Genomic DNA, 67,022 nt, shown 5'->3' on the forward strand with positions numbered 1-67,022 from the left:
TGTGCTCAGCACCCACAATGTTTCACTGGAAAATGCAACACATTTTGGATGGTATAGAGGGTACCAAGGTTTACATAGGTAACATTTTGAGCTACAGAAGAACATGACTAGAAGCTCCAACCCAATGGTGGATTAATGGGGTCCATGCCCAGGAGCCCCTGCCAATTTGGGGGCCTCCGCAGGAGCGCAGGAACCTGGGTAAAAGTGGGGGGCCCCACCACGCTGGAACTATGGCCTCACTCCCTGTTCCTCCTCTTCCCCTTGGCCAGAGAAGGAGGCTTTTCTCATAGTCTATAGGTATAAAAAGTTCCAGGTCCTTGTTTACGGGAGGCCTGTGATATCTGAAACTGACCATAACCCACTTACTGCCTGCAATGGCACAGAAAGAGGCCCCAGACCAGCAGAGAAGGGGTTAAAGAGAGTCTTTAGGCTTAGCTAGCCCTTCCCCGCTGCACCAGCAGCCAATGCCAAGCCTGGAGAGAGAATAAAAGGTGAGAATGTGGCTCAGTTCAGGGCTGAGCTTTGCCAGGTCTATAGAGATGGGTCCAAAGATGATATCATGGGCAGAGTGGGAACAGTCTTCTGCGTTCCTAGCCTTGGAATCCAGAAATCAAAACTGGATCCTGTGACCGTTCTGACGGCTGATCTTATCAGGATATTGTTTGCACTCAGTTGGGTAAGAGATGTGCAACTGGCCAGCACGGGTGGCTGGTGAAACTTCCCCTGGGGGAGGCTAGTTCCCTGTCCTGCCTCTTCTGCTCGCAGCCCGGTTCACACTCCACCTACTCCTTGTTCCCGCTCCACCCCAGGTCCTGCCCCCGCTCGGCCTCAGCCCCTCTCCATTGCCGCTCACCGTGTTCCTCCTCTCCTCACCTCTCCTCCGGGAGCCCTCCCCCCACCTGCAGGGACACAATGAGCAGCGGGTCGGGGGGTGTCTCGTGGGTGCAGGGGACTGGAGAAAGGAGGGACTCAGCCAGGAGTGGGAGGTGGGGGCCTTGGGGAAGGGGAGGAGCAGGGAGGGGAAGAGGTAGAGGGACCACCATGGCCCAGATGTCCAGCAGCAGGTTGGTGGCGGCTGTGCCAGGGAAGGCTTAGTGTCCTCTGACCTGTTATACCCACCACCTATGCGGGCCAGAGCTGTAATTTTATCTGATTCCTTGTCAGGCAAAACGACAATTGAAACAGGGACTTCAGAAAGCAGAAATAACATCATAAATGAAATAATGTTCCTCACTCCGGAAACAATGCAGGTAGCTGTCTGCAAACAAATAGCATGGATTCCAGCCCGTATTGGAATACCCGGCAATGAGATGACTGACAAAGCAACAAAACATGCTCTAAAAAATGAGGAGGTGGAGATTAAAATACGCTTGAATAGGCTGGAATCTGAAAGTCACGAAGCAGCTTGCAAAGGAGTGACAAAAACTACGGACTAAGGAACCAGAAGGACAAAGGTTCTATGACATATACTCGAAAATCCAAGATAATACTACGCTCTGCAGTCAGGAAAGGAAAAGTGAAGTCCTCATTTTAAGCATTAACAGGTCATTGAGCCTTAAATGATAAGTTACAGTTATTGAAAAAGACATAAAGGCGGGCTGGGGAACGTGTGCAAAACCAAAGACACTCTTCATCATGGGGTATGGCACAGTGGGCATTATTCTATGGAAAGAAAGTTTCTTTGTGAAAAATGGAGTCTGCTTGGATCAAAGATTTGTCCCCAAAGGGTCTGGTGAGAAGCAGGATAACATACATCTGGGTTTTCCTGGACAAAGCTTCTTTTTTGAGCCTCCTTCCTCTGTCCAGGTGGATTTTTCAAATAATAGGCAACCTCCAGGGGGTTTGCAGAGCAGACAAGCTCTGCTCAGAAAGAGCCCCCAACTGGTCTGCTTCCTGATTGGTCCATCCCCTACATTTGCAGCTGATTGGTCCGTTCCCCTGCAAGCAACAGCTGCCAGATCCCATCCACCAAGGTTAAGTTCCCAGCCCTGGGGAGGGGGTCCCACAGGGAGGGGCTGACTGATGACTGGCATTGCATCCTGAGCTTGCGCCAGCTGCCCTGCCACCATGACAGGGAGTGACACAGCCCCCATCCTCCAGTGAGTACCCCTGCCACAGGTACCCCCTCCGGGACCCCCAACTTTACCCCCCTCCAGCTCACCCCACCCCTGGCAGTGTCCTCTTTTTTGGGAACCTGAACTATAGTAACCCTGTGTGAGAATGCCAGGGGAATGGAATTGTGCAAAGAAAGCCTGGCTGAGTTTTCTTAAGGCTACTAGACTGTGCAAAAGGAGATAGATAAAAAATGCGTCTAGCAGTGAATGAAGGAAGTGGCAGGCATAGACAAAAAGAGGCAAAGTTCAGGGCTGGCTGGTGAGGAAGGGAGACAGAGCTCTGCCTCTGTGCAGGAAGGGTAGAGAAACAGGCTGATGTAGTAGGGCAGCTGCTTGGGGAGAAGCACTCAGCCCCCAGGAGAAAGTGCCGCTCCGCTGAGAAACTGTTTAGGAGACTGGGGACAACCCAGTAGTGAGTTAATTTTATTTTTTGTTTGGGAACAGTTAGGAGTGAAGCCTCCTCAGTGCCCTAAAAGGATTAAGACTGCAGGAGCATCCAGTGGACACAGGAGACAGAGGCTTCCTCCTCCCCACACCCCATGGAGACACAGTAGAACCTCAAAGTTATGAACCCCAGAGTTACGAAGTGACTGGTCAAACCCACACCTCGGTTGCAACAGAACCATGCAATCAGGCAGCAGCAGAGACCAAAAAATAAAAAAGCAAATACAGGACAGTACTGTGTTAAAATAAAGGGAACGCAGCATTTTTGTTCTGTGGAAAGTGTGAAAGCTGTATTAAGCCAATGTTCAGTTGTGAACTTTTGAAAGAACCGCAATGTTTTGTTCAGAGTTACGAACATTTCAGAGTTACAAACAACCTCCGTTCCCGAGATGTTCCTAATTCTGAGGTCCTACTGTAATCGTGGCTGGGTCAGGATGCTGGGAAAGTCCACAAGGGGCACTACTCCATGACATCATGCTTGCCAAAGGGGCCTACATCTGAGGGCAGGTCTACACTATGGCCGGGATCGATGCTCTGACATCGATCCACTGGCGATCAATTTAACAGGTCTAGTAAAGACCTGCCGAATAGACAGCAGATCGCTCTCCAGCCAACCCCTGTACTCTACCCTCGACAAGAAGAGTAAGGTAAGTCAACGGGAGAATTTCTCCCGTTGACCCCCCAAGGTGTAGACCCCATGGTAACTCCACCTAAGGTACATTGACTCCAACTATGTTATTCACGTAGCTGGAGTTGAATAGCGTAGGTCGATTTATCGCGGTAGTGTAGACATAGCCTCAGTTCCCACAGGTCTGTGCTAATTTCAATGGAAGAAATGGGGCCAGAGATTCGAAGGTGTTAGCGTGACCCTGTCACTGTCCAACATGAAACAGTTCAACACTGGCTGGGGCTCTGAGGGCAGAGACCTCGGCCTGCTTAGTCCCGTGGCAATGACCACCCTTAAAAATCAGTGTAACCTTTTATTAAAGAGACAGAAAAAGAAGGGAAAATGGCTCAGCCTTTGAAACGTAAACTGTTAAGGGAGATTTTTGTGGTAACAACATCCCTTGCCTCCTTTCCCTTTCGCTGGAGAGAGTTCTGGCCATTTGACAATCCTTCAGCTGGTATTACAGAGAGTATTAAACTGTCCATTTGCGGGAAGAAACAAAAGTTGAACTGCGATGGGCTGAAGCTGTTGTTGCTAGAATCTGCTCCTGCTTCTTTTAAGACAAAACAAGACAAATACACTTAAGACAGGAAAGGAAAGAACAGCCGGGAGAGAAAATGCAGCTTCTGTCTCAAGCGTTAACTCGCACTCACAAACTCACTGTGGAGAAACACAGGCCCAGCACATGGTCCCATCAGCCACTCTGAGACCGTGTACCAGCATTAGGCCAGTTTAGGGCATTGCTTTTAGCTGCCTTTCTGGTCATGGGCTTATGGCAGTATTGCAAAATATACAGTCTTGGGCAGCTAAGCCAAACTCTCATTAAACAGAAGGCAAAAAGAAAAGGAAAAGGACAGAGAAATAAAGAGGAGGGAAGGAAAAGGGCACACAGGGGGCAGGTGGCAGCAAAGACCCAAGTCTCATGTCCCAGATGCTGTTCAGGATTTAGCCAAAGCCAGTGGAGGTGGTAGTGTTGTCTGAGTCAGTCGGGCTGGGACTGCACTCAGGATCAGGACGGTGTGGGCCCCACAGTGTAATGGTAGATCCCAGGCTCCCGAGAGACGGTGGGGGTGGCAGACATGTTGGTAGGCCTGACTCCTTCCAGTCCACTCAGCTTCCACCATTGTGACTCCCCACCAAAGACTCTTCCTCAGGACCCTAAAAGAGAATGATGGGGGGAACAGCCCCCTCCTCATTATTTTGTCCACCAATTAAGCCAAATTTCCAACAAGCCTGTTTTGCTCCATTCCTTTCTGGTTCCATTCTCCTCTTATTTACCAGTCACGCTCTCAGCACACTCCTTGGTGGTATTGCTTGGCCATTGTGTTTGGACTAATTCAGCCTGCCTTTAATTTTCCCTGCCTTTCGTAAATAATTTTATGGAGTTGACTGAGATGGACACCTGTTACCTTGGACAACTTAACACTGTGTGTGTGCAGTGCCTGGCATAATGGGGTCCAGATCTCCATCACTATGTGTCTGAGCAGCGCCTGGTGCGACGGGGCCCTGATCTCGGTCACTGTGTGTCTGAGCAGTGCCCGGTGCAACAGGACTCTGATCTCGGTCACTGTGTGTCTGGGCAGCGCCCACTGCAACGGGGCTCTGATCTCAGTCACTGTGTGTCTGTGCAGCGCCCAGTGTGACGGGGCCCTGATCTCGGTCACTGTGTGTCTGTGCAGTGCCCAGCGCAACTGGGCTCTGATCTTGGTCACTGTGTGTCTGAGCAGTGCCCGGTGCAACGGGGCTCTGATCTCAGTCACTGTGTGTCTGTGCAGTGCCCGGTGCGATGAGGCTGTGTTCTCAGTCACTGTGTGTCTGTGCAACGCCGGTGCGACGGGGCCCTGATCTCAGTCACTGTGTGTCTGTGCAGCACCGGTGCGACAGGGCCCTGATCTCAGTCACTGTGTGTTTGTGCAGCGCCGGTGCGACGGGGCCCTGATCTCAGTCACTGTGTGTCTGTGCAGCACCGGTGCGACGGGGCCCTGATCTCAGTCACTGTGTGTTTGTGCAGCGCCGGTGCGACGGGGCCCTGATCTCGGTCACTGTGTGTCTGTGCAGCACCGGTGCGATGGGGCCCTGTTCTCGGTCACTGTGTGTCTGAGCAGCGCCCGGTGCAATGAGGCCCTGATCTCAGTCACTGTGTGTCTGTGCAGCGCCGGTGCGACGGGGCCCTGATCTCAGTCACTGTGTGTCTGTGCAGCGCCGGTGCGACGGGGCCCTGATCTCAGTCACTGTGTGTCTGTGCAGCGCCCGGTGCGACGGGGCCCTGTTCTCGGTCACTGTGTGTCTGGGCAGTATCTGACGTTACAGAGCCCTGATCTTGGTTGGGTCACAGAAGTGTATCTGTAACACATATAATGAAAATAATGTTAGCTGGGGGAGCAGAGCAGGTGTGTTGCTTTATAACAATTGATACCCATGTAGGGCTGTGATTTCCTTTCCCCTGTATCGAAGGATCCATCACGTCTTTGTGGTTAAACTGGAGGATTTCCTTTTAGCTCTTTGAACCCTCCATAAGTAGCAGGCAGGCAAGAAGAGGAGGCAAACACACACTGACAGGAACAAGAAGAGGCCAACCTTCCAAGAGGAGACTTGGGGGAAAAAGTCATCTGCAAAAGGAAGAAAGAAGAGACCTCATGTTAGTCTTCTGCAACATGCACAGGCAAATAAACAAACAAAACAATTGGACATGGGCCCTGTTTTGGCTCCTTCATGATGCATGAAAAGGCCCTCAGTGCTATTTTCTTAAAGTTGTTTATTTTCTCCCTTTTTGTTTTTAACGCCGTCAAACCCCAGAAATACTGAATTCAGGTTTTCCACACTGGAGCTCTCTTTGGAGAACCCAGGGATGTGGGCTGAGAGTTTTGGCAATTCTTGAATAATAGAGTGCTTTACAAAGAGGGGTTTTGCTTGGGCCTTTGAGTCCTAGAACTAAATAATAACATTTTCAGTATGGTCTAATGAATATAATTGTATTTCATTTTTTCATTTCAGTGGCACCTAAAGGCCTCAAGTAAGATCAGGGCCCCGTCACGCTGGGCGCTGCACAGGCACACGGTGACTGAGATCAGGGCCCCATCGTGCTGAGCACTGCACAGACATACAGTGACTGTGATCAGGCCCACTCATGCCGGGCACTGCACAGACACACGGTAACCAAAATCACGGCCCTCTCCGGTCAAGCACTGCACAGACATACGGTGACCAAGATCATGGTGACCAAGATCAGAGTCCGTCACGCTGGGTGCTGCACAGACATACGGTGACTGTGATCAGGCTCCTCTCATGTTAGGTGCTTCACAGACACGCAGTAAGAGACAAGCACTGCCCCAAAGTTCTCACAGTCTATCAGTGCCAATCTGGACCCAGGTCTATGTCCTGGTTCCATTAGCAGCTTACCAGAGATGAGAATGACTGAGACTTTCTCTGGGCCGGGTGACCTGGGTCTGATAGCGCAGATCAGTTTTGGGTCCGAGTGCTTGGTCACTACCACGGAGGTGGAGACATCAAAGAGGCCCCGGTTTCTGGAGATTTTTTCCTCCTTAGATAGGGTCAGTCTCTCCCCATGGCCATTTCTCCAGAGCATCTTTGGCTTCGGGTACCACCCCACAGAGAGACATGTCACGTTCATCTGCTTGCCATCGTATCCACCAATGTGGAGGAGGGGGTCCGAGCCAGAGCCTGGAGGAATGAAATCAATGTGAATTCTCCCTTGATTTTATGCTATCCTCATTCCCAATCCCCTATGGACTGCCTCAGAGAGTGGGGTTCTGAGATCTGGGGCTCTTTACTCCAGCAGACACAGGGAGAGGGAGAGCCGATGGCTGGGCACTGGAGCTGAGACATTGACACTGGAAATAGGGGGCACATATCTGCCATTGCAGGGCATTCTCTATGGAAGGAGGCTCTGTCGGGCTGTCACAACCCAATGGCCTCCTCCCCTTAGGGAGTCTCCTGGGAAGATAGATCAGCACTGTATATTGCTAACATTGTTGCAAGCATTGCAAAGCATTTTGGGAAGAGTTAAAGGTGTGTGAGTGGAGAGTGGAAGTTTCCTTTGTAGGTTTGTCATAAACAGATGGTTAAGGGTTAATGTCTCTTTTAGCTGTAAAGGGTTAAGAAGCTCAGTGAACCTGGCTGACACCTGACCAGAGGACCAATGGGGGGACAAGATACTTTCAAATCTTGGTAGAGGGAAGTCTTTGTTTGTGCTGTTTGTTTTGTCGTTCGTTCGCTTTGGAAGCTACAGGTGTGACCAGACATACACTCAGGTTTTCTCCAGTCTTCTAAATCAGTCTCTCATGTTTCAAAATAGTAAGTATATAGCCAGAAAGGTGGATTAGTGCTTATGTTTGTTTTCTCAACTTGTAAATGTGTATTTGCGGAAAGGATTTTACTCTGTTTGCTGTTAACTTTGAATTCAGGCTGAGGTGGGGGGGAAGTCCTCTTAGTTCTATATGAACCTGAATACCCTGGTAAGCATTTACCCATCCTGATTTTACAGAGATATTTTTACTCTTTCTTTTTTTATTAAAGCTTTCTTTTTAAGAACTGAAGTAATTTTTTTCCCTTGTTTTAAGACCCCAAGGGGATTGAGTCTGAACTCACCAGGGATTGGTAGGGGGAAAGGAGGAGGGGGAGAAGGTTAATTTCTCTTTGTTTTAAGATCCAAGGAGTTTGGATCAGTATAGCCTCTCAGGCCACCCAGGGGAGATAGTCGGGGGGAGGGGGGAAGGAGCAGGGATGGTTTATTTCTCCTTGTTTTAAGACCCAAGGGGTTTGGGTCTTGGGTTCCCCAGGGAAGGTTTTGGGGGAACAGGAAGTGTGCCAAACACTATATTTTTGGCTGGTGGCAGAGTTATCAGATCTAAGCTAGGAATTAAGCTTAGAAGGGTCCGTGCAGGTCCCCACTTTTTGGACGCTAAAGTTCCAAGTGGGGAAAAGACCTTGACATGGTGGCATTACAAGAGGCTGAGAAGGGGGGAAGAAGAAGAAAAGACCAGAGAACAAGTTAACTCAACACTGCAGCTAGCAAGCTCAGTCTGAAGATAAGACGCTGGCCCCAAGGTCATGGGCTAGATGAGAACTCTACAGCTGCCCAGCCATGAGAAGAGGAGAACTAAGCTAAGCAGAGCTGCAGAAATAGCAGCGAGAACAGTGAGAGTGAATGAGATGCAGAGCTGCAGAGATAGCAATAAGAACAGCAAGAGCAAATGAGATGCAGAGCTGCAGAGATAGCAGTAAGAACAGTGAGAGCGAATGAGATGCAGAGCTGCAGAGATAGCAGTAAGAACAGTGAAAGCAAATGAGGTGGCAACGGTGAAGGCCAACGGGAGGGAAAACAAAGTCTCCAGAGCCAGTGTGTTTTGGACAGCCAAGAAGGCCACAGAAAGCTGGTTTGGACTGGTGCAAAGAGCCCCAGGAACAGAGGTTGCGGAATGGAACACCCCTGAGGAGCCAGGACTTAAAACCCTCCTGAGAGCTGGAGCAATTTGGAGAGCACAGCAGATCCTTGGACAGCCTGGGCCCAGGACAGCACTCCCATCCCCTCCACCCCCGCCCCCCACACACTTCTGATGTTACACCCAGACTTGACCAGTCTGAGTTGTGCTTGTGTGAGTGTGATAGTGGGTTAGGACTTGGGGCATTAAAACTTTCTTTCTTCCCCTGTGTGATGTGGGAGCATTCCCAGCACTTTCTGCTGTTATTTTATTAATAAAATCTAGACACTTGGTGTGTGCCTTGTCATCTCCTTCCCAAAAAGATCCTGTGGCCCCAGCCTGATCAACTGTGGCCCCAGGCAGATTGGTAATGAAAATCTGTCACAGGGCTGCTGGGGACCCCACACCCCTCGGGGTCCTGACATGCAGCCTGGGCTCTGCTTTGGCTCAGCCAGCTGGGCTAGACAAAGTAGTCACTGGGGGAGATTTTCTGGCCTATGACTGCAGCAGGCTTTATGGGGTGGTCCCCCCAAGGCCATCCCCCCTGCCCCAGAGCCACGCAGGCTGAATCTGGCCTCTCCCCACCTCAAGATCACTCACTTGTCACATGGAGCTCCAGTGTGGCATTGCCAATGGTGCTGTTGGACTGGAAGTCACAGAGGTAGCGCCCTTCATCCCGCAGGGTGAGATTCCGGATCCGCAGGGCCAGGCTGCCACTCTGGATCCCATCCCGCAAGAGCTCCGTCCTGCCCCGGTACCTCTCACCCTGCACCTCGCTCCCATCCGGAAGGTACATGTGGACATCCTGCCCTAGCAGGGGCCGGCTCCATTTCACCTGCATGGCCTGGGCACTGAGCGTGGGGGAGAGGTGGCAGGGCAGCAGCACAGTGCCCCCCAATGGGGCAGAGAGGGGGTCGGCAGGAACCAGCACCTGGAAACTCACTGAGGAAAGAGGCAGAGAGACAAGCCTGGGGTCAGAGGGGAGTGGTGGGAAGCAGCTTCACCTCTCACACAACCCAGCTCCCAGCCCCACCACCCAGCGCAGAGACCCCAGTGGATCCTGGAGAGAGGGGCTCAGGGAGAGCTGTGAGCGGGGGAGGGGAAGGGAAGGATGGAGGCATGTGTATAGGGATGGATGAATGGGGAGATAGATGGAAGAGGTGTATATTGATGGATTGGGGAGAGGACAGATGTATGGAGGAGGAGTGTATATGGAGAAGGGTGGAGGGGTCTGGGGATAGATGATGGATGGATGGATGGAGGGGCGGGTGTATGGGGTGGCCTGGATGTAATGAATGTATGGAAGGGTGTGTATCAGGATGGAGGGAAGGATGTGGGGGGTTGGATGGAACAAAGGATGGAACAGATGAAGGGGTGGATATGGGAATGGACAGATGGATGTGGGGGATGGATGGATGAAGGAATGTGTTTATGGGGATGTATGTATATATGGATGGATGGATGAATGTATGTATTTGGGGTTAATGGGGGATGGATGGATGGAGGGGTCGGTATGGGGATGGATGTGGGGGGATGGATGGGAGGGGATAGATGTGGGGGGATGGACAGTGACTCCATTTGTCACACATTACTGTGCGTGTGAATGAGCGCTAGATCCTGCACTCTCACCCCCGAGTCCAGTGCATTACCAGGGCAGTCACCCCAGATTGTCCCCACCATATGTGAGAGCTGGCTGGGGGCCCGTGACCACCCAGCACCTTTAAGGACAGAGTCTCCTTACCAGCCACTACAGCCTGAACATGCAGAAGGACGGTGGAGAGCAGGGCAGCACTGGAGCGTGAACGACGGGCTCCCAGCATCTAGCAGGGTGGCTCTTCTTGGCCTCAGGGTTGGACAGGAGCTGATGAACTATGGGGAAGCCAAGGAGACAAGAGATGAGAAGGGGAATAGCTGCTCACCCAACAACTCCCTCCCTTCACCCATGGGTGGAGTAGGGGCACCTGGGGACTGAGCCTTTGTGGGGAAAGACCCAGGAATTGCAGATGCTGGATCTGTAAGTCTTCTGGTTGGGCAGATGGGTAAAGCCCCCCAAGTTGCATAAAAAATTGAAAATAATCTCCTTAAAAGCATTGTTTTTAACCACCAACATGTAATGTCAGTAAACCCACTATCCGGAGTAGACAGCTCATGCCAAGGTGTTTATAATTTTCTACCAATATGGAAATTCCATCTGAGACTTTTTTAACCAAAAAATTTTCTTCAAAATATTTTTTTCCTCCTGCAAAAACATGCGTTTCGCAAATCAAATCTGGTCCGATCCTTCTCTAGACACCACCCCATTAAGAACAAAGCAACACATCATTGTTTGGAAAAGACACGCGCTTCTTGGAAGATCTCTCTTAGCAGATCAGAGATCAGCAAGTTTTACTGGAGCAACTGCAGGACTCTTGATTCCCTTTTGTTGACACAGCGCCCATGATTTCAGCTGGGAATGCCAGCTCCCCAAGCACCTTATAGCAGTGCAGAAATGCTGAAATTCTGGAAGAGAGCCAAGAAAAAAAATTGCTTGGGATGTTTCTCCATGTTTAGACACTGAAATAATTTTCCCTTTGTGACTAGGAGTTTGGGTTGTTTGTTTAGTTTTTTTTAAGTTATTTCTATTAACTCCCCTGCTATCTACTGTTTACGGTGTTTCTGGAGTTGTGTCGGTCCCAGGATATCAGAGAGACAAGGTGAGTGAGTTAATATCTTTTATCAGACCAACTTCTGCTGATGAAAGAGGCAACAGAGACAAGTTTTGCTTGTCTCTTTCACCAACAGAAGTTGCTCCAATAAAATATATTATCTCAGCCACCTTGCATGTCTGCTATCTACTGACAGTCTGGTAACATTTCCTCCAAAGAAACAGACTTTTTTCCTCCCTGCTTGCATTGAAAAAGTGACAGGGCATGAAGTGAAATGACATGCCAGTTCAGAAACATTTGAGAGTCGGCATTTGGCCTGCTAGCAGCAGGTGTTACAATTGCCAGCTGGCTGAACTAAGGGAATGCCTTACAGATGTTTCTAAGCAATCAAATTCTCAAGGCAAGCCATGAAACAAGGTCCTGGACTCCAAGGTAGCTCATTCCCCTAAGCAAAGAGGGTGCAGGGGAAATTATTTTCTCTTTTAGCAAGTGAAAATGAAACCATCTGGGCTCGGATGAACATCATGTTATTTCCATTTGTGCAAGCACAGCTTCCCCCTTACAAACTCATGCTAAGCAGTGGTATTGTATTTAAAGCCGACAGACGCCAACACCAATGGCTGTAGATAGGACCAGCCTTAGGGAAAATGGCACCCTGGGCAAACGTGCATTTTGGTGCTCCTGGCCCTCATGGGCATGGTGCCCCCCATTGTCCCTGGTCCCCTATAGGCTCCTTAGGCTCCCCATCCTCCCTTCCCCCCAACCCCTCTACTGTGCCACGTTCACCCCTAATCCCTGCACTTTCCTCCTGTGCCCCTAATCCCTGCATTGTGCATGCTCCCCTCACCCAACTCCTGCATTCCCCACCTGTGCCCCTAACCCCTGCACTGTGCTCCCTTCACCTCAACCCCTGAACCTCTATCTTGTGCCCTAACCCCTTCACTGTACCCCCTTCACTCCTACCTCCTGCTCCCCTAACCCCTGCATCCTCCTCCTGCACCCAAGTGGGGAAACTGACCCACCTGGATGCACAAAGGAGCTGGCATTGCTGCTCGCTCCCCCACTGGATGGCTGCTCCTGTGCCTCGTGCACCCCCTGGGCTGCACAAGGAGAAGGCAGGAGAGCAGCAGCTGTTGATGTGGTAGTAGGATTTTATGTTTGTATTTGATATCATTTAGAATGAAGGATAAAGAATAATAATGTAGCAGGTATTAAATGTACTGGTGTATGATTTGATCATATTCTGCCAGCCCTCGTTTTTGCATAGCAGAAAGGAATGGCCTAATGGGCCATCTGCCAGAATCTGTGTCTGGACTGATTTCAAGGCAGTAACAGATCCTCTGAGAGTCACCAATTTGTTGTACATTAACTTTGTTTTGTGTGTGAATGAGGAGTGTGTGGGTTAAGAGACAAGTGTGAAGGCCATTGCTGAACCGGATGGTCTAGGGAGGTGCCAAAGACAGACGCAAGGGCGCCAGGAGTTTGCAACACGCCTCTATTGAAGCATCGCCGGGCAAACTGACAACTCTAACAATGAGATAGGCACTTATCAATGGGGACACGATAGCGGTGATCAAAACCAGCCTGGGATAACTCCCTGAGGAACATGATGTAAAGAATGAGAAGGACAATTTAAGAAAACAAGCACTCATCAAACAGCATGATGGTGCCAAACTCATTGGTCCCAATGAAAGAAAATCACTATATAAACAGGGTGACTTGCCGTGAAACTTTGGGCTCGTCCTGCCAAGGCTTCCCCGGAGCATCGTGTCGCAACAGACGAAACCTGGCTTCTCCCCACTTGTGATCAACCTAGCTGGCCACTAGCCTGATCCAGACTCTGGGCCGGTAACTACAGCATCAACAGTCAGGACAGTGTGAGAGTGTGTGTGTGTGTGTGTGTGTGTGTGTGTGTGTGGTGTGACTGAATGCATATGCTAATTGTTGTATGTTCAATAAACGCTGCGTATTGCCTTTTCCCCTGAAAAAGATCCCATGTGCTTCTTATAAGCATCACGTTTTTGGTGGAGAATTGTGGAAGGGGGAAGACATGCACTGTGATTGTTGAAAATACTGCCAAATATTGCAAAAGGTTATATCATACGTATAAAGTGATCTATCATTCAGGTGTGCACATCCCCGGTCATAGACGTGCCTGACAATAGGAGGAGGATTACAGTTCTCGCTCCAACCCGTTTGTCGAGGAAAACTATACAGATAAGATATATACGAACTATCCAGATAGACCTCTACCCTGATATAACGCTATCCTCGGGAGCCAAAAAATCTTACCACATTATAAGTGAAATTGTGTTATATTGAACTTGCTTTGATCCACTGGAGTGCGCAGCCCCGCTGTGCTAGAGCACTGCTTTACCATGTTGTATCCAAATTCATGTTATATCGGGTCACATTACATCAGGGTAGAGGTGTATGTAACCCTTCTGCCCCTCTGAGTTGGCAGCAACAAGGGCCGGGTTCAGTATCCAGGGGTTCCGTTTCAGTAACACAATGCAAAACCGGCTCGAGCCCCCACCCAGTGACCTGGGACAATTACATATCACCCCACCGGACGCCTCTAGGAGGCAATACTTCCCCACTCGCAAGCACGGAGTCCGAGTGTAGCAAAATCCTTTTAATAAAGGAGGGAAACAATGTGGCATCACATTGGAGAAACACCACAAACCGGATTATAACACAAACCATAAGCAAAAAAACCCCAGCCCACCTCCAAGTACGTTTGGCAATGTCCTTTCCCCCTTAGGGTCTTAAGTCCAATCACCCCAAAGTCCAACAACCCCAAAAGTCTCTGACTCTGGTCAGTGCCACCCCAGAGTTCTAAAGTTTATCTGCAGAGTTTTACACCCCCCAGCCTGGGTGGAAATGGGGGCGGGGCACACACAGGATGTTAAGGGGCACTTCACATGGGCCAGGACCAACTGCTCCACCTCTCCATGGAGCTCTGCTGCAGCCTTCACAATGACTGGCTCCACTCCACCAGCTGTGCCGCTCCTCCAGCCAGCCCATGAACCACTTCAGCCATCCCCACAAACCACTCCACTCCGCTCACTGTTCCCTGGGCTGCTCCAACATGCTGGAAACTGCTCCACTTTGCCAGCCACTTAGCAATAGATCTTCAGGCTCCCTCACTAGTTAACACAGCACTCAGTGCTCTCAGCTCAGTAAGCTTAGCTCTTTTAGTGATTTCAGCTTGTAGTAGGGGAGCTCCAGTACTGGTGCACCATTGGTCCAATGTGAATTCAGGTCAGCAGCCTCTCAATGGACTCTTAAAGGATTCAAAATTAGCTCTGCTCTTCAACAGTGGAGAGAGAAGGATGTACAATTGATGTTCCAGCCCCTCAAAAGGGACAGGGGGCATACCATCAGGTACACACACCAATCCCCAACCTCTCTCAGTTCATTGGGTTTTGGCACCCATGTCCCTTGTCTAGCAAGTGCTACTTAATGGATAGTGAGACATCTCTAGCATAAAGCACTCTCATAGTTCCTCATTCACATAATCAGTGTGACAACACTTTATTCCTCCTGCCCCAATAATAAAAGAAATTGGGGATCCCAGAGCTGTCAAAATAACCATCCCAGGCTGCCGTGGGCTATGCTAGGTGGGGTGGGTGTGCCAATGCAAATACTTGTAATTCCTTTCCACATTCCCCATAATTTACCACCAGATGTCAGGGTAGAGCTCATCCTGACTCTGCTTACATGTATATACACCCCCGGTTGTAAAGGTGCTGGGCCGTAAGGGTGGGGATTAGAGTCCTCACTCCTACCCGTCTGGTGGGGAAAAATTGCATAGGTGAATATACCCTCAGTCATAGCAGGATCAAGCCCAAAAGGTAGGAGGCGTAGCATTTCCCCTTCCTGCTCTGTCAGGCAGTTTTTAGTGGGTATAGACTTTTGTGTTGTATAAGTCCCAGCACAAGCATGGGCACAGAAGTGTTATAAAGGTAAAAGAGATTTATAAGGAAATACGTTTAGGTGAAAGAAGTCCCCTCAGGACAAAGCTCAAGAAGAGCAGAAAAATTACCATTTATACACAAAATGACTCTTTTTAAGACAATTTTGCAAAAGTTTGGACAGAGCACACGGACTGAACAAGCATGGACTAAACATGCTGCAAGGGGGGCGCCTCAGGGCGGAAGGGGGAGCTGCCGCGGAGGGGGGCATCTCAGGGCGCAGGGGGAAGCTGCTGCCAGGGGAGCACCTCAGGGCGGAGTGGGGAGCCGCCATGGGGGGGTGGGCACCTCAGGGCAGTGGTGCAGCATGGTGGAAGGGCGCAAGGTGGAAGTTTCGCCTAGGGCGCGAAACATCCTTGCACCAGCTCTGCACATGGCACCAACCAGACTCTGATGGGACTACTCCTGGTGAAGGCATCCGCTGGGGGTTATCCTTTCTTTCCTGTCCCATTCCCACCATGGCCTCAGTTGCCCATGAGTGCTGCCCAAACGGCTGGCACCAGGAAATTGCAGTGGGTGGATGGGAGTGTCATCACACTACGCCTCTCCTGGGGGCAGATCACCCAGCACTGCGGGGCCCTTACATTGCAGGCAAGGCCAGCCACAGGGCTGGATGGAGCAAGGTCTGGTCTGCTCTGGGGATCCACCTCTGCCTTGGGCTAGTGAGGAAGGACTGGCACGGATATTGGCCCCTGTCCGAGTGCCCTAATCTGCAACAGACAGCAGGGACATATGGGAGTTGCAGTCACTCCTACCCCAAATGCACACACGTGGAAATAAACATGCCCCAGGTGACTAGATGACTGATGGCGGCTAGAGAATGAAAGGGGGATGGATAGATAGATAGATTAGATTTGGTGTATATGAAGATGGATATATAGATGGATGGGAACAGAGAGACTGGCAGGTGGGTATGGTTGCGGATGGACAGATGAGGCTGAAATGAGTTTCCTTATTTCCAGTTACTTATTCAAGCACCTAAACAGACTGGAAGTGGCCAGGGGGGCATGACCTGTCGCAGCACATTGTGCAGGAAAAAAGCTTTGGATCAGTGAGTGGCATGTGCCAGCTGCTTTTGGACAGCCTGACGGCCATGAGGATACATCACCTGGGGGTCCCCAAAACACAATGTGTCGTGTCCAGCTGGGCAAACCCAGCTGCTCACTTGAATGGTTCAATACATGCTGAACAGCTGGCACAAACTGTCCTTGCGTTCAGCCACACAGTGGCGGGGAAAGCTCGGGAAGTCTGATCTACTGGTATGGAATGAAAAACAGCAACAATTCTCGCAATGAGAAACTTGGGGAAAGGAGCCAGTTTTAGCCTCACGACAGAGAAACAGCCAAGCATGGATGGGTTGCACAAACAGACAGACAGGCAGGATCTGCACTGATCCAGGAATCCCTTGTGTACCTGGAGCCCTGGATCCTGCAGTGAAGCTGTTCCCTGAGTGGCAGGGAGCGGGGCAGGCCCAGCCCCTCACCACCATGTCCCGGCCAGGATGGAAGCACTGGGGAGCAAGTTCTCTCTGCAGTCGCCCTGTCCCGTTCTCAGATCTCTGCTGTCCCGGCCTGCCCAGCTGCAGAAAAAGGCCCCTCAGGAGCAGCCCCGCACAGTCAGGGTGCAACAGCTCAGTGAGAAAGTTCCCCTCCACCCGAGGGCCAAGGAAGCCGAGCATCATTTCCTGTCAGCTGCGCGGGGCAGGCTGAATTCCTGGCTTGGAACTTGTCAGCACTTGAAAATGAATGGGGAGTGCGGGAGGGTGACTGTTCCTGAGCCACCCCACGGGGGACTAGCCCAGAGCAGGAGGCTACTTCCCGTTTCGCTGATCCCACCCCTGTGCACACACCGCCCAAAGTCCCCCAAACAGCCGGGAAGGGATCTCATCCCCCTCCCCTGCCCCTCCTGGAACTGGGGCCAGGCTGGCAGAGGCCAACACATGGGGAGCTCAGCACCCAGACAAGGGCTGCAGGGGAGGGCAGAGACCCCCACACGCCCCAGAGGGGCCTGGCTCAGCCAGACCACAGACCACAGCCAGGGCTGCCCAGGGCGGAGCAACAGTCCTGGCCAAGGAGAAGGCTCTGCTACACCACAGCGGCAGCGTAATCCCCAGTGTCGCTCCACTGGAGTCAATGCGGCTAGATCCCCAGCTGGGTAAAATCAAAAGTGCCCAAGGGCCTAAATTACACTAAAGAGGAGTTAGGCCAGTAGGTGCCTTGCACAGTCCCCAGGGTGCTTCTCTGCAAAATTAGCACCTAAATAACTTTAATAATCTAACACTTCATTGCTCTTTCCCTCTATTCTTCATTTGCACATGGAGAGAAAACTGTTCTCTGTTGAGAATTGGGGGAGGGATTGCCTGTCACTGAGTCTTTTCAGTGCCCGGCATGATGGGGCCCTGATCTCGGTCACCATGTGTCTGTGCAACACCCAGCACGAAGGGGCCCTGATCTCGGTCACCGTGTGTCTGTGCAGTGCGCAGCATGATGGGGCCTTGATCTTGGTCACCGTGTGTCTGTGCAGCGCTTGGTGCGACGGGGCCCTGATCTCAGGCACTGTGTGTCTGGGCAGCGTGCAGTGCGACAGGGCCCTGATCTCGGTCACTCTGTGTCCGTGCAGTGCTCAGTGTGACAGGGCTCTGGAGCTCGGTCACTGTGTGTCTGTGCAGTGCCCGGTGCAACGGGGCCCTGATCTCAGTCACTATGTGTCTGTGCAGCACCGGTGCGATGGGGCTCTGATCTCAGTCACTGTGTGTCTGTGCAGCAGCCGGTGTGACGGGGCCCTGATCACGGTCACTGTGTGTCTAGGCGGTGCCTGATATGATGGGGCCTCAGTCTGGCTTGGGACTTTATGGATTTCTTTAATACATGCACTGATATTTGCCATGGCTTTAGCAAACCTAGCTGAGCAAAATGCAGCGCTTCACTCGAGGGCAGCTTGTTCCTCTCCAGGTGGGGGCAGATGACTGGGAGTCAGGGCTCCTGGGTTCTATTTCTGACTCCGGGAGGGGCAGAGGGGTTCCGTAAGGGCAGAGGAGGTATGACGGCTCCTGGGTTTTAGTCATGGATGGAGCTCCAGTGCTTATTTGTTTCTTTCACTGTAGTATCTGAACACCTCCCACCAAAGGGTGTGTTCACCCACCACACCCCCGGTGGGCAGGAGCGAGCACTGTCTGTACAGAGCATTCAGGGACCTTGCCCAAGGTGACCCAGGCAGTCTGTGGCAGAGACTCACAATTCTGGGAAAGAGCCACACGGTGGCAGCAGAGGATACGGAAAGCGAAAGCGAAAGTTACATTTGTAACCAGAGGGGACCACGCCCCAGGGACTGCAATGGGGTTACTACTGATCTGTGCGGCGGGAGGGGAAACCAGCCCCAGGGACTCCAGTGGGTTCCTCCTGATTTACACCGGGTGAGCGAGAGGAGAGCCAGCTCCAGAGACTCCAGTGGGTTATTCCTGATTTACACCGGGTGAGCGAGAGGAGAGCCAGCTCCAGAGACTCCAGCGGGGTTACTCCTGATTTACACCGGGTGAGCGAGAGGAGAGCCAGCCCCAGAGACTCCAGCGGGGTTACTCCTGATTTACACCAGGTGAGCGAGAGGAGAGCCAGCTCCAGAGACTCCAGCGGGGTTACTCCTGATTTACACCAGGTGAGCGAGAGGAGAGCCAGCTCCAGGGACTCCAATGGGTTATTCCTGATTCACACCGGTGAGCGAGAGGAGAGCCAGCCCCAGAGATCCAGTGGGTTACTCCTGATTTACACCAGGGAGAGCGAGAGGAGAACCAGCCCCAGGGACTCCAGTGGGTTCCTCCTGATTTACACCGGGTGAGCGAGAGGAGATCGAGCCCCAGGGACTCCAGTGGGTTATTCCTGATTTACACCGGGTGAGCGAGAGGAGATCGAGCCCCAAGGACTCCAGTGGGTTATTCCTGATTTACACCGGGTGAGCGAGAGGAGAGCCAGCCCCAGAGACTCCAGTGGGTTACTCCTGATTTACACCAGGGAGAGCTAGAGGAGAACCAGCCCCAGGCACTCCAGTGGGTTACTCCTGATTTACACTGGGTGAGCGAGAGGAGATCGAGCCCCAGGGACTCCAGTGGGTTCCTCCTGATTTACACCGGGTGAGCAAGAGGAGAGCCAGCCCTAGGGACTCCAGTGGGTTACTCCTGATTTACACCAGGGTGAGTGAGAGGAGAACCAGCCCCAGGGACTCCAGTGGGTTACTCTGGGGGGAGTCCCTGGGGGCATTTGCTGAGGCTGGAACTCGCTTTCAGGACAGGCTCAGCAAGTGCATATGACAGGGAATGCTCCACCCAACTTGCAGGGACAGAGGACAACTGGCTGAACTGAGGGTCTGGGCCCTCAGAGTGTCTGGAGACAAGCATTGCCCCAGAGCTAGGCCTGGCCAGGAGAGGCAGTGAGGGACTGGGCGCGCCCTCCCATGCACTAGAGGATCAGCTTCAACGCGCTGCCAAGGACTGCAGGTACCAAGAGGGGCTCAGGGATCACTCCTGATATTGTCTGTGCACACAGTAGACCTTCAGTCTGTGCATCCCATCCACCCCCTGTCTGTTTGCGCATCCCGTCCACCCCTCAGTCTATCCATCACATACACCCTCTACCTGTTTCTGCATCCCATGCAGCCCTCAGCCCATCTGTGCATCCCATACACCCCCTGTCTGTCTGTACATCCCATACACTCCTCTGTCTGTCTGTGCATCAAGTACAGCCCTCTGTCTGTGCATACCAAACATCCTCTGTCTGTCTGTCTGTCTATCGCATCCAACCCTCTATCTGTCTGTACATCCCATTCACCCTCTGCCTGTCTCTGCATCCCATACACTTCTCTGTCTCTCTGCATCCCTCTATCTGTGCATCCCAAACACCCCTCTCTGTCTGTACATCCCAAACATCCCTCTGACTCTGCATCCCAAACATCCCTCTGACTCTGCATCATATACACCCCTCTGTTCATCTGTGCATGCCATATACCCCTCTGTCCATCTGTTCATCCCAGACACCTTCTGTCTGTCTGTACATCCTATGCACCTCTCTCTCTGTCTGTTCATCCCATGCACCGCTTTTTCTTTCTGTGCATCCCTAACACCACTCTGTTTGTCTATGCATCCCATACTCCCCTTTGTCTGTCTGTGCATCCCATACAACCTTCTGTCCGTCTTTAAATCCCTACAACCTGTCCCTGTCTGTGCATCAAATACACCCCTCTGTCTGAACATCCCATACACCCTCTGGCTGGCTGTGCATCCCATACACCCTCCATTTGTCTTTACATTCCAAACATGCCGTGTGTCTGTCTGTGCATCCCATACACCCTCTGTTTATTAATGTATCCTGAACACCCCTCTGTCTTTCTGTGTATGCCATATGCACCATCTGTGTCTGTCTGTGCATCCCATACACATCCTCTGTCTTTCTGTGCAGCACAACCACCAGTCTGTCCATCTGTACATCACATCCACAGTTCTGTCTTGCCTGTGCATCCCATGTACCCCTCTGTTTTTTGTCTGTGCATCCCATACACCCCTCTGTGTGTCTGTGCATCCCATACACACTCTCTCTCTGTCTGTGAATGCAATACACCCTCTGTGTGTGCATCCCCAACACCCCTCTGTGTGTGCATCCCATATACCCTCTATCTGTCTTTGCATCCCATGCTCCCTTCTGTCTGTCTGTGCATCCCAAACACCCCTCTGTCTGTCTGCACATCCCATATACCCTTCTATCTGTCTGCACATCCCTTACACCCCTCTGCCTGTCTGTGTATCCCATACACCCTCTTCCTGTCTCTACATCCCATACACCCTGTGTGTGTTTTTGCATCCCAAACACCCCTCTGTCTGTCTGTTCATCCCTTACACCCCTGTGTTTGTCTGTGCGTCCCAAACATCCCTCTGTCTGTCTATGCATCCCATATACCCTTTGTCTGTGCATCCCAAACACTCCTCTGTCTGTCTGTACACCCCATACAACCTCTCTCTGTCTGTTTGTGTATCCCATATATGCCCTGTGTCTGTGCATCCCATACAACCCCTCATCTGTCTGTACATCCATGCAATGCTCTGTCTGTCTGTGCATCCCTTATGCCTTCTTTCTGTCTGTCTGTGCATCCCTTGTACACTTCTGTCTTTCCTTCTATGCATCCCATACACCCTCTGCCTGTCTGTGTGTCCCATACACTCCTGTCTGTGTGTTCATCCCAAATACCCCGCTGTCTATGCATCCCATACACACTTCTTTCTGTCTGTGCATCTGAAACATGCCTCTATCTGTCTGTGCACCCCAAACACCCTCTGCTTGTCTGTGTATCCCATGCACCCTCTGCCTGTCTGTGTATCCCAAACACCTTTCTGTCTGTCCGTGCATCCGATATACCCTCTTTCCACCTGTGCATCCCAAACACCCTCTGCCTGTGTACAACCTATATTCACCCCTGTGTCTGTCTGTCCATCCCACAGATCCTCAGCCTGCACTGATAGCATGCTCTGCCCATGCAAGGTTTGAGAATCATGGCCCCAAACACAGGCCTGCACAGCAGATTTGTTCCATCCATAGCCCCTGCGCCCCATGTGCCTTCAAAACTCTGCAGCCACTCCAGCACAAAGGATCGTCTAGCGTCAGGCCTTGCTGAGGCCCTTCCTGAAATCTGGGCACTTTGACTTTGCCAACAGGCCATGTGGTGGGGCTGGCTAGGAACCAGAATTTCCCTTCCGTGGGGAATTCTGACAGGCTGAATAATATTTCTGATCTAATTTGGCATGACATCCCCTGTTTCTGCCCTGCCCCCCAAATTCCCATGAAATGAAAATGCTGCGAAATCTTGATCTTTGTTTCACTCATCATTTCTTGTCTATACAAATGCCTGCAGTTGGGGAGGTCAACTGGTTCCTTTCAACCTTATTGTTTCAGTTTATTTTGTTTAGTGTGTCCTATTGTATATTAAACTGACTATTATATAATATTGTTAAGTGTATTATGATACGTATACTATGGTCTATGTTATATTGACTAATATATAGTGCATATTACATTTGTTATTATAGTAAATGCTAAGTAAGGCTCAGAAGGATTCGATTTGTATCTATAAATGTCAGTAAACATCGATTTTACCAAACTGATAAAAAAAATATTTCTCTCGATGATACTGGAAATTTGCAGATAAGCAAATAAGAATTCTGCTGCCTGGGAACTTCTTAGAGTTATTTAAACATGCTACTATGTGTTTTTTGCCGTGTGATGTGAACAGTTTGTGTTTTACTAGTTATCAAGTGTTCACTTGTGGTATCTCAGCGCTTACTGTCGTTAAATAGTTATCTGACCCTGTCCCCAATAATTTCCCACTGCTGTGAAAATTCAAATAAATAAAAATGGGGGAAAATGTTTAAAACCATGATCTGGTGCAACTGTGGAAAGTTAAATCGATAAAAACTGGGGAAAAAATGCTTAAAACGAACTTTGATTTCATCTATCAAAATTATTTTAAAAAATGAAATCTCCCAAGCCTATATAATTATTATTTTATAATATATATTGTAGTCATTAATCGGTATATGCTATACATTATTAACTACTGTGCATTATATGGAATATTAAATAATATGTATTTTATTTCAGACTTTAATGGGGTAAAAGTCACAGTGAAATTAATTGGAAGGACACATTTCCAAGGCAGTATTTTGCCCTTATTGAACTGAAATGAGTCCTTTGACTTTTCCCCTGTAAAATGTTCTCAAAAGTGGACATGTTCCTGCGAAATATTTCAGTTATGATTAAACTGCTCTTTTCTATGGAAAAGGCACCCAATCCCCAAAAACTTCCCACCCCTTTTCCGCTCGGGCCCATGATTCCTTTCTGCTCCTTTGAAATGTGCAGCCTATAGTCCCAGACATGCTGCCAGCCCAGCAAGCTGTCCAGCATCCCCCAGCACATAACTGGACTGCAGGGTTTGACCCCCAGGCCTTCATCGCTTGTAGCAGGAGCCTCAATTGCTGGAGCTGAAGGAGTAGCTTCTCCAGGTGGTGGCAATAGCAGGCTATTATCCTATTCCATGGAGCAGAGCCTGAAGGGACACATACCCAATGCTTGTGTAGGATTCCTGTGCAGCAGCTTTCCCTCGTGGGATGAACCGCCCTCCTGGTTCCCACTGACACAAGAAGGGGGTCTTTGGGTAAGCAGCTATTCCCCTTCTCATCCCTTTTCTCCTTGTTTTCCCCGTAGTTCATTGGCTCCTGTCCAGCCCTGAGGCCAAGAAGAGCCACCCTGCTAGATGCTGGGAACCCGTCACTCATGCTCCAGTGCTGCCCTGCTCTCCGCCGTCCTCCTGCATGTTCAGGCTGCAGCGGCTGGTAAGGAGACTCTGTCCTTAAAGGTGCTGGGTGGTCACGGGCCCCCAGCCAGCTCTCACATATGGCGGGGACAATCTGGGGTGACTGCCCTGGTAATGCACTGGGCTCAGGGGTGAGAGTGCAGGCTCTAGCACTCACTCACATGCACAATAATGTGTGACAAATGGAATCACTGTCCATCCCTAAGGTAAAAATTGGAGATATACCAATCTCCTAGAACTGGAAGGGACCTTGAAAGGTCATTGAGTCCAGCCCCCTGCCTTCACTAGCAGGGCTAATTTTTGCCTAGATCCTAAGTGGCCCCTCAAAGGATTGAACTCACAACCCTGGGTTTAGCCAGGCTAATGCTCAAACCACTGAGCCTAGCCGCTCGCCCCCATCACATCCCGCATATACACCCTTCTATCCACCTACAATCCATACCATCTACACTCCATCCCATCTCCCACATCCATCCCATAACACAACCCCCATCGCTCCATCCATACCCCATATACACCCCTCTATCCACTCACATCCATCCATTCCATTACCAAGGCGCATCCACCAACACCATCCCCATACACAGCCCTCTCCATCCATATAAACACACCTTCTATCCACCTACATCATCCATCCACCCATCCACTCCCCACATCCATCCAATAACACAATTCTCCTCACTCCATCCATCCCCATAATACACGCTCTATCCACCCACATACCATCATACACACCCCTATACATACCCCTCCATCCATCCACGCCACATCCTCCACAATAACACACCCTCCCTCCATCCCCATATACACCCTTCTATCCACCTACATCCATCCATCCACCCATTCATCTCCCCACATCCATCCCCATACACACCCTCCATCCATCCACCCACATCCATCCCCATACACACCCCTCACTTCATCCCCCTCCATCCATCCCCATATACACCCCTCTATCTTCCCACATCCATCCCTATACACACCCCTCACTCCATCCCCCTCCATCCATCCCCATAGAAACCCCTCTATCCACCCACATCCATCCATCCACCCGTCTCCCCACATCAGTCCCCATACACACCCTTCTATCCATCCACCCACAACCATATACAGTCCTCCATCCATCCCCATATTGACCCCTCTATCCTTCCACCCATTCCCCCCATAACCATCCCCATACATACCCCTCTGTCATGCATCCATCCATCCTCCTTCCTTTCCCATACACACACCCCTCCATCCTGGCCTCCACATACACACCATTCCTTCCTCCCTGCCTTCTTCCCCCCACTCTACCCCTCCCTCTCCTGCTCACAGCTCTCCCTGAGCCCATCTCTCCAGAATCCACTGGGTGGTGGGGTTGGGGGCTGGGTTGTATGAGAGGTGAAGCCGCTTCCCACCACTCCCCTCTGACCCCAGGCTTGTCTCTCTGCCCTTTTCCCCAGTGAGTTTCCAGGTGCTGGTTCCTGCCGACCCCCTCTCTGCCCCACTGGGGGGCACTGTGCTGCTGCCCTGCCACCTCTCCCCCGCGCTCAGCGCCCAGGCCATGCGGGTGAAATGGAGCCGGCCCAAGCTAGGCCAGGACGTCCACGTGTACCTTCCGGATGGGAGCGAGGTGCAGGGTGAGAGGTACCGGGGCAGGACGGAGCTCCTGCGGGATGGGATCCAGAGCGGTAGCCTGGCCCTGCGGATCCGGAATCTCACCCTGCGGGATGAAGGAAGCTACCTCTGTGACTTCCAGTCCGACACCTACTTCAGCGATGCCGCATTGGAGCTCCGCCTGACGAGTAAGTGATCCTGGGGTGGGGAGAGGCTGGATTCAGCCTGCGCATCTCTGGGGCTGGGGGAGATGGCAGGGGGTACTTCCCCATGCAGCCTGCTGAAGTCACAGGCCAGAAACCCTCCCCCAGTGACTCCTCCATCCAGCTCAGCTTTGGTGAGCCAGAGCAGAGCCTGTGAGGCAGAGACGCCCAGGCTGCATGTAAGGACCCCGAGGGATGTGGGCTCCCCAGCAGCCCGACAGAGCCTCCTTCCCTAGAGAATGCCCTGCAATGGCAGATATGTGCCCCTAATTTCCAGTGTGGATATCTGAGCTCCAGTGCCCAGCTGTCGGCTCTCCCACTCCCTATATCTGAGGAGCCTTCTACCCTCAGAGACTCTTGCCTGGGTAGAGCCCAGCAAGAGAAGTGTTGTAAGCCGTGGGAGGTAACAGTCCTGTTCTCTGTGGTGCTAGTGAGGCATCAGCTGGATGCCTGTGTCCAATTCAGGGGGCCACAAAACCATGGACAAGCTAAGGGGGTCCGGAGAAGAGCAATAAAACAATCAAAGATTTAGAAAACCGGCTCTAGGAGGAAAGGTTGAAAGAATGGGGCATGTCTGGGCTTCAGAAGAGAAGACTGAGGGGGCACCTGATAACAACCTTCAGATATGTGAGGGGCTGTTACAAAGGGGACGGGGATCATGTGTTCGTCGTGGCCACTGAAGGTAGGACAAGAAGTAACGGGCTTAATCTGCAGCAAGGGCGACTGAAGTGAGATATTAGGGAAATCTTTGTAACTCTATGGGGAGTTAAGCTCTGGACCAGGCTCTAAGGGAGGTTGTGGAAACCCTGTCACTGGAGAGTTGTAAAAACCGTTTGGACAAACACCTCTCAGGGATGGTCTAGGTTTCCTTGATCCTGCCTCAGCGCAGGGGGCTGGACATGATGATACCAACCAGCCCGACGTTTCTGTGACTCTGAGTCTTCTCTTGGGTAAACTGACTTACACGGGGGTAGGTGAGAGGGGAACCAGGCCCTGGTGTGACCAGCAGCAATGAGGAGAGCATGAAATCAAGGGAGAATTCCTGTTGATCTGTTTCCCCAGGCTCTGGTTCGGATCCTCTCCTCGACATCGGTTTGTACGAGGACCAGGGGGTCTCGGTCACATGTCTCTCTGCAGGGTGGTACCCGGAGCCCAATGTGCTCTGGAGAAACAGCCATCAAAAAATCCTGACTCCAGAGTCCGAACAGAAACTGCAAAGTGACGACGGCTTATTCAACGTCTCTAGCACCATGGTGATGACCGAGAGCTCGGATCCAGCACTGACCTGCACCCTCAGCCCTGGCTCTCCCGGCCCAGAGAAAGTATCGGCCATTCTCATCTCTGGTGAGCTGCTGATGGAACAAGGAAACAGAGCTGGAGCCAGATCTCCACTGGTGGAGAATGGCATTTATAGATAGTGAGAACTTTATGGCAGGGGCAATCTCTTACTGTGTGTCAGTAGAGCGCCCAACGCAGCAGGCCTTGATCTCGGTCACTGTGTGTCTGTGCAGTGTTCAGCACGACAGGACCCTGATCTCGGTCACTGTGTGTCAGCATGACGGGACCCTGATCTCGGTCACTGTGTGTCTGTGCAGTGTTCAGCACGACAGGACCCTGATCTCGGTCACTGTGTGTCAGCATGACGGGACCCTGATCTCGGTCACTGTGTGTCTGTGCGCAGTGTCAGCCACGAGACCCTGATTCTCGGTCACGGTGTTGTCTGTGCGTTGTTCAGCACGACGGGACCCTGATCTCGGCACTGCAGTGTTAAATGTCTGTGAGTGTTCGTAGCATTACGGACCCTGATCTCATCACGTTGTCTTGCACCGTCGCCCTGGAGAGGGCCTTTGATCTCGGTCACTGTGTGTCAGCACGACGGACCTGATCTTGTTGCACTGATGTGTCTGTGCAAGGTCCAGCACGAATGGGACCCTGATATCGGCACTGTCGTGTTCTTTCGTGGCAGCTGGTCAGCATATGGACTCTTCTTTGGTTCTGTGTTTGTCTAGCCCCTTAGCTGCGACAGTAGGTTCCGGTCGGGTGATGCTAGTGACTCAGGTAGGTCGATACGAATTGTAATAAATAATAAGTAGTAATATCCTGATTAGAGTTTGATTTGAAAATGTCAACGCAAGATGCATTTTTTGTTGGAAGCAAACCTCTTACTGGAAACGTGTCTATTTCAACCAGATATTTGACTTAAGATAGTCAAATCGAATCATTTTGACTTTCTCATTTTGTTTCAAATCCATCCTTTGGATTCAGTTGTTTGGATATTATATTATAATTGGCATATTGTTACCTCTACTAAGATTATGTATATTTATACATTATATATTTATATTTGTTGGGAACAAAAAGTTCCTCCGTCCTATCTTGGTGTCCTGCGCTGATTGGCAGATTTTGCTAGCCTCAAAATTTCCTGTGTTGATCAGTCAGTTGGGAGGTTTGGGAGGACCCGGGCCCGCCCTCCTACTCAGGTTCCAGCCCAGGGCCCTCTGGATTTGCAGGCTGTCGTAATGCCGCCTGTGTAACAAGCTGCATGACAGCTAACACTCCTGCGCTACTTCCCCCAGGCCTCCTCCAAACACCTTCTTTATTTCACCACAGGGGACCTTCCTCCTTGGTTCTGATTAACGCTTGTATCCTCAGTCCTCCAGCAAGACACCCTCCCTCCCTCAGCTCCCTTGTGCCTCTTGCTCTAGGGTGACCAGATGTCCCGATTTTATAGGACAGTCCTATTGGGGCTTTTCCTTATATAGGCACCTTATTACCCCCCACCCCCATCCCGATTTTACCACTTGCTATCTGGTCACCTATCTTGCTCCCAGCTCCTCACACAGCGCTACCACAAACTGAAGATGAGCTCCTTTTTAAAACCCAAGTGCCCTGGATTAGGCCTGCCTTACTTTATTCTAGCAGCTTCTTGTTTGGCTCAGTGTTTCTAATCAGCCTGTCTGCCTTAATTGTTTCCAGAAAGATCCTGATTGTTCTGGAACCTTCCCTGTTACCTTACCCAGGGAAAGGGGACCTACTTAACCTGGGGCTAATATATCTGCCTTCTATCACTCTCCTCTAACCATCTGGCCTGACCCTGTCACAATACTAAACCCATAAGATATATTTTTATTTAATAGTTTGTATTGTATTGTAACCTTTTGACATTACCAAAACCAAAACGGGTTGACGTCATTGAAATGAAACATTCTGAGGGCTCAGAACTGGATTTTTTTAAATTTTCTTTCTGACATTTCACCCGTACATTCCAACCAAGAACACAAACAAATTTTGATATATCGAAATTTCCGGTGGAATGGAAAGTCCATTTTCCAACCAGTTTGCCTGATATTTCTAATGTTAAAAAGCAATCTCAGGAAATAAATATTAACAAAAGAACTGATTCCAGCCTTTTCTATCTAGCACAAGGAGCTAAAAGGGTCCCACAACCTGTTACTAGGTTTGTTAATTATTTTGTCTCACATTTGCATGGGGTGGAATGAGTCACATGAGTTAACCTGTGTTCTTCTCTTCCCCTGCAGATACTTTCTTCCCCAGAGTTTCCTCCTGGCGGGTCCTCCTCTTTGTAATCCTGGCGATCTGCATTTGCTTCCTCACCTTGGCTGCCCTCTGCCTATGGAGGATTCACAAAGAGAAAGGTAAAGCTCCTGATTAACCCTTTTGCCACTGGAAAGAAAGAAACGAAACGTCCTTCGACTGATCTGCAGGTCCTTGGCGCTGTAGGCCGCATAGATCCTCGGACACTCACATGACTTGACCCTCCCTTTTTCTGCTTAGGCATATTTTCCCCATAACTGGTAATTCATGTTAAGAGAGGAAAGGAAATTAATCTTCACTTGGGTGTCAGATGTTATAACATTTCCCAGCCCTTCCGTTATCAGCATTTTCCTTGTGCGTAGCCACGGTGCTGACATTTGTTTTTGCTGGTAGGTGCTCCACCCCCTCTCCACCCTGAGGCCCTGCCCCAACTCTGTCCCCACCCCCAAGACTCCCCACCCACCCTCTGCTTGTTCCTCTCCGCCCCCTCCCCCGAGTGCCTCCCGCGCACTCCTCTCCGCCCGCTCCCCAAGTGTCCACCCATTTGCTGCTCCCTCCTCTCCACCCGCAAGTGCCTCCTGCCCACACTCACTCCTCTCCACCTCTGAGTGCCTCCCACCTGCTCCTCTCCACCCCCTCCCTCAAGTTTCCCTCCATTCACCCACCCGCCACTTGCTCCTCTCCATCCCTGAGCGCCTCCTGCCTGATCCTCTCCACCCATTCCCCCAAGTGTCCCCCTGCCTGCCAGCCCACCACTCGCTCCTCTCCACCCCCCAAGTGTCTCCCGCCTGCGCTCGCTCCTCTCCACCCCTCCCCTTTGTGTCCGCCCACCCGCTGCTCCCTCCTCTCCACCCCAGAGCACCTCCCGCTCACTCCTCTCCACCTCCTTCCCCAAGTGTCCTGCTGCCCACCCACCCTGCTTGCTTCTCTCCACCAGCAAGTGCCTCCTGCCCACGCTTGCTCCTGTCCGCCCACTCCCCTGAGTGCCTCCCGCCCACTCCTGTCCGCCCCCACCCCCGAGTGTCCCGCCTGCCCACCCGTCACTCGCTCCCCTTCACCCCCCAAGTGCCTCACGCTCACTCCTCCCCACTCCCTCCCCCAAGTGTTCTCCAGCCACCCATCCGCTGCTTGCTCCTCTCTGCCGCCGAGTGCCTCCCTCCTGCTCCTCTTTGCCCCCTCCTTGAGTGCTTCCCCCTGCCCACCTGCCACTCACTCCCCTTCACTCCCAAGTGCCTCTTGCCCATGCTCACTCCTCTCTGCTCCCTCCCTCGAGTGTCCCCCACCCACCCACCTGATGCTTGCTTCTCTCTGCCCCTAAGTGCCTCCCATCCGCTCCTCTCTGCCCCCCCGAATGCTTCCCCCTGCCCACACACACTGTGCTCACTCCTCTCCATCCCCAAATGCCTCCTGCCCACTCCACCCCCTCCCCCGAATGTTTCCCCTGCCCACCCACAATGTGCTCCCTCCTCTCCATCCCTGAGTACCTCCCACCCGCACTTGCTCCTCTCTGCCTCCTCCCAAGTGTCCCCCCATCCACCCACCACCGCTCGCTCCTCTTAACCTCCAAGTGTCTCCCACCCACTCCTCTCCACCCCTTCCCTCGAGTGTCTGCTTGCCTGCTGCTCGCTCCTCTTCAACCGGAAGTGCCTCCTGCTCAGGCTCACTTCCCTCTCCCGAGCGCCTCCCGCCCACTCCTTTCTGCCTCCTCCCCTGAGTATCCCTCCATCCACCCACCCACCATTCACTCCTCTCCACCCCTGGGTGCCTCCCGCCTGCTCCTCTCTGCCCCCTCCCCCAAGTGTCCCCCGACCCACTCGCCTGCCCACCGCTCACTCCTCTCCATCTCGGAGTGCCTCCTGCTGCACTTGCTCTTCTCCACTCCTTCCCCCAGTATCCTCCCAACCGTTGCTCCCTCCTCTCCACTCCAGAGCACCTCCCGCCCACTTCTCTCCGCCTCCTTCCCCAAGTGTCCCGCTGCCCACCCACCCCGCACTTGCTCCTCTCCACCTCCAAGTGCCTTCTGCCTGCGCTCGCTCCTCTCAGCCCCTCCCATGAGTGTCTCCCCACCAGCCACTCGCCCCTCTCCACCCCCAAGTGCCTCCCACTCATGCTCACTCCTCTCTGCCCCCATCCCGAGCGCCTCCCACCCACTCCTCTCCGCCCCTTCCTCTGAGTGTCCCCCACACCCACCCACCGCCGCTCACTCCTCTCCACCCCCAAGCACCTCCTGCTTGCTCCTTTCTACTCCCTCCCCGAGTGTCCCCTACCTGGCACTTGCTCTTCTCCGCCCCCAAGTGCCCCCCACCTGCACTCACTCCTTTCTGCCCCCTCCCCCGAGTGTCCCCGCCATCCACCCACCCGCTGCTTGCTCCTCTCCACCCTGAGTGCCCCCCGCCCACGCTCACTCCTCTCCACCCCTGAATACCTCCCGCCCACTCCTGCCTGCTCTCTCCCTGAGACCCCACGCACCTACCACTTGCTCCTTTCTACCCTCTCCTGCCTTGAGGCAAAGTGACGGGGGGAGAGTGCAGAGAGGAGCAAGCGGAGAGGCAGGAAGAGGTGCAGCACAGGTGGGGCCACGGGGGAAGAGGCCAAGTGGGGGCGGGGCCTTGGGGTGGAGTGGGAGTGGGGTCTGTGAGTGTATTTTTTTTCTGCGTACCACAGTAGCCTCTAGATACCCCACCTGAGATCCATGCCCCCTTGTGTCGGGTGCTGCACAGACACCCAGGGAGAGATGGTCCCTGCTGTCCTGAGAGTTAACAACACCCTCTGGTGGCCAGTGCCCTGTCTGTGAATGTGTTTCTCCGTTTGTTTTACAGGTGCCATCTACACAGAGCTAAGTATGTTTCTTCTTCACCTTCAGCCATTCGTGAGGGTTGGGCCATGTTAACTCAGACTGCGTAATGACTCCTTTAAATCAGGCTCCACCGGGCGAGGTTTCTGGTAGCGCCGGCGCAAGCGGCTGGGGGAAAGCAAATGCCCTAGCAAATCCGGGGCTGTGGGGTTACGCCCAGAAAGGCAGTGAGTGGTTCCCTTAGGGGATCCATCAGTCCTTCCCACCCCAGCATGGTGTCTAGATTGTGGGTGCAGTTTTTGGACTGAAACTTTGTTTTCAGTGAAAAATGCAGATTCGATGACACCAAAATGTGTTGTGAATTCATGTCCATTTCCACCAGTTGTTTGAGTTGGGGAAAAAATGAAATCAACTAAAATGCTGAAGAAAATCAAAATGTTTGGCTTTGACCTTCCCAATGTGATCCATGTGGATTTTTCCTCTCAGAATTGTCTTGAATTTCAAGTATACAAAAATAAGTTCAAAAAGGCTCAGATCTGGAACTGAAAGTTTTGTTTGGGTCGAGGAGGTTCTTCTGCTAGGACAAGGGAGGTGGGCAGACTTAGGCTACCCTGGATGTCTCTGAGCATCGGTTCTCCCAGCGGTGTGAGTTTAATGCTGGGCCCAGAGCGAGAAATGGACGGGTTTGGAACCCAGGCCCCAGCTAACGTGCTGTCTCTTTGTTTCCACAGAGGAAAGCCACGGCAGACCTAGTGAGTATGAATTTGATCTCTAGACTATATGTAACTTAGCTGGGCAGCTGACTGCCCTGGACTAAGCCCTGCCCTGTTGTTCTCTTCTCATTTCAGGTTGGAAAGAAGCATTTCGCAAAGCCGGTAAATCCAAAACGGGGAGTTAGGTCTAGCGGGATATGAGTGGGCAACTGGGAGTCAGGACTTCTGGGTTTTAAGATTGGCTGTGAGAGGGGAGAGGAGTCTAGTAGTTAAGGAAAAGTGGGGGCTGGGAGTCAGGACTCCTGGGCTTTATCCCCAGCTCTGGGAGGGAAGTGGGGTCTGGTGGGTTATCAGTGGGCAACTGGGAGTCAGGACACCTGGGTTCTAACATTGGCCATGGGATGGGGGAGGGATCTAGTGGGTTATCGGTGGGCAGCTGGGAGTCAGGACTCCTGGGTTCTAACAGTGGCCGTGGGAGGGGAGAGGGTCTAGTGGGTTATGGGGAAGTGCGGTCTGGGAGTCAGGACTCCTGGGTTCTGTCCCAGCTCTGAGAGGGGCATGGAGAGTCGTGGTTTAAGCAGGGTGCACCATGCTCCTAGGCAGATGTTTCTCCCAGCTTTTGCTGGAGTTTTGCTTTAAAACGTCTCATTCTCCAGCTGGACCAATTTAAGGCTTTGAAATGAGCAAACTGCCTTCCCTGAAACTGTCCCCACTCCCCGCCCCCCATCTGTCTGTCTCTAGCGGACGTGACCCTGGACCCGAGAACAGCTCACCCCAGTCTGGAGCTGTCTGCAGAGAGGAAGAGCCTAAGGAACACAGGTCCGAGACAATCACTGCCTGATGGCCTGGGGAGATTCGACGTGTACTCCTGCGTGCTGGGCTCCGATGGCTACGAGTCAGGGATGCATTACTGGGACGTGGAAGTGCCTGGCACAGGGGGCTGGGCTCTGGGCGTCACCAGGGAGTCTGCCAGCAGGAAGGGATGGTTCAATTTCAGCCCCAAGCAAGGCACATGGGCCATCCAGTTCTCCAGGGGCCAGTACCGGGAAGTCACTGCAGAATGGAGCCTGCTGGACCAGTCGCAGAGCCCTAGCAAGATCAGAGTGTATCTGGACTATGAAGGAGGGGTTGTGTGCTTCTACGATGCTGACACCATGGCCCCCCTCCACACCTTCACTGCCTTCTTTACTGGGAAGATCTACCCGTTCTTCTGGGTCTGGTCCGTAGGGACCTCCCTTAGACTGTGTCCCTGAGCCTTTTCCAGCCAAATCGCTGCACATGCAAACCTGCCGACGCAACACACCAGCCACCACAATGGAGGGGAGGGTGAAAGAGACGCATGTGGTGTCGGTATGGGCTGTGGCCATGTTTTATTAGTGATGACCCCTGGCTGGAAGGCTGTTTTCACACTATGTGAATGGGAATAAACCTGTTCTTCAAAAAAGAAAAGTAAATTCCATCACACGCAAAGGTAACATCCACCTCTGACAAAGTGGAAATCGTCTGTGATATTTTTATGACACTTATATGTGCCTCAGTTTCCCCTACGTGCTGCTTTGTTACTCAATGGGGGGAAAAGGGCTGTTTGCTCTCAGAGCAAGCTAAGAGACATAGGTGTGGGTGTCGCCCAGCTATCTGGGCCTCAATCCCCATATCAGTGGAGCAACTGGGAATACCATGGCAAATCTAGTCACCAGGACCTTGGCACCTACCATCCAAGGACCCAGAGGGAGATGGATTTCGTCTCCAAAGGGAGCAGAGCAACATCCGCTCGCTGGAGAACAGAGGACTGGAGAGTCAGGAGGAGCGGGTATAAGATTTGGCTGCTCACCTGAAGTCTGACCGAAGAGGTCAGAGGGGGAGACAGATGGAGCTTGTCCATGGGGGTTCACTACAGCTTGGCTGGGCTCTGGACTGACCAGAAAGGTCTGTACTTTAATGTTCAGTTCTCTGTGCTAACCTAAGAACTTCCTAGGCTTTGTCCAGCTGACTAATAAACCCTACTGTTTTGACAATGCTATTTGAATGTCACTGCAAATCCTGGCTGAGGTGCATGAATCCCTGAAGCGTGGACAAGTCTCTACGACAGGGGTGGGCAAACTACAGGCTGCAGGCCAGATCCAGTCCACCAGCCATTTTAATCCAGCCCTCGATCTCCCACTGGTGCAGGGTATGGGGCTTGCCCCACTCCGGTGATCCAGCTGGGGAGCAGGGTCTGGGGCCGCTCCGTGTGGCTCCCGGAAGCAGTGGCATGACTCCTCTCTAGCTCCTAGGCATAGAGGCACCCAAATGCTGTCCACAACAGCTCCCATTGGCTGGGAACCACAGGGACAGGGCAGCGTGCAGAGCTGCCTAGCTATGCCTCTGTGTCAGAGCCAGAGAAGGGACATGCTGGTGCTTCCAGGAGCCACTTGAGGTAAGTGCCACCCGTATTGTACCCCTGAGCCTCTCCTCGTGCCACAACCCCCTGCCTCAGCCCTGATCCCCCTTCTGTGCTCCAAACCCCTTGATCCCAGCCCAGAGCACCCTCCTTCACCCCAAACTTCTGATCCCCAGCCCCACCCCAGAGCCCACATCCCCTGTACCCAACTCTCTGTCCCAGTCCTGATCCCCCTCCCGCCCTCCAAACTCCTCGATCCCAGCCTAGAGCACCCTTCTGAACCCCAAACCCCTCATCCCCAGCAACACCCCAAAGTCTGCACCCCCACCCAGAGCCTGCACCCCTTCCTGCCCTCTGAACCCCTCAGTCCCAGCCCAGAGTACCCTCCTGCACCCCATACCCCTCATCCCCAGCCCCACTCCAGAGCCCACACCCCCAGCCAGAGCCTGCACCCCCTCCTGTCCGCCGAACCCCTCAGTGCCAGACCGGAGCACCCTCCTGCACCCCAAACTCCTCAACCCCACCCCAGAGCCCGCACCCTCAGCCAGAGCCCACATCCCCTGTACCCAACTCTGTCCCAACCCTAAGTCCCCTACCATACTCCAAACCCCTTGGCCCTACCCCTGCCTCATTGATTTTGCTATGTACACCAATATGAAGGTGATGTGTGACACATCACCTCCATATTGGTGCACATAACAAAATTCATTCCGCACATGGCTGGGAAAAATTAGAGAGAACACTGGCCAGGTGCTTAGGTAACAGGATCCGGTAACCAGACTGCAGTGGGTCAGCACCCAATTTCTCTCTTCTTTTTGCTGCTCTGTCTTTTCCAAAGCTGGAGAAGTGTGGTACTGAATGGACAAAGATAAAGAACACCCCTGCCCCCTAGCTGTTACGTGATTATTATTTATGGTTGTGTTTGTAGCATGGCAGCGCCTGGGAGCCCCTAACACAGGCCAGACCCAGTGACACCAGTACCGGGTTTACAGTGGCACCAGTGGTGCGGCTGGTGGTGCCATGGAGCTGGGCCCATGCTCAGAAGGGCCCCCAGCCTGCTCTGCTCACACTGTGCCCTGAGACCCCACCAAGCCGCTGAGTCCCCCCTGCCCATCACTTGCTCCTCTCGGCCTGCCAGCCAAGGCCTCCTCTCCACTCCTAGGCCCCATCTGCCGGCTTCTCTCTGCCCCCTGGCCAGACCCCAGTGCACCTCCGGTTCTGGGCAGTCTCTGCTTCCCACCACCTGAGGGGTTCTGCCTGTCTCCCTGGAGCTGAGCCGCCTGGGATTGGTGCAGAAGCCTGGCCAGTTTTGGCCAGTTGGGGGGCGGGGGGCAGTGTGGGGGCTTGGCTCAGCCCATCCAGGCAAGTGGGTCCTGCAGGAGCCCGCCCGGGGCAGGCCCTGGCCTGGCTGATTGCACCACTCCCAAGGGGCTGGAGCGATTCCCTGCCCCAGGACCAGCCCTAGTTGCATGGGCAGCTCAGTCTGGCAGACACGATCATCTCCCAGAGGCCTGGTGAGTGCAGTCAGGAGGTAGGGTGTGGAGGAGTGAGTCTCTGGAGGGCCTGGAGGGAGGGGGTGATCTCTCTCCTGCCATCCATCTCCATCCTCTGATGAACAGAGGCTAGGGACCCCATTTTTACCCATCCTGGCTAATAGCCATTTATGGACTTAGCCACCATGAATTTATCCAGTTCCCTTTTAAACATTGTTATAGTCCCAGCCTTCACAACCTCCTCAGGTAAGGAGTTCCACAAGTTGACTGTGCGCTGTGTGAAGAAGAACTTCCAAAAGAAGAGATCGTCTCCCAGCGGTGTGAGTTTAATGCTGGCCAGAGCGAGAAAATGGAGCGGTGTGAAACCCAGGCCCCAGCACCGTGCTGTCTCTTTGTTTCACAGAGGAAAGCACGGCAGACCTAGTGAATATGAATTTGATCCTAAGCTATAGTAACTTAGCTGGGCAGCTGACTGCCCTGGACTAAGACCTCCCCGTTGTTCTCTCTCATTTCAGGTTGGAAAGAAGCATTTCGCAAAGCCGTAAATCCAAAACGGGAGTTAGGTCAGCGGGATATGAGTGGGCAACTGGGAGTCAGGACTTCTGGGTTTAAAGATTGGCTGAGAGAGGAGAGGAGTTCTATAGTTAAGGAAAAGTGGGGCTGGGAGTCAGGACTCCTGGCTTATCCCCAGCTCTGGAGGGAAGTGGGTCTGTTGTTATCAGTGGGCAACTGGGAGTCAGACACCGGGTTCTAACATTGGCCATGGGATGGGGAGGAATCTAGTGGTTATCGGTGGCAGCGGAAGTCAGGAACCCGGGTTCTAACAGTCCGGGGAGGGGAGAGGGTCTAGTGGGTTATGGGGAAGTGCGTCTGGGAGTCAGGACTCCTGGGTTCGTGTCCACTCTGAGAGGGGACATGGAGAGTCTGTTTAAGCAGGTCCAACCAAGCTCCTAGCAGATTGCTCCCAGCCACTTGCTGAGTTCTTTAAAACGTCTCATTTCTCCAGCTGACCAATTAAGCGAAATGACAAACTGCCTCCGAAACTGTCCCACCCCCCCCCCCATCTGCTGTCTCTAGCGACGACCCGGACCGAAACAGCTCACCCCAGTTGAGCTGTCTGCAGGAGAGAAGACCTAAGAACACAGGTCCGAGACAACACTGCTGATGCCTGGGGAGATTCGACGTGTACTCCTGCGTGCTGGGCTCCGAGGCTACGAGTCAGGGATGCAAACTGGGACGTGAAGTGCCTGCCACAGGGGGCTGGGCTCTGGGCGTCACCAGGGAGTCTGCCAGCAGGAAGGGATGGTTCAATTTCAGCCCCAAGCAAGGCACATGGGCCATCCAGTTCTCCAGGGCCAGTACGGGAAGTCACTGCAGAATGGAGCGCTGGACCAGTCCGCAGAGCCTAGCAAGATCAAGATGTATCTGGACTATGAAGGAGGGGTGTGCTTCTACGATGTGACACCATGGCCCCCCTCCACACCTTCACTGCCTCTTTACTGGAAAGCTACCCGTTCTCTGTCCTGGCCGAAGGGACCTCCTTAGACTGTGTCCCGAGCCTTTTCCAGCCAAAATCGCTGCACATGCAAACTCCGACGCAACACACCAGCCACCACAATGGAGGGGAGGGAAAGAGAACGCATGTTGCGCGGTATGGGCTGTGGCCATGTTTATTAGTGAGACCCCGGCTGGAAGGCTTTTCACACTATGTGAATGGGAATAAACCTGTTCTTCAAAAAAGAAAAATAAATTCCATCACACGCAACAGGTAAACATCCACCTCTGACAAAGTGGAAATCGTCGTGATATTTTATAGACACTATATGTCCTCAGTTTCCCCTACGTGCTGCTTTGTTACCAATGGGGGGAAAAGTGCTTGCTCTCAACAGCTCAAGAGACATAGGTGTGGGTCGCCAGCTATCTGGGCCTCAATCCCCATATCAGTGGAGCAACTGGGAAATACCATGGCAAATCAGTCACCAGGACCTTGGCACACTACCACCAAGGACCCAGAGGGAGATGGATTTCGTCTCCAAAGGGAGCAGAGCAACACCGCTCGCTGAGAACACAGAGGACTGGAGAGTCAGAGGAGCGGTATAAGATTTGGCTGCTCACCTGAAGTCTGACCAAGAGGTCAGAGGGGAGACAGATGGAGCTTGTCCAGGGGTCACTACAGCTTGGCTGGGCTCTGGACTGACCAGAAAGGTCTGTACTTTAATGTTCAGTTCCTGTGCAACCTAAGAACTTCCTAGCTTTGTCCAGCTGACTAATAAACCCTACGTGTTTGACAATGCATTTGAATGTCACTGCAAATCCTGGCTGAGGTGCATGAATCCCTGAAGCGGACAAGTCTCACGACAGGGGTGGGCAAACACAGGCTGCAGGCCAGATCCAGTTCCACCAGCTTCTATTCCAGCCCGACCCCACTGGTGCAGGTAGGGCTGCCCCACTCCGGTGATCCACTGGGGAGCAGGGTCTGGCCGCTCCGTGTGGCTCCCGGAAGCAGTGGCATGACTCCTCTCTAGCTCTAGGCATAGAGGCACCCAAATGCTGTCCACAACAGCTCCCATTGCTGGGAACCACAGGGACAGGGCAGCGTGCAAGAGCTGCCTAGCTATGCCCTGTGTCAGAAGCAGAGAAGGGACATGCTGGTGCTTCCAGGAGCCACTGAGGAAGTGCCACCCGTATTGTACCCCTGAGCCTCTCCTCGTGGCCACAACCCCCTGCCTCAGCCCTGATCCCCCTTCTGTGCTCCAAACCCCTTGATCCCAGCCCAGAGCACCCTCCTTCACCCCAAACTTCTGATCCCCAGCCCCACCCCAGAGCCCACATCCCCTAACCCAACTCTCTGTCCCAGTCCTGATTCCCCCTCCCGCCCTCCAAACTCCTCGATCCAGCCTAGAGCACCCTTCTGAAACCCCAAACCCCTCATCCCCAGCCCACCCCAAAGTCTGCGCCCCACACCAGAGCCGGCACCCCTTCCTGCCCTGAACCCTCAGTCCAGCCCAGAGTACCTCCTGCACCCCATACCCCTCATCCCCAGCCCCACCCAGAGCCCACACCCCCAGCCAGAGCCTGCACCCCCTCCTGTCCGCCGAACCCCTCAGCCAGACCGGACACCCTCCTGCACCCAAACTCCTCAACCCACCCCAGAGCCCGCACCCTCAAGCCAGAGCCCAAATCCCCTGTACCCAACTTCTGTCCCAACCAAGTCCCCTACCATACTCCAAACCCCTGGCCCTACCCCTGCCCATTGATTTTGCTATGTACACCAATATGAAGTGAGTGACAAATCACCTCCATATTGGTGCACATAACAAAAATTCATTCCGCACATGGCTGGGAAAAATTAGAGAGAACACTGGCCAGGTGCTTAGGTAACAGGATCCGGTAACCAGAACTGCAGTGGTCAGACCCATTCTCTTTTTGCTGCTCTGTCTTTTCCAAAGCTGGAGAAGTGTGACTGAAGGACAAAGATAAAGAACACCCCTGCCCCCTGTACGTACGTGATTATTATTTATGGTTGTGTTTGTAGCATGCAGCGCCTGAGCCCCTAACACAGGCCAGACCAGTGACACCAGTACCGGGTTACAGTGGCACCAGTGGTCGCGGGTGGATGCCATGACTGGGCCCATGCTCAGAAGGGCCCACAGCCTGCTCTGCTCACACTGTGGCCTGAGACCCCACCAAGCCGCGAGCCCCCCTGCCCATCACTTGCTCTCTCGGCCTGCCACCAAGCCTCCTCTCCACTCCTAGCCCCCATCTGCCGCTCTCTCTGCCCCTGGCCAGAACCCCAGTGCACCTCCGGTTCGGCATCTCGCTTGCCCACACCTGAGGGTTCTGCCGTCTCCCTGGAGCTGAGCCGCCTGGGATTGGTGCAGAAGCCTGGCCAGTTTGGCAGTTGGGGGCGGGGGCAGTGTGGGGCTTGGCTCAGCCCATCCAGGCAAGTGGGTCCTGCAGGAGCCCGCCCGGGGCAGGCCCTGGCCTGGTGATTGCACCACTCCAAGGGGCTGGAGCGATCCCTGCCCCAGGACCAGCCCTAGTTGCATGGGCACTCAGTCTGCAGACACGATCATCTCCCAGAGGCCTGGTGAGTGCAGTCAGGAGGTAGGGTGTGGAGGAGTGAGTCTCTGGAGGCCTGGAGGGAGGGGTGATCTCTCTCCTGCCATCCATCTCCAATCCTCTGATGAACAGAGGCTAGGACCCATTTTTACCCATCCTGGCTAATACCATTTATGGATTAGTCACCATGAATATCCAGTTCCTTTACAACAGTCGTATAGTCAGCCTATCACAACCTCCTCAGGTAAGGAGTTCCACAAGTTGAGGGAGGGGGCTGGGAAGTCTCTGTGTAATGCACAAAGGGAGTGGGGTTCCATGTGGGTGCTGGGATGTGGCAGGGAGCGCTTGGCAGAGGTAGTGGTGTGCAGGGGCTGCGTGGCAGGTCTAGGGAGGCGCTGGTATAGGGTCCAGGGTTATGCATAGGGAATCGGGGATGTTTCGATGTTGACAAGGGCGTGTGACAATGGCATGGGTCCACCCCTGAGGGGAAGGGGCACGCTGGCAGCACAGGGCTGGCAGGCCAGTGTGGGCGTGGGCACAGCATGGGCCTGCCCTGAGGGAAGGGGCATGCTGCAGCACAGGGCTGGGTGCCAATTGTGCGTCTGGGCAACTGCTGGTTTGTAAATAGTTGCCCTTGCACTGGCTGGCAGAGCGGGCCGTCCCCCCCATGCCATGGCCCTGGCCTGCCCTTGCTCCCAGGAAGCCACCAACACCGTGACGAAGGGTCGCTGTTCTTAAGTTCCTCTGAATACTGGTGGGCCTCAGCTCCTGGCCGACCCTCTGTCGCCTAGCAACTAATGGCCAAGCCCCCCCCCCCAAGGGGATGCTAAAGGTGTGGAGAACAAAGAGGTCAGGGACCTCCTGCCTGGGAAAGAGACAAAGCCAGAGAGGAAGGGCCTGGAGGGGGTTGTCAGTCTGGAGCTGGCTGGGACGACGAGCCAAGTGCAGACGTGGGGGTCTGGCTTACTGCCCACCAGAAGGACCCAGCCAAGGGGTCCGGCTCGCGGTACCTACAAGCTCTGTTTTAGACTGTGTTCCTGTCATCGGATAAACTCTGTTTTACTGGCTGGCTCGAGAGTCCACGATCTGATGCAAAGTGGGGGCAGGACCTTGTGGCTTCCCAGGACCCCGCTGGGCGGCTCGCTGGGGGAAGCGCATGGAGGGCAGAGGATGCTGAATGCTCCAAGGAGAGACCCAGGAGGTGAAGACGTGTGAGCCTGCCTCCGAAAAAGTTCCTCCACCAGGAAGGAGGCTCCCCAAAGTCCGATGGCTTGTGGGAGCAGTCCAAGAGCATCAACCAGGGACTCCATGACAACATCCCCCACACAATACACCACGCTCCATTGCATCCATGGGGAGCCATAAAACATAAATACGGCCATACCGGGTCAGACCAAAGGTCCATCTAGCCCAGTATCTGTCTACCGACATGGCCAATACCAGGTGCCCCAGAGAGAGTGAAGCTAACAGGCAATGATCAAGTGATCTCTCTCCTGCATCCATCCCATCCTCTATGAACAGAGGCTAGGGACCCCATTAACCCTTCCTGGCTAATAGCCATTATGGATTTAAGTCACCATGAATTTACCAGTTCCCATTTAAACATTGTATAAGTCCCCAGCCTTCACAACCTCTCAGGTAAGGAGTTCCACAAGTTGACTGTGCGCTGTGTGAAGAAGAACTCCTTTTATTGTTTTAAACCTGCTACTATTAATTTAATTTGGTGACCCCTAGTTCTTGATTAGGGGAATAAGTAAATAAACTTTTCCTTATCACTTTCTCACATCACTCATGATTTTATATACCTCTATCATATCCCCGCTAAGTCTCCTCTTCCAAGCTGAAGAGTCCTAGCCTCTGTAATCTTCCTCATAGGGACCCTCTCCAAGCCCCAATCATTAGTTCCCTTTTGAACCTTTTCTAGTGCTAGAATATTTTTTTGAGATGAGGAGACCACATCTGTACACAGTATTCGAAGATGTGGCATACCATCATTATATAAGAGCAATAATATATCTCAGTCTTAATTCTCTATCCCTTTTTAATATATCCTACATCTTTTGCTTTTTTGACCGCCTCTGCACACTGCGTGGACATCTTCTGAGAAGAACTGTCCACGATGACGCCAAGATCTTTCCTGACTCGTTGTAGCTAAATTAGCCCCCATCATATTGAATGTATAGTTGGGTTATTTTTTCCAGATGCATTACTTACATATCCACATTAAATTTCATATCCATTTGTTGCCCCACCACTTAGTTTTGGAAATCTTTCTGAAGTCTTCACAATCTGCTTTGGTCTTAACTATCTTGAGAGTTTAGTATCATCTACAAACTTTGCCACCACTGTTTCCCACTTTCTCCAGATCATTTAAAAATTGAATAGTGGATCCTAGGACTGACCCTTGGGGAACACTACTAGTTACCCCTCTCCATTCTGAGAATTTACCATTAATTCCTACCCTTTGTTCCCTGTCTTTTAGCCAGTTCTCAGTCCATGAAAGGACCTTCCCTTTTATCCCATGACAGCTTAATTTACGTTAACAGCCTTTGGAGAGGGACCTTGTCAAAGGCTTTCTGGAAAACTAAGTACACTATGTCCACTGGATCCCCCTTGTCCACATGTTTATTGACCCCTTCAAAGAACTCTTATAGATTAGTAAGACACGATTTCCCTTTACAGAAACCATGTTTGGTGCCAGGTCCACAAAAGGTTAATCCAGCCCTGTGTGACACTTGGGTCTGGTCTACAATGGTGGGAGGATCAATCACATGAGAAAAGGATAGCTGAAGTCGACGTATCTTAGATCAACTTACTTCGCGTCCTAGCTGCGCGGGATTGACAGCCGCAGCTCCCCCGTCGACTCCGCTTCCACCTCTCACCCTGGTGGAGTTCCAGAGTCGACAGGGAGTGTGTTTGGGGATGGATCAATCACTACCCAACAGTCTGGCAGGTAGTGTAGCCATACCCTAGAGGTGCTGTCCTCAAAAAGACAGAGGAAAGATAATCAAAGAAAGGTTTAAGTGAGTCATTTGGGATCTTCCATTCAGTGGCAAGAGAAGGGGGGAAACCTGGGGAGAAACACCACCAAAGTCTAAAATATTTTACAAACCCAAATGAAAACCACCACTCAGCACAACAGGAAAAGTGCCTCGTTCCAAAATTCCCCATGGAAAACATCAATGATGACACCTTTTTGGGTGGGGGAAGGGGTGGGTTGAAACATTCCCTGTCATGGTTCAGTGTTTATTATCTGGGTTGTATTAGCCCAGTCACCGAGGGACATCTACACTGGAATAAAAGACCCATGGCTGGCCCGGAGCATCTGCCTCACATTTGTGGGGCTCAAGTTGCGGAGCTAAAAATTGCTGTGTAGATGTTTAGGCTAGGGCTGGAACCTGGCCCCTGGGACTGTGCAAGGGGGGAGGATCCCAGAGCCAGGACTCTGATCCAAGCATGAATATCTACACAGCAACTTTTAACCTCCAAAGACAAGTCCCATGAGCCTGACTCAGCTGACCCAGGCCAGCTTCAGCCATGCAGTGGGACTTGTATTCCAAAGTAGCTGTAGTCAATGGGGCTTCAGCCCATGTCAATGGTCTATAGCCCCATTGGAGTTATGGGGCCAGATCCCCAGCTGGGGTCATAAAATCATAGAATCATAGAACTGGAAAGGACCTAGAGAGGTCATCCTCTGCATTCATTGCAGGACTAAGTATTATCTAGACCATTCCTGACAGGTGCTTGTCCAACCTGCTCTTAAAAATCCCCAGTGATGGAGATTCCACAACCTCCCTAGGCAATTTATTCCAGTGCTTAATCACCCTGATAGTTAGGAAGTTTTTCCTAATGTTCAACCTAAACCGCCTTTGCTGCAATTTAAGCCCATTGGTTCTTGTCCTATCCTCAGAAGTTAAGAACAATTTTTCTCCTTCCTCCTTGTAACAACCTTTTATGTACTTGAAAACTATCATCATGTCCCCTCTCAGTCTTCATTTCTCCAGACTAAACAAATCCAATTTTTTCAATCTTCCCTCACAGGTCATGTTTTCTAGCCCTTTCATCATTTTTGTTGCTCCTCTCTGGCCTTTCTCCAGTTTGTCCACATCTTTCCTGAAATGTGGCGCCCAGAACTGGACACAATACTCTAGTTGAGCCCTAATCAGCACGGAGTAGAGCGGAAGAATTACTTCTTGTGTCTTGCTTACAATACTCCTGATAGTGATGTTTGGTTTTTTTGCAACAGTGTTACATTGTTGACTCATATTTAGCTTGTGATCCACTATGACCCAGATCCCTTTCTGCAGTACTCCTTCCTTCCACAGTTATTTCCTATTTTGTATGTGTGCAACTGATTCTTCCTTCCTAAATGGAGTACTTTGCATTTGTCCTTATTGAATTTCATCCTTTTTACTTCAGACCATTTCTCCAGTTTGTCCAGATCATTTTGAATTTTAATACCACAACTGCTGCTGCAGCAAAGGCTTAAAATTCTACTGGGTCATTTGGGATCCAATACCGAGGGGGCAGCGCTGCCTGTGCTCTGCTCCACGGGTGGCCCAGAAGGAATGGGGCTGAGAGCAAGGTGGTGGTTTGCAGGACAGTGGGAGAGGCAGGTGCACCTGCCTTGAGGATATTGACTGGGGGCCTGGTGAAGGGAGGAATTGCCCCAGGGCTAAGACCTGGTACAAGATCTAGTCGCCATTTATGCACCCCAGGGGTGTGAAAATTCACCACCCTGATACCTCCAATCTGCCCATCTGATTTGGGAGTGCTCAGAAATCCCCTTTCCCTGGACCTGCCAGAGGACCCCAAGATAATGAGTGATGCCCAAGACCGGCTGCTCCCAGACAGGAGAAAGGTAGGCAGAAATGGAAGGGAGAGACATTCAAAATGCTGCCTGAGGAAATGGGTGGCTGGCTCTCACTTTTCCCTGTGTCATGCACGGTCAGCCTGTGGGACTCCCTGTCACTGTGTGTCACTGTGAAATTAGCTGGGCTGGGGTCCAAGAGAGGAGTGGATGTTTGCATGTGTGTGGTTTATCTTGCTAGAGCCCCATCACCAGGGCCGGTGCAAACATTTAGGCAACCTAGGCAGTTGCCTAGGGTGCTAGGATTTGGGGGGCGGCATTTTCTTTGGAAGCGACCGCGGCAGCCGGATCTTTGGCCGCCCTGGTCACCGCTGGCATTTAGGTGGAGGGAGCTGGGGCAGGGGAGCGGGGGGAAGGCCGCCTGCAGCAAGTAAGGGGGGGCTGCACGCAGGGGAACTCCCTGCCCCAGCTCACCTCTGCCCCACCTCCTCCCCGAGCACGCCATGGCTGCTTCACTTCCCCTGCCTCCCAGGCTTGCGGCACCTAAGCTGATTGGTGCTGGAAGCCTGGGAGGTGGGAGAAGTGAAGCAGTTCTCCCCTGCTCCACCTCCTCCCCGAGCACCCTGTCGCTGCTTCACTTCTCCCGCCTCCCAGGCTTGCAGCACCAACCAGCTTAGGCGCTGCAAGCCTGGGAGGTGGGAGAAGTGAAGTATCCATGATGTGCTCAGGGAGGAGGCAGGGCAGGGGTGAGTTGGGGTGGCGGGGTGCCTCAGGGCGGAGGGTGGGGAGCTGCCGCAGGGGGGAGGTGCCTAGGGCAGGGGCTTGGGGATGGGGGAGGGCGCAAGGTGGAAGTTTCGCCTAGGGCGCGAAACATCCTTGCACTGGCCCTGCCCATCACCGGGCTGTTACACCTGCCACTGCACAGCTGGTGCTGTTGGAAATCGGACACTGGGCTGTCTAGGCCCACTGATCTGTTCTGGGGTAGAGGGGTGTGAGATACCGGCTAGCTGGACCCACCGATCTGTTCTGGGGTGGTGGTGGGGTGAGATACCGGCTGGTTGGACCCACCGATCTGTTCTGGGGTGGCAGGGGGTGAGATACCGGCTGGCTGGACCCACTGATCTGTTCTGGGGTGGTGGGGGGTGAGATACCGGCTGGCTGGACCCACCAATCTGTTCTGAGGTGGCGGGGGGGATGAGATACCTACTGGCTGGACCCACCGATCTGTTCTGGGGTGGTGGGGGGTGAGATACCGGCTGGCTGGACCCACCAATCTGTTCTGAGGTGGCAGGGGAGATGAGATACCTGCTGGCTGGACCCACCAATCTGTTCTGGGGTGGTGGGGGGTGAGATACCGGCTGGCTGGACCCACTGATCTAATGTGGGGTGGCAAGGGGGGCAGTACCAGACTGGCTGAGCCTGTGGGTTTGACCTAGGGTTGCCAACAGTCCCTTATTACAAGGGACGTCCCTTATTTCTTCATCTCTGTACAACAAGACGGCGAGTTGCCAAGTGCTGCAGAAAGCAGCAAGAAATGCCCAGGTGAAGGTAGAAGTGCTGCATGATACACGGGGTTCACATCTTGGGTCAGTGGCTCTCAGCAACCCCACCCCCCATACACATTGTCCCAGTGCCCCAGCTGCTTGGTGTTCTTATTAATGATCATAATCCTAGCAGGGGGAGGGGGCTAAGAAAACAGCCCCTTGGTTTTGAACCCCAGTTTTGGCACCGCTATGGGGGGCAGGGAATCATAGAATATCAGGGTTGGAAGGGACCTCAGGAGGTCATCTAGTCCAACCCCCTGCTCAAAGCAGGACCAACCCCAGCTAAATCATCCCAGCCAGGGTTTTCAAAAGCCTGAAACTTAAAAACCTCTAAAGGATGACGATTCCACCACCTCCCAGGTACCCATTCAGTGGCTTCACCACTCTGAGGTAAAAGTTCCCTAATAATCAACCTAAAACTCTCCCACTTCAACTTGAGACCATTACTCCTTGTTCTGTTCATTCGCGTACCACTGAAGAACAGTCTAGATCCACCTCTCTTTGAACCCCCTTTCAGGTAGTTTGAAAGCAGCTATCAAATCCCCCATCATTCTTCTCTTCTGCAGACTAAACAATCCCAGTTCCCTCAGCCTCTCCTCATAAGTCACGTGCTCCAGCCCCATAATCATTTTGTTGCCCTCTGCTGGACTCTTTCCAATTTTTTCTACATTCTTCTTGTAGTGTGGGGCCCAAAACTGGACACAGTACTCCAGATGAGGCCTCATCAATGTCGACTAGAGGGGAATGATCACATCCCTCGATCTGCTGGCAATGCCCTTACTTATACAGCCCCAAATGCCGTTAGCCTTCTTGGCAACAAGGGCACCCTGTCGACTCATATCCAGTTTCTCGTTCACTGTAACCCCTAGGTCCTTTTCTGCAGAACTGCTGCCTAGCTACTCGGTCCCTAGTCTGTAGCAAGCAGTGAATGGGATTCTTCCGTCCTAAGTGCAGGACTCTGCACTTGTCCTTGTTGAACCTCATCAGGTTTCTTTTGCCTCAGTCCTCTAATTTGTCTAGGGGTTTTTTTGTCTTTTTTTTTTTAAGGAAGAGACCTTCTAAAACGTTAAAATGTATTACTGACACACAAAACCTTAAATTAGAGTGAATAAATGAACACTTGGCACAGCACTTCTGAAAGGCAGGGCCGCCCGGGGGGGGCAAGAGGGGCAATTTGTCCCAGGCCCCAGGCTCCGCAGGGGCCCCCAAGAGAGTTTTTCGGTGCTCTTGCAGCCAGGTCCTTCACTTGCTCCGGGGGGCCCGGAAAACTCTTGCGGGGCCGGCCCCCAGAGCTTCTTCTGCTCCTGGTCTTCGCCGGCGGGGGGGTCCTTCTGCTCCGGATGGAAGAACCCCCCGCCGGCAAATTACCGCCGAAGCGGGACCCACCGCTGAAGTGCAGCCTGGTTTTCGGCGGTAATTCGGTGGCTAGAGGCCTCCGCCGCGGGTCTTCAGGGCACTTCGGCGGCGGGTCTCGGAACAGAAGGGCCCCTTGCCGCCGAACAGGGCTGGCTCTAGACATTTTGCCGCACGGGGGGGGCACTCTGCTGCTCGCCAGTCCCATGGCTCCGGTGTGGGGAGGTCCACCAAAGCCACCTGCCGCTGAAGGCCCCAGGCCCCCGGAATCCTCTGGGCGGCCCTGCTGAAAGGTTGCCGACCCCTGCTCTACACAATGAACACAAGCTTTTTTTTTAAATCCAAAAAGGGGATTTAAGGGAGGGAACGGGAAGGTCAGAGTCCGCAGGCTGCAACCCTGCTGTGCAGAGCAGCGCAGCCCCAGCCACGCGATGTCTGGCTGCTCTGGGGCGGGACGCAGTGGCCAGGCTGGGCACGCCTCCGAAATGCTCCGCCTGGTTCCCGTGTTTACAAACCCCGGGACATCGCGCCTGCTCCTGAGCCCTTGAAACCACCCGTGGCTCTGAGCTCCCGGACATACTTCCTGGGCCAGCTGCCTCCAGGAAGGGGAGATTGTGAGCCAACCCGGACAGCTGGCACGCCGCTTCCCAGCACCCTTCCGCCGGTAGGACTGGGGGAGCCCTTCTCCCGGCAAAGAAAGGGGAGGCCCTGCCCAGAAAGCCAAGGGGCTCTGGGGCACAACGCCAGGAAAGGATCAGTTGCAGCGGCGTTGGAACAATGTGCACGGGCGGCGGCGGGGGGGCTCTGGAATGTAAATCCCGGGAAACCACTTCCTCCAGGGCGGGCGGCAGCCCCCTAGTTCCAGCCTCCGGGGCTTATTCACCAGCCGAGGGAGGGAAGGGCGGTTTCTACAGTTCCCCACTTTGTAATGAGTTAATTAACTAGTTTCTCTGCTGCTGAATTACTTTTACCGCCATGTTACTGGATGTCACTTTCTCCAGCTCAGAGGAACAGCTCAGTTAAGGGATGGGGCGCGGGGCGGGGTGACTTTCACTGTGACATTTCTTCCTCCTCTCTGTACTGGGGAGGGGAAAAGTCTGAAAAGCAGCCAAAAGTTGGGCTTATTGCTGCCATTTCAAAGCAAAACGTAGGGTGGAAAAGCCAGATAAACGTTCGGGGTGGGGCTTCCCTGGCAGGTTTTGTTGCTGACGATTTCTGTGGAAAGTGAAAATAATTTCTTAGGAGAAGATGCTGATTTTGCAGGAGGCCTGGCTGTTTAAAGGAGTAAGTTTTTGGTTGAAGAACTGACCCACTGGGGACTCACGGGTGTTGTGCCTTCCCAGGTCCTACGTGGCTGAGGAGCCCAATGCCCCCTCTGTGTGGTGACCAGTGCTCTGTGGCAGTGCCAGGAGACGTCTGCCAGAGGCCCGCAGTATGGAAAATACCCGACCCTGCTTTCAGGCCATACCAGTTGCCCTCTGCCTCCTCCTGGGCATTGGGACGGCAGCCGCAGGTGAGACTGGCATGTGTGCCAAGGGGACACCGTCAGGATGTGACCCAGTCTGTTCCAAACCAGTGCTCCCCCACCTCCGGTGCAATTTCACAACTGCTGCATCTCAGTTCCACATCCCAAGGGTAACACAGGGCCCAAACCACCTCGGGTGGCCAGTGCCCAGCGAGCCATAGGTGGATCGAACCCTCACAAGGTGCTGGGTGCTAGAAAAGATGCCTTGTTGGTTAGCGGGGCAGTGCTCCGAGATACACCTGCCACCCTCTACTGGGGCTTGTTTACACCCCACAATTCGCCAACACGAATGGGTTAAAAGCTCTCTAGTTAAACTGGCCCTACCACTAGTGTGGGCAGCTGTCTGGTGGCTTCCCACTAGTTCTCCCAGTTGGCCTCAGGCCTGGAAATTGATGAGTGTGAGCTATGTGGCTAAAAGCCAAGTTTAAACTGGTTTAAGAGCATGCACACTTGCAAACATGCACCCACAGCTCCAGTTAAATCTATTTCACATCATGGCTGTAGCTAGACCTCCTCATTCTGGGCTTAGTCTGTAATAACACACTCACATGCTGGTTTTACACTTCTTCAGCGCATCATACGAGCCCACAAGGGGAGCAGAGTTGAGGTTGTTCAAGCCTCTGGAAATCTGACAGCTCCTGACTTTGAATGCTTGATTGGCTAACTAGTATTTTTTTGATGTAGTGTCATTGGAGGTAATTACCATTACAGTAGCACCTAGAGATACCATAGTGTCTGGCACTGTGCAGACACATAGTGGCCAAGTTTGGGGCCCCATCACACTGGGCGCTGCACAGACACATGGTGGCCGAGATCAGAGCCCAGTCGCCCCGGGCGCTGCGCAGACACGCGGTGGCCAAGATCAGAGCCCCGTCACCCCGGGTGCTGCGCAGACACATGGTGGCCGAGATCAGAGCCCCGTCGCCCCGGGCGCTGCTCAGACACGCGGTGGCCAAGATCAGAGCCCCATCACCCCGGGCGCTGCGCAGACATGTGGTGGCCGAGATCAGAGCCCCATCGCGCCGGGCGCTGCATAGACACGCGATGGCCGAGATCAGAGCCCTGTCACGCCTCTGCTCCTGAATCTGCGGGTGAAATGCAGCAGGACAGCGCACGGGTCTGAGGGCGCATCACGATCCCCCATTGCACTGCGACACCTGGTGCTCCTGTGGAGGCAAGCCACATGCTGTCAGAGCCACTCACCTGTCATGCTGAGCTCCAGCAGGAGGAAGAAATGGAGATTTGGGTGCCCTGCTCCCACTAAAATTCCCTGGGATGTCTCCCCAGAGTGCAGCCTTTAGAAGTGCCATTCCTGGAATCAAAGGGTTAAAACTGTTGGGGACAGACCCCATGCCGGTACTGTAGCTCCACTGGAGTCAATGGGGCCAGACCCCAGCTGGGATCAATAGGCTGTAGTTCCATTGGAGTCAATGGGGCCAGACCCCAGCTGGGATCAATGGACTGTAGCTCCATTGGAGTCAATGGGGCCAGACCCCAGCTGGGATCAATGGACTGTAGCTCCATTGGAGTCAATGCGGTCAGATCTCAGCTGAGGTAAATGGGCTGTAGATCCATGAGAGTCAATGGGGCCAGATCCCCAGCTGGGGTCAATGGGCCATAGCTTCATTGGAGTCAATGGGGCCAGATCCCCAGCCGGGATCAATGGGCCATAACTCTATAGAGTCAATGGGGCCAGATCCCCAGCTGAGGTCAATGGATCATAGCTCCATTGGAGTCAATGGGGCCAGATCCCCAGCTGAGGTCAATGGGCCATAGCTCCACTGGAGTCAATGGGGCCAGACCCCAGCTGGGATCAATGGGCTGTAGATCCATTGGAGTCAATGCTATCAGATCCCCAGCTGGGGTCAATGGGCTGTAGATCCATGAGAGTCAATGGGGCTAGATCCCCAGCTGGGGTCAATGAGTCACAGCTCCATTGATGTCAGTGGGGCATATCCACGGCTTTGTAAAGTGCTTTGAGGTCACTGCTGTCACAGATGTGTTAGTCATTCTTACTGTGTTAACTTTTTGCTACTGCTTGTCCATCCCCCAGGCTCTGGCTCAGACCCTGTCCTGCACATGGCTGGGCACAAGGACTCAGGGGTGTGGGTCTTGTGTCTCTCTGCGGGATGGTACCCGGAGCCCCGCGTGCTCTGGAGGAATGGCCGTGGGGAGACCCTGAGCCCCGAGTCTGAACAGAAACCGCGCGGTGATGATGGCCTATTCAACGTCTCCAGCTCCTTGGTGGTGCTAGAGAACTCAGACCCAGCACTGACCTGCACCATCAGAGCTGGCTTCTCTGGCCCAGAGAGAGAGACAACAATTCGTATCACAGGTGAGCTGCCCGCAAACCTCAGGTTCCTCCCTGATGCTTACCCACGTGGCGTGGCCTCATTGTAGGCAGGGGTGACTCCGGATCAACCCTGGTGGACCTGAGATCGGAATCCAGCCCTGTCCCCATTGCAGGCAGGGGTGACTCTGGATCAACCCTGGTGGAGCTGAGATCGGAATCCAGCCCTGTCCCCATTGCCATTGGGGAGTGACTCCAGATTAGTTCAGGGCAGCTGAGATCGGAATCTGACTCTCAGCCCTCAGTACCTCCATTGACGTCACCTTTCCCAGCAAAATGGTGAGGAGCGCTCTCACTGCTCCTCTGAGAAGCTGCAATGTGTGTTCTCCCTTAGGGCTCTTCCCCAGGCATGCCCCGGAAATGACGGCCTTTCTCGTCTTTCTACCAGTATCTCTCTTCCTCGTGCCCTTGGTGGTTTATCTCTTCCGAAAGCTCCAGGTTCTCAAAGGTAACAACCTCATTCCAGGCAGTGCAGTAGGGAACGTGTTTCATTGAGAGGCCCATACTTCTTCCTAGGGGAACGTGTGGGTTACAAACAGAAAATTCCATAAAAACTACTTCTTTCCTGGAAGGTGGAAGTTAGTCACTCCTGTGCAAACAAAGCCAGGGCCCCATCCTACCAGGCGCGGCACAGACACACACAGTGACTGAGATCAGGGCCCTGTCGCACCAGGCACTGCACAGACACACAGTGACTGAGATCAGGACACCATCGTACCAGGCGCTGCACAGACACACAGTGACCGAGATCAGGGCCCCGTTGTGCCAGGCACTGCAGAGACACACATTGACTGAGATCAGGGCCCTGTCGTACCAGGCGGTGCACAGACACAGTGACTGAGATCAGGGCCCCATCGTACCAGGCGCTGCACAGACACACAGTGACCAAGATCAGGGCCCCATTATGCCAGGCACTGCACAGACACACAATGACTGAGATCACGGCCCCATTGCGCCAGGTACTGCACAGACACATGGTGACAGCCTCCCTCCCCTAAAGAGCAAAATAGAGAGTCAAAATAACCAAAGAGTGGGAGGAGAAACTGAGACAGAGAGAGCGGCAGTGTCTTTCCCAAGCTCTCCGAGCAGTTCAGCAGCAAATCCAGGAACCAAAGTCAGCACTTCTAAAGGCCTTTTCAGTGGTCTAACCATTGGCCCATGCTGCCTCTTTGGCTTAATTAGGGGAAAAGCTGAGAGGAAGGAGAGAGAGAAGCCCAAATGATTGTGCCTAAGCCCTGCCCAGCACCACGGATCCCAGGGAAACTGGCCATTGGGCGAGCCAGTCCCTGGATTGTGCCTGGCCAGCCGCATCTCTCTCTCAGGCTTGATCGACCTGTATGGCCTCCAGCAATGAGGCACTTTCTGGAGGGTTTCCGGGAGCACAGACCTGGCTAAAAATTAATTTCTAGAGGGTGAAAATGGACACCCACTGGGGTGCTGGGCCAATGGATTCTCCCTGGCTTGCCCCCTCTAGGACGCACATGCATTTCCCCAGAGCCACGCGCACCCCTTGGTCTGTCCCAGGAGGCGGGAACAGGATGGGAATGGCGTGTGTGCTCAGTGGGGAGGTGAGGGAGAAACAGCCGTAGCGGGACGGTAGAAATGAGCCATACAGAGCACAGGAAATCCCCCTTGAGTGTCGCTCCTGCTCACAGCCTCACCTCTTCCTTTCTCTTCCAGAGGAGACGACCAAAGAGCACGGTGAGTATTCCCGGCACACGATCACTCATGTCTCTGTAACATCGCCTCAGCGCCCATCGCATAATAGTTTATCAGGGCAGAACCGAGAGATCCCACCTGAGATCAGGGCCCCATTGCGCCGGGCGCTGCACAGACACACGGTGACCGAGATCGGGGCCCCGTCGCTCCGGGCGCTGAGCAGACACACAGTGACCGAGATCGGGGCCCCGTCGCGCCGGGCGCTGCACAGACACACAGTGACCGAGATTGGGGCCCCGTCGCGCCGGGCGCTGCACAGACACACAGTGGCCGAGATCGGGACCACGTCGCGCTGGGTGCTGCACAGACACACAGTGACCGAAATCGGGGCCACGTCGCGCTGGGTGCTGCACAGACACACAGTGACCGAAATCAGGGCCCCATTGTGCCGGGAGCTGCACAGACACACAGTGACTGAGATCAGGGCCCCATTGTTCTGGGTGCTGCACAGACACACAGTGACCGAGATCAGAGCCCTGTCGCGCCGGGCACTGCACAGACACCTGCATAGCCAGGAAGGAGGCTGAGGGACGTGGAAGAGGGTGAAGGACCAGAGATGCTTCAGAGGCTGGAGTGGGGAAAGCAAAAGATGCTGTCTGGGGCCAGAGTCAGCTGAGGTGGAGAGAGATCTGCAGGCGATGACTCCCAATGTGGGATGAGTCCAGACCCACAGCTGCTGCCAGTTGCTGTGATCATGTTCACCCAAATGGAGCTATGGTTGATTGACACCAGCTGGGGGTCTGGCCTGCTTGCTCCGTTTTCTCCGGTTGCTGGAATCAGACTCCAGCCCAATGAGTGTGCGAGCTGGGATTCAATATAGGGCTGCTGAGCAAATGGGAAGGAATTTCCCTCAGTAAAGTTTCAAAAGATTTTTTTTAAAAAATTTTCATAGAAATTTTCCGAGTGTTTTTTTTAGCAAATAACTGAAAATATTTGCAAACCAAAACTGTTTCTGTACTTTAAAAAATTGTGGTTTTGTATTTAAAAAAAAAAAAGGAGAATTTTGAACAAAGTGAAAACTTTCATTGGGGAGAAAATGGCTGGGATTTGTTTAAAAAACCCAACAACTTAGATGGGATTTCTTTCATCTGCTCTCACTGCTTCCCCAGCTAATTGTGACCTCCTTTTTTATCATTGCAGAATGGAGACAAATTCTTGATAAAGGTAAAAAAAAATAAGTTTTCTACTTCTCTCCGGTACTCACGTGATTTTGACTCCTGCTGTGTCTGAGCTCCCTCAATGTCTTCCATGTATTGACTAGCACAGACCAGAGGTAGGGCTCAACGGAACACTGTCCAACTCCCTTTGGCGCCTAAGTACCTTTGAGGAGCTGTGCCTAAAAGGCTTGACCACAGTCATCACACTGAAAGCCTGGATCTGAGATTCCCAGATGAGCTTAGACAGTGGATCTTTCCCAGGCTAGGACCATGAGGACGAGTGTTATGAACTGGGGCATGAGCAGTCAGGCCTTGTGGTTGGAGCTGGAGTCAGTGGCTAGAAACAGTGCTGACAGTCAGAGCTGCGTCAGGGCCAAGGGTCAAGAATGGAGCAGACTGGGCAGGACAGGGGGCAAGGCTGGGAGCAGGGCTGACCCAGGAGAGATCACAGCTGGGGGCACATGGGTTGAGCAGCCTAAAATCTGTTGTTGCTGGTGGGCTGACATCCATGCGTGATCAGGCAGCCCTGCGGTGACTCGGCTGTGCTCCCAGGCTGCCTGGAGACCGGGGGACAAGTGCCGCTTCCAGCCCTCCCTCCTGACCCCGGGAGCTCTGCTGGGTAATACAAAGCACAGGACACCATTGCGATATCCGTCAGCTTTCCCTAGCAAGAGCATGGAGATGCAGTGACCTCTGTAGATGGCCCCAGTGAGATCCTTCCTGGGCAGAGGGCTGGGTGCAAAAGAGGGGTCTGTTCCCATGAAAAAGTCCAAGAAAGATTTTTTTCTTTTTTTTTCATTTTTGTTCCTGTTTTCTGTGGATAATTCCGACTCTTCATCGAAATGTCAAAACCTGAAACATTCCAGCCGAAAATCTCCCTAGTTTGGTTTTTGGATGAAAATTATTTGGCTTCTGACCAAAAATATTCTGCATTTTAGATGAAAATGATCTGGCTTGGGCCAAAATATATTGGGCAAACTCTGGTTTTGGGACCAAAGCGTTCTGGATTTGGATGAAGCTTGTCTGGTTTTTTGGCCAAATATTTTGGTTTTGGAGCATTTGGTTTTTCAACAAAGCATCCACTCTGTCCCCAGAAAGCAGGCGCAGAATTTTAGAACATAAGAATGGCCAGACTGGGTCAGACCAAAGGTCCATCTAGCCCAGTATCCTGTCTTCAGACAGGGCCAATGCCAGGTGCCCCAGCGGGAATGAACAAACAGGTAATCATCATGTGATCCATCCCCTGTTGTCCAGTTTTTCCAGCCAAAAACTGTTCCCATGGAAAAAGCCCACTAGTGTCCCATTCAGAGGTCCTCCCAAAAGAGGTTGACCACTTGGGTCAGAGAAGATCGAAATCATGCTTAGCTCCATTTTACAGATGGGGAAAGCGAGGGGGAGAGAAGGGAAGTGACTGACCCAGGTCAACCAGCAGGCCTGAGCTGGGAATAGAACCCAGGTCTCCTAGTGCTCTACCCATTAGGCCCCGTAGCTAGAGACTTGAGCTGAGCAGAGAGGAGGTGCTGCTGTGACTTGTCCTAGAGCCCGTATCCATCTGCCTGTAGTGTCCCTGTCAGCAGCAGAGGTGACGCTGGACCAGAGCACTGCCAACCCCTTCCTGGTGCTCTCAGCAGATGGCAGGAGTGTGACATGTGGCATCCTCTGGCAAGACGTCCCCAAGAGCTACCGGAGATTCGACCCCCTCCCCTGTGTCCTGGCCTCCCAGTGCTTTGCAGAGGGGCAACACTACTGGGACGTGGAGGTGGGCTGGTGGGGAGACTGGGCCACCGGGGCAGCCTGGGGCTCCATGGAGCACATAGGGGCATTCCGGCTGTCCCCAGATGTGGGGGTCTGGGCCCTGCAATGCCAGGAGGGGGAGTGGAGCGCTCTCACCTGCCCTGAGACCCCGCTGCAGCTGGAGCCAGCACCCAGGATAGTCCGGGTGCATCTGGACTGCACGCGGGGTAGCCTGGCCTTCTACAATGCTGAGAGCATGTCACACATCTTCACCTTCACTGGCTGTTCCCGGGCACCTCTCTTCCCCTTCTTCTTGCTCTGGACCTCTGGGACGCAGCTCACCATACTACCTCCGGGGCAGAGAAAGGCCAGGGAGAGGGACAGGACAATGTGCACAGTAACACCCAAACTGGGAAAAAGACAGGGCAGTGTTACAGAACTTCTGATCATGCCAGGGCAGAGTTAAGGGTGTTTGGCTGGGAATTCCCTTGCATTCAAAGGGGCAAAATTAAGAGTGTTAAATTGCTTTGTCTTCCAAGGGGCAGAGTTAAGGGTTTTTGACCAGGAATTTCCTTGCAAAGGGACAGCATCTGTCTTTGCTTCAGTTTCTTTGGTTTCTTTATTTCAGTTCCTTTCTGGTTCACTTTTGGGAATGAAATGAACAGCAGTGATTCCTAACCCCTGGGAATGGCTGGGGGCCCTTAACCCCTATCTGACCAGGAAAGACAGGGGCTAATTGTCATGGTTTGATCCTTGACAAGTCCCACGTGGCCTTGGAAGAAAGCAGAGTCTGGGGCCAGGCAGGACCAGAGCAGACCTGCTCTGCTGGGTTTGGGAAGGAGGCAGTTCAGAGGCTGGAAGCTACCGATCAAACTTTTATTCCAGTGAAAGGGGATGTGGGAGTCAGATGCCCCACTGGGGGTGGCCCTGTGACAGCAGCCAGGCCTGCTTGTGTGCATTTACCATGATTGTGGACACAGCATGGTCTGTGCAAAATCCAAGCCCAACCGCACACCTGCTCCCTGTGCGCAAACACGGCAGTGCAGAACACAGAACTATCCATGCAAACCCAGTGCATTTATAGATGGAGTTGGGTGGGAATGGAGAGGCATTGCCCGTCCAACATTGTATCTATTGATAGTGGGGGTGGGGACACAATTTAAAGGTTTGTACACCCCTGAACAGCTTGAGTCATGGCCCCTAGGGCAGCCCCCCCTGTCCCGTTACTCTCAGTCTCCCCTCCCAGAAAGCAGTGGCCCCTCCCTGCAGCACCCAGCTGCTGCTCCTGCCTCTCCCTGCGGGGTGTGGCTAGCAGTTCACCCAGCCTCCAAAGGGGGGGCTACTCTGAGTCAACAGGAAATCTACATGCAGGAGTGAGGCAGCCCTGCACCCACTGCATGGCCCTGTTGTGACGATATTAATATGAACTGGGACTGTATAGATCATTGTTGCAACCAAAGTCCTGTTGTGACACCAAATCTTGTATAAAGGGAGTCAAATAAGGTGTCTAAGACAAGGTTCTGGTTGTTGGTTATGATTATGCTGTCTGTGTGCAGGTATCATTTTTGTATTTAAAGTTACAAGTATTGGCTCGATACTGTCTGTATTTCAAACTTGTACTATGCTTCCGGGTGACACCCCAGACAATTTGGTGTCTGCTCCGCCTAGCCTGCTTGATGGCCCATTAAGGACCATCAGTTGTACAACTGACCCACTGAGAGAAAGCAAATACACCTTGTGACTCTGCAAGGCATGCAGGGACATGCCTCTGGACAGAACTCTACAGTTTTTCATGCCATGTGCTGGAATCCTTGTCTTTGGGGCAAAGAAAGCAGAGACCACATGGCAAGAGACTATAAAAGGCTGCTGCAGCTCCTCCATCTTGTCTTCAGTCCTGCTTCTTACTTCTGGAGGGACTTTGCTACAAACTGAAGCTCTGAACAAAGGACTGTTGACCCATCCCAGCTGGGGATGTTCTCAAGAGACTTGATTTGAACCTGTAGTTTATTCTATCACTGCTACAAGCCTGAACCAGGAACTTTGCCATTACTGTATGGAATTGATTCCATTGAACCAATTCTAGCTCTCATCTATATTTCTTTCTTTTTATGAATAAACCTTTAGATTTTAAAGGATTGGCAACAGCGTGATTTGTGGGTAAGATCTGATTTCTATATTGACCTGGGTCTGGGGCTTGGTCCTTTGGGATCGGGACAACCTTTTACTAAGGTATTGGTTTTCATAACCACTCATCCCCATAATGAGTGTCACTGGTGGTGATACTGGGAAACTGGAGTTTCTAAGGGAATTGCTTGTGTGACTTATGGTTAGCCAGTGGGGTAAAACTGAAGTCTTCTCTGTTTGGCTGGTTTGGTTTGCCTTGGTGTGCAAAGGAAACCCAGCCTTGGTCTGTACCTGCCCTGCTTTAAGCAATTTGTCCTGAATTGATACTCTGTTGAGTCCCACCAAAACCAGCATCGTTACACTGGTTAAATTCCCCTCACCCTCCAGTTCCCTGTGCGAGATCTGAACAAACACCAGTAGAGGTGCCAGGCCCCACAGCGCAGCAGTGACTCCCAGCCCTACAACCTCCGGCAAGCTGGCAATTTGCCCCCCCACGCATGGCCCTGGTGGCCTGGCTGGAGCTGCCCCCATACAGAAATCAATCTAGGCCTATGTGTGTGCTCCCCGCCCAGGAACGGGGGGCGGCTGTGCGTGCAGAAAGCCAGATTGCTCAGCACAGCCCAGGCCCACCTGCCCCTGTCCATGAGCCACAATGTGGCAGCAGCTGCTAAGGAATGCAGGATGAGCTGAGTTATTGTCTGGCCACGTGGGGAGGGCAGAGGGAAGTGTGGGGAGGGGCCGGTCTCCCATCTCTGCTGAGCTGGGGCCAGTCGGGCTCCACTCTCAGACCCCCCTCTCCATATGTCACGCTAGCAGTAAAGGGCTGTCAACGCAGGGCAACCAGGAGACCTGCTCACAGCTTCCCCCACTCTATCCACTAGACCCCACTGCCCTCCCAGCACCGGCGATAGAACCCAGGAGTCCAACCCCCCATGCTATAACCACTAGACACCACTGCCCTACCAGAGCCAAGGGTAGAATGCAGGAGTCCTCACTCTACTTCAGCAGCCCCTGGTCCTGCACTCAGGCTTACATTTCTCCTGGACTCTGCTCCCAGCCCTGGAGGGAACGGCCAACCCAGTAGCCTCCTGCAGCAAACAGGTGGAGAAGGGGGAACACACACGCACACACACACATGCACGCGCACACAGCAGGGCACTGTGGTAGGGGGAATGGCTGGGGATTGTGTGACAGGGAGACCTGAAGCCAGGGGAAGGGATGGTGAGAAACAGGAAGCATATGTATGGGGAGAGTGGGTGATTGGCTGGGTCGCTGGCCAGACCCTCCCCCCATAAATACAGCCCCCCAACAACTGAAGCAAACCCTCCCCTTCCAGAGTCCATCCCCAGCCCTGCCCCAGACACCCTGTCTGTCCCTTGTCCAGGCCCCTCTGCACTCCTGGTCTCTTCTCGCCTCACTTCCCCGCGGTGAGCTCAGAGCTCTGTACAATGGAGGCCAGCAGAGTTAAGGGGAAACTGAGGCATGGGGCAGGGAAGTGACTGGCCAAAGGTCACCTAGCAGCCAAATGGGGAACAGACCCCCAGGTCCCAGGCCCATGCTCTAGTCCAGCCTGCCACCCCCTTCTCTCTATGATCTGTCCAGCTCCACTGAGTCTGGGGGCCTCATCCCAGTGGTGGTGGGGTTCTGTGGCCATGTCTCCCTGTGGGGCAGGTGACGGGGCCAAATCCCTGGAGACTGGGCATCCCCAATATCCCTGGCACTGTGGGCAGATGAGCTGGGCTTCCCTGGCAGGGGCACTAGGCCCTCCCTGGCATGACTCTGTGTGTCCCCAACCCCCATCCCATCCCCCTATGGCCCACCTAGCCTCTCCAAGGAGCCCATCTCCCAGGCGGATGGGGGAGCTGCCTTGGGGCCTGCAGCCCATCAGCGCAGCCTGTGCAGTGTGATGTGGCAGGTGAGAGCATCTCTGGTCTGGGGCCCTCTGCATCCCTGGGAACACAGAAGGGAGCATGTGTGTGCACGTGCATGTGTGTGAGTCAGTGGGTGTGCACATGTCCCCACTCGCACTGTGGATAGAGCCAGTGTTCATAAGTGTGCAAGTGTCCGTGTGGCTGGTGCTGAATTTGTGGCTATGCATGTGTATGCATGTGCAAAATTAATATGTCAGTGTGTTTGTGAATGGTTGTATGCGTGTGTGTGTGTGTGTGTGCGCGCGCGCATGAATGGTTTGGGGGAGTATTGGGGGAGTATGTGTGAGGGATTGTAGTTTCCTGAGCACATGCAGTGTGTGTGGTTTGTGCAGTGTGTGCAGAGAAAGATGTGGTGTAGTGTGTGCGTGTGCATCGTGTGCAGAGGGTGAGTACAGTACGAAATGTGTGTGTGCAGAGAGTAAGTGTGATGAGTAAGTACGCACGCACGGTGTGCAGAGGGTCAGTATAATGCGATGCGTGTGCTGCAGTGTGTGTACACAGTGTGCACGCACAGTTCAAGAGGTCTCTGAGGCCAGGCTGCGTGGACTGGGTGTCACCCCCTGTGCCCAGCACATCCAGGGTCACTCACCCACTAGAGAGCGAGGCACAGACTCGGGGGGCTGGCTGGACCTAGTGAGTCAGGGAGGGAGAGATCACAGCTAACCCTGCAAACCCATCATGCCCCACCCCCAGGCTTCCCCCAACACTCACCCAGGGGCAGGACTGGGGCTGAGGTTGCAGGGGGCTGTGGTTTGGGGTTGAGGGGCGCTGGCAGAGCTGGGGGGAGCCCACGGCTGGGCTAGCAGGGGCTGCGGATTGGGGGTGAGGAGGGGCACTGGTAGGGAAGAGGGCTGGGAAAGCAGGGGGCTGCAGGTGAAGGTTGAGGGGCACCAGCAGAGCTGGGGCGGGGGTCAGGGCCGGGCTAGCAGGGGCTACAGGTCAGGAGTGAGGGGCACCAGCAGGGCAGGTGAATCCCAGGGCTGGGCTAATAGGGGCTGTGGGTTGGGAGTGAGGGGCACTGGTAGGGCAGAGGGCTGGGATAGCAGGGGCTGCGGGTGAGGGTTGAGGGACAGCAGCAGAGCTGGGGTGGGGATCAGGTCTGGGGTAAAGGGCTGTGGATGAGGGTTGAGAGGCACCGGCAGATCTGGGGTAGGGATCAGGGCTGGAGTAGCAGGGGCTGTGGGTCAGGGTTGAGGGGCACCGGCAGAGCTGGGGTGGGGATCAGGGCTGGGGTAACAGGGGCTGTGGATGAAGGTTGAGAGGCACCAGCAGAGCTGGGGTGGGGATCAGGGCTGGGGTTACAGGGGCTGTGGATGAGGGTTGAGAGGCACCAGCAGAGCTAGGGTGGGGATCAGGGCTGGAGTAGCAGGGGCTGTGGATGAGGGTTGAGAGGCACCGGCAGAGCTGGGGTGGGGATCAGGGCTGGAGTAGCAGGGGCTGTGGATGAGGGTTGAGAGGCACCGGCAGAGCTGGGGTGGGGATCAGGGCTGGGGTAGCACGGGCTGTGGATGAAGGTTGAGAGGCACCGGCAGAGCTGGTGTGGGGATCAGGGCTGGGGTAACAGGGGCTGTGGATGAGGGTTGAGAGGCACCGGCAGAGCTGGGGTGGGGATCAGGGCTGGAGTAGCAGGGGCTGTGGATGAGGGTTGAGAGGCACCGGCAGAGCTGGGGTGGGGATCAGGGCTGGGGTAGCAGGGGCTGTGGGTCAGGGTTGAGGGGCACCGGCAGAGCTGGGGTGAGGATCAGGGCTGGGGTAGCACGGGCTGTGGATGAAGGTTGAGAGGCACCGGCAGAGCTGGGAGGGGGTCAGGGCTGGGCTGGCAGAGGCTATGGGTCAGGAGCGAGGGGCACCAGTAGGGCAGGGCAGGGGGCTCCCATGGCTGGGCTAGCAGGGGCTGTGGGTCGGGAGTGAGGAGCATGGGCAGAGCCAGTCTCCGCACACACAGAGACACTCCCGGCTGAGCTCAGCTGGCACTGGAAGGCAGATCACAGCCGCTGCCTGTTCCCAGATCAAAGTGCCCCTGGGCTCCTGCAGCTGAACAGGGCGCAGCAGGGAGCAGGGCTGGCAGCTGAGGCTCGGATTAACCCTGCGCTGCCCAGGGCCTGTGCCACTCCGCCCTGGCATGCGGGGGAGGGGGAGTTAACCCTGGCATGGCTGAGAGGTAGTGAGGGGAAGAAGGAGCCCAGTGCTGGGCACTGCACAGGCCTGGCCAGAGTTGGATTGGGTGTGTGTGGTGGGGATCCCATGGGGTCTTTCTGGGGCAGAGTCACGGAGTGGAGGGGTGGGATGTACTTGGTGGGTGGGAGGGTGTTGGTGTTTCTGAGCCTCTGTATGTCCCTCAGGCCCATCACAGCAACATCTGGGCCCCCCGCACTGGCCCCTCACTGTACACTCTGGGGCAGGCCCCCACCAAGATACAAAGGGGAAACTGAGGCACGGGGAATGGGGCAATGTCTGGCCCAAGGTCACACTGGACGTCTGGGACACCGCTGGGGATAGAACCCAGGAGTCTGGCTCCCCAGACTCTCTGGGCTCAGGTTGGAGGCATGGGGCTGTAGACATGGGGCTTTGGTGCCGGGTGGGCAGGGGTTGGGGCAGGGATTGAGGGAAGGGCATTGAGTCCAGGGGTGGGACGAGAGTAGGGGTGTGGGAAGGGCAGGGGGATGCCAGTGGGCAGGACTGGGGAGCACCCCTGATATGAAGGGGGGAACAAGGGCTGGGGGGGATGAGGGGGATAGCAAGTGCCCCTAGAACCTCTGCAGAGCTCCAGTGGTGGGAGGGGGAGGAGTGGGGTGAACATGAGGCTGGTGTGGGGCCACGTGTGGGGAAGGGTGTGGAGCTGGTGCGGAGTGAGAGCGGCTGGAAGTGGAGATGGGGAAGGCTGGGAGCAGAGTTGGTGTGGAGGGGGGGCTGATTAGGAGTGGGGGAGGGGCTGGCTGCGGGGGAGGGACCGGGCCATCCCTGTGTCTCTTCTCTCTTCTCTGGATGAGTGGTGCCAGGAGCGGATAATCCACCGATCCCACTAATCCCCACCGTGGGCCAGGGGGAGGGGCAGAAAGGCCAGAAGCACAGACACAGATAGACACACAGACACAGGTGGACACACACAGATGCACATACAGACACAGATGCACATACACAGATGGACACGCAGACACAGGGGGATGCACAGACACAGACAGACACACAGACACAGATGGACACATAGACACAGGTGGACGTACAGACACAGGTGGATACACACACAGACACAGGTGGACACACAGACACAGGCAGACACCCAGGGCACAACTAGATCCCAGGGAGTTTCAGATGCCATTGGGGGAGGGAAAGTGGAGACACACAGGGCCTGTGTCCCCCCATCTATTCCCCATACCATGAGTGCCTGGGCCACCTGGAAAGGCTGGCTCTGTGTGTGTGTGTGCGTGCGTGCATGTGCGCGCACGCGCATTGGAAAACTCAGGCTATTGGTAGATTTAAAACGAGCAAATACAAGAATTAAGCATCTAGAATAGCTTTCTTGAGGTGCAGGTTAAAGGTTACAAGCAAAACAAAAGCACCTGGCGTTAGCAAAGAGGAATCCACAAGCCATAAATAAAAAAAGATAAACCTAATTGCGTCTTCCTAGACATTTCCTGATCTAGTTTCTGGAGAAGAATGATTTAGTTGGTGTTGGTCCTGCTTTGAGCAAGGGGTTGGACTAGATGACCTCCTGAGGTCTATTCCAACCCTAATCTTCTATGATTCTAACATGTAATCCCCTCCCATTGCTGCTTCACCAACTGTAATGGCCCCTTAATTGTGGCCATAAACGAATTCAAAGGGTGAAAATCCCAAATTGGGATGTGGTATAGCCCTGTAGGCAAAGTGCAATTGCTGCAACACTAGGTCCCAATCATTGGTGTGCTTATTCATAAATTTATGTATCATGGCCCCCGAAGTCCCATTAAACTTCTGCACCAGGCCATTTGTTTGATGGTGGTAAGGGGTGGCAACCAAGTGGTTCACCCCATGAGCTTCCCAAAGACATTTCATGATCCCTGCCAGGAAGTTAGTTCCCGAATCCATAAGGATGTCTGATGGCCAGTCTATCCTGGCAAAAATGTCTGCCAATGCCTGGCTCATGCTTTTAGCCCTGGTGACAAAATTCATGAAGGTCACTATGTACAGTTTTCCTCTGGGTGTTTTCTTAGGGAAAGGACCCAGAATATTCACAGCTACACGCTGAAATGGAACCTCAGTTATGGGGAGTGGCTGGAGAGGGGCCATGACCTGGTCTTGGCTTTTCCACCCTCTGGCACACCTTACAAGACCAGACATAAGTAGAAATGTCCTTGCCCATTCCCTCCCAGTGGAATGACTTTCACAAACGGTCTTTGGTCCTGTTCACCCCAGCATGGCCACTAGGGTGATCGCGGGCTAAGCGCAAGAGCTTTTTCCTATACTTAGTTGGAACTACCAACTGTCTCTGAGGATGCCAGTCCTCCTTGTACCCACCAGAAAGGGTTACTTTGTATAAGAGTCCTACTTCTACAACAAACGTGGACCTATTGGAAGAGCTGAGAGGTAGTGGGTTGCCTCGTGCCACCATCCAAGCTCCATTGAAGCTTTCATCGGCTTCCTGCTCTGTCTGGAACTGCTCCCTAGATGCTGGAGACATTAGTTCTTTGCTGGATTGCAGACTTGGACCCACTGGAAGCGATGCAGGTGATGGGGGTGTTTCCATCGATTGTGAACCACTTTCTGCTGGTGCACTAGGTTGTATTTCAGGCTCTGGTTGAGCTTCTTGTGCCAGTTTAGCTGCTGTTGCTGCAGGCGCAGGCTCTGTGGCACCCTTTGGTGCTGGCTTCCCTGACTCTGGTGGGGTTGCAATCACGGGCTCTGGTGCTGACTGCTCCACCAGTTCTGATCCTTGGGCTAGTTCTGGCTGGGTCCCAGGAACTGGATCTACAACTGCTGCCATAGACTTTGGTCTGCGGTCTGGTTCCACCACCTCTGGCTGGTTCCGCAGGACTGTGGTATCAGGGGACATGGATTGGGTCCTTGTAGGAGGCTCAGGAATGGAGTTATGTAGGGAGGCCTCTTTAACCTGGCTGCAGGAGACCATCCCCACCCTTTTTGTTAGCATGGTTGGCCGTGTGTATGTTTTGGGGGGAGAGGATTGTGTGTACAGGATGAGAGATTGTGTGTGTGTGTGATGGGTGTGTGTGTGACAAAATGTGTGTGTGAGAGAGAAAGTTTGTGTGCATGTGTGATGGTGTGTGTGAGCAGTGCATCATGTATTTCTGCATGTGGAGGCTCTATATTTGTGTGGGTGTATGATGGTGTGAGTGTGTGTGTGCATGTGACAGTGTCTGATGTGCACACATGCATTTCAGTGTGATGGTGTGTGTTTCTGTGTGTGCAGACTCTGTGTGAGTGTGCACATGTGTGATGGCCTGTGTGTTTCTGTGAGTGTAGGCTCTGTGTGGGTGTGTTACAGGGTGTGTAGGCTGTGTGTGACAGTGTGTGATGGTGTGTGTGTGTGAGAGAGCGTATGGTGGGGTGTGTATGTGTCTGCATATGTGACAGTGTATGACAGGGAGGTGATTCTGTGTGTGTAGGCTCTATGTTTGTGTGCGTGTATGACAGTGTATGAGGTGTGTAGGCTCTCACTGTGTGTGTGAGAGACAGTGTGTGATAATTGTGTGTTTCTATGTGTGTGTGTGTGTCACCCTGGCTGACACCAGCTATGTGTGTGTGTAGTGGGGTTGTGTGGGGCTGGGGCTGGGGGGCTGATGGAAACAGGACTGAGCCGCGAGTGGCTGGGTGCATGGGCAGGACGGGTGGGAGATGGGGCAGGTTTGGTGCCTGTTGTCATGCGGCAGGATGGAGTGTTGCAGAGGTGTGGGGTGGGAACTGCGTGTTGGGGGGGGTCATCAGCAGCTCCTGGTCCACCAGTCCCCTCCCACAAACACCCCTCCCCCACCAACACCACAACAGCCTGCAATTCCACAACACAGCCCTCCCCCGCTAACTCCCTCCCCTTACCTCTGCCCCATTTCCTTCTGGCTCCCAGCCCCCATTGCTCTAACCCACCAGTCCCCCCCCACACACACTGAGGATAGAACCCAGGAGTTCTGGCTCCCAGCCCTGGTTGCTCTAACCCACCAGCCCCCCCCTGAGGATAGAACCCAGGAGTTCTGGCTCCCAGTCCCCATTGCTCTAACCCACCAGGCCCCCCCCACAAACACTGAGGATGGAACCCAGGAGTTCTGGCTCCCAGCCCCCATTGCTCTAACCCACCAGACCCCCACCTCCCCCTCCACACTGAGGATAGAGCCCAGGAGTTCTGGCTCCCAG

At 53.4% G+C, this 67,022-nt stretch overlaps 3 protein-coding genes across 7 annotated transcripts; 2 read left to right on the forward strand and 1 right to left on the reverse strand.

The window, feature by feature from the left end:
- Positions 1–3,525: 3,525 nt before the first annotated feature.
- Positions 3,526–17,055, reverse strand: LOC116824964 (butyrophilin subfamily 3 member A2-like). Of its 3 annotated transcripts, none has more exons than XR_012656956.1 (6): positions 16,702–17,055; positions 10,408–10,535; positions 9,267–9,608; positions 6,625–6,906; positions 5,411–5,834; positions 3,526–4,984 (listed from the first exon to the last, which is right to left on the reverse strand). XR_012656956.1 is itself a non-coding variant. In XM_032780645.2 (5 exons), exons 2-5 carry the CDS (start codon positions 10,484–10,486, stop codon positions 5,686–5,688), a joined length of 852 nt encoding a protein of 283 aa, XP_032636536.1. In that variant the 5' UTR covers positions 10,487–10,535; positions 16,702–17,055; the 3' UTR covers positions 5,026–5,685. The 3 variants fall into 3 exon arrangements, 1 of the variants encoding a protein (XP_032636536.1); XR_012656955.1 differs by having other exon boundaries at positions 3,526–4,744; positions 5,175–5,834; XM_032780645.2 differs by lacking the exon at positions 3,526–4,984 and having other exon boundaries at positions 5,026–5,834.
- Positions 17,056–18,580: 1,525 nt separating this feature from the next.
- Positions 18,581–34,518, forward strand: LOC116824952 (butyrophilin subfamily 1 member A1-like). 3 transcript variants are annotated; one of them, XM_032780622.2, is made up of 9 exons: positions 18,581–18,939; positions 23,526–23,653; positions 25,080–25,421; positions 26,499–26,780; positions 28,976–29,092; positions 31,811–31,831; positions 32,517–32,537; positions 32,634–32,660; positions 33,240–34,518. In XM_032780622.2, the coding sequence occupies exons 2-9, from the start codon at positions 23,575–23,577 to the stop codon at positions 33,749–33,751; spliced, it is 1,401 nt and encodes a 466-aa protein (XP_032636513.1). In that variant the 5' UTR covers positions 18,581–18,939; positions 23,526–23,574; the 3' UTR covers positions 33,752–34,518. The 3 variants fall into 3 exon arrangements, with proteins under 3 accessions (XP_032636513.1, XP_032636511.1, XP_032636509.1); XM_032780620.2 differs by lacking the exon at positions 18,581–18,939 and adding an exon at positions 19,047–19,774; XM_032780618.2 differs by lacking the exon at positions 18,581–18,939 and adding an exon at positions 19,047–19,471.
- A 14,127-nt stretch (positions 34,519–48,645) lies between these two features.
- Positions 48,646–58,757, forward strand: LOC116824958 (butyrophilin subfamily 1 member A1-like). The gene is made up of 7 exons (XM_032780634.2): positions 48,646–48,804; positions 49,484–49,653; positions 51,719–52,000; positions 52,350–52,463; positions 53,696–53,716; positions 54,875–54,898; positions 56,454–58,757. The coding sequence occupies exons 2-7, from the start codon at positions 49,575–49,577 to the stop codon at positions 57,089–57,091; spliced, it is 1,158 nt and encodes a 385-aa protein (XP_032636525.1). The 5' UTR covers positions 48,646–48,804; positions 49,484–49,574; the 3' UTR covers positions 57,092–58,757.
- The last annotated feature ends 8,265 nt before the right edge of the window (positions 58,758–67,022 follow it).

Source organism: Chelonoidis abingdonii, chromosome 13 (assembly GCF_003597395.2).
Source record: "Chelonoidis abingdonii isolate Lonesome George chromosome 13, CheloAbing_2.0, whole genome shotgun sequence".
Classification (NCBI taxonomy): domain Eukaryota; kingdom Metazoa; phylum Chordata; order Testudines; family Testudinidae; genus Chelonoidis; species Chelonoidis abingdonii.

Coding starts and splice junctions, on each gene's coding strand:
- LOC116824958 (XM_032780634.2), top strand. CDS start 49,575: ATGGAAAATACCCGACCCTGCTTTCAGGCCATACCAGTTGCCCTCTGC. Junction 52,001..52,349: donor GACAACAATTCGTATCACAG/GTGAGCTGCCCG, acceptor GTTCTCCCTTAG/GGCTCTTCCCCAGGCATGCC. Junction 53,717..54,874: donor GGAGACGACCAAAGAGCACG/GTGAGTATTCCC, acceptor TTATCATTGCAG/AATGGAGACAAATTCTTGAT.
- LOC116824952 (XM_032780622.2), top strand. CDS start 23,575: ATGCTGGGAACCCGTCACTCATGCTCCAGTGCTGCCCTGCTCTCCGCC. Junction 26,781..28,975: donor ATCGGCCATTCTCATCTCTG/GTGAGCTGCTGA, acceptor CTTCCCCTGCAG/ATACTTTCTTCCCCAGAGTT. Junction 29,093..31,810: donor GAGGATTCACAAAGAGAAAG/GTAAAGCTCCTG, acceptor TTTGTTTTACAG/GTGCCATCTACACAGAGCTA.
- LOC116824964 (XM_032780645.2), bottom strand. CDS start 10,486: ATGCTGGGAGCCCGTCGTTCACGCTCCAGTGCTGCCCTGCTCTCCACC. Junction 6,907..9,266: donor ACTGGAGCTCCATGTGACAA/GTGAGTGATCTT, acceptor TCATTCCTCCAG/GCTCTGGCTCGGACCCCCTC. Junction 5,835..6,624: donor CTCAGTCATTCTCATCTCTG/GTAAGCTGCTAA, acceptor TTCCTTTTGCAG/ATGACTTTTTCCCCCAAGTC.